General features: G+C 41.3%; 1 protein-coding gene across 1 annotated transcript; it reads right to left on the reverse strand.

Annotated features, from left to right (window-relative positions):
• Positions 1 to 14,629: 14,629 nt before the first annotated feature.
• On the reverse strand, positions 14,630 to 30,486 carry LOC134568291 (galectin-9-like). Its single transcript, XM_063426798.1, has 10 exons — positions 30,312 to 30,486; positions 29,366 to 29,454; positions 26,693 to 26,894; positions 23,473 to 23,592; positions 22,210 to 22,276; positions 21,200 to 21,366; positions 19,857 to 19,898; positions 16,987 to 17,075; positions 15,646 to 15,811; positions 14,630 to 15,470 (listed from the first exon to the last, which is right to left on the reverse strand). The coding sequence occupies exons 1-10, from the start codon at positions 30,336 to 30,338 to the stop codon at positions 15,324 to 15,326; spliced, it is 1,116 nt and encodes a 371-aa protein (XP_063282868.1). The 5' UTR covers positions 30,339 to 30,486; the 3' UTR covers positions 14,630 to 15,323.
• Positions 30,487 to 72,089: the final 41,603 nt, after the last annotated feature.

Raw genomic sequence — 72,089 nt, forward strand, 5'->3', positions numbered from 1 at the left:
CAATTAATACTCTCAGGAAGAAGGTCTGTCTGTCTATTTTAGTCAGAGCAATTTTGCAATTAAATATGGGTTCCTGGGTTGGAGCATTTGGAGTGAAGGGAGGGCCAGTGCTCCAGTGCTCCAGTTTACATATAGCACAGCAGGTGAGCAATCCTGTTGGCAATGATTAGCACAGGACTGCTATAAAATTCCCTGTCAGGGACTCACAGGGAGAACGACAAGCAGTGTGTGAGACTGCATTTCTCCCTACAAGAGTCTTTGTGTTCTAAGGGGGAAAGGAAACATTTATTTGAAAAAAAGGTCTGTGCTCAAATTTGTATTTTGTATGGTTGGAAGCGGGAAAGCCGCCCAACAGCAGTTAGAGAAAAAACTGTCACTTAGTGCTCAGAAGAGAAAGGCTTTTCTTTTTGTTTGTTTTGTTTTTGTTTAAATTGCCAGACCTCTTAATAAAGAAAAAGACTGCATTTACAAGAAATATAATTTGTGTGGTGTTCCTTAGACATGTGTAATTCGGTTCGGTCCGAATGGAAATTCGGACAAATTGTGGACATTTGGATGTTTCCGAATGGCCGAAGTGTCGAACCAAAATGAATTTCGGATGTGCCGAAGTGCATCGGACTTCTGAAAAGTGGCAAAATGGGTAGGGGTAGGATTGTGGTTGGGGTAGGGTTAGGAGTTGTGTTAGGGGTAAGTTTAAGGGTAGGGTTGGGTTAGGGTAGGGTTAGGAGTAGGGTTAAGCGTAGGGCTACTTCTAACCCTGACCCTATCCTAACCCTACTTCTAACCCAACCCTAACCCTACTCCTAACCCAACTCTAACCAGATCCCTGCTCCTAACTCTACCCTAACCCTAATCTTAACCCTGACCCTACCCTAACCCTACTCTTAACCCTAACCCTACTCCTAACCCAACCCTAAACCTAACCCTAATCCAACCTTAATCCTAACCCAACTCTAACCCTAACCCTACTACTAACACAACCTTAACCCTAATCCTACTCCTAACCCAACCATAAGCTACTCCTAACCCTATTCTTAACCCTAACTCTACTCTTAACCCAACCCTAACCCTACTCCATCTCTAACCCTAACCCAACCCTAGCCCTACTCCTAACCCAACCCTAACCCTACTCCATCTCTAACCCTAACCCAACCCTAACCCTACTCCTAACCCAACCCTAAACCTACTCCTAACCCAACCCTACTCCTACCCCTAATCCTAACCCAACCCTAACCCTAATCCCAACCCTACTCCTAACCCAACACCAACCCTACTCCTACTCCTAACCCAATCCTACTCCTAAACCTACTACTAACCCAACCCTAAGTCTACGCCTAACCCTACCCCTAACCCAACCCTACACTTACCCAAAGTGCCGAAGTCCCGAATTGCCAAAGTCCTGAATTGCCGAATTTCGGAATGCCGAACCAAACAACCGCGTTTTCTGCCCATGCACATCCCTAGTGTTCCTATCATAAAGACTGTGTGGTTGTATGGTCCCGGGTCACAATTTTAAAATCCTTTAACCTTTCCTGGTAATTTTTACATTGCAATCCATGAACCAGTTTAGTAGTCCTTCTCTGAACTCTTTCCAAAGTATCAGTATCCTTCTGGAGGTATGGTCTCCAGTACTGCATATAATACTCCAAGTGAGGGCTCACCAGTGCCCTGTACAATAGCATGAGAATTTCCCTCATTTTACTGCTAATACCTCTGATGTTAAGGACAGGACAGTATCAAATATTCTATACTATGCCCTTGGATTTTTACGCCCCAAGATGCATTATCTTGCACTCATACACATTAAATGTCAGTTGCCACAGCTCTGACCATTTTTATAGCTTACCTAAATTATTTGCCATTTGGCTTATCCCTCCTGGAACATAAACCCTTCTACCATCAAGACCTTCTTCAATATCACTAATAAAAATATTAAAGATAATGGGTCCAAGTACAGATCCCTGAAGTACCCCACTGGTGACAAGCCCATGCTTAGAATATACTCCGTTGACTACAACCCTCTTTTGCCTGTCACTCAGTCACTGCCTAACCCATTCAACAATATTGGTGTCCAAACTCAAAGATTGCTGTTTATTGATGTCTTATATGTGTGACAGTGTCAAAAGCCTTACTGAAATCTATGTATCCGCTAATTGCCGTATTACCATTCAACCTAGACATACCTGACTAGCATGTTATAATCTACGTTTAAAAAAAAAAATAAAAAAATTGTGCAAGAAATCTGACTGTCATGTCATTGTCACAATATGTATGGTTTTTCTGGTTTGTCCCGCTGTCGTGGCATGGCCAACTTGCTTTGTTCACTAATTGCACAATAAAATAAAGATTACAAAAAAAAAAACCCAGGTGGGACCTGGAAACAGATTATTACAGACCTACACAACTTACGGCCCACCAAAGCATTTCAGGTGGCTCGGTCAATTAGAAGTCCCATAGGGTGGCCCATGCCCCTTGCTTATTGGCAGCATGGGAGAAAGTGAGTGCTACAAGTCACTTCCTCCCAGAGACTGGAGCCCAGTAGGAGGGGGGAGGTGGATGTGAGTAGGGGGCCAGGCTACAAGAGACTGGAGCTGCACGGAGGGAGCAAAGAGGACAAGGCAGGAGAGAATAGGGAGCAGGCTAACTCCCAACATGCTCAGCCTGCAGAATGGACACAAGGGAAGCCACCCTCCAGCACCCAAAAGGTAAAAAACTGGAGGGTGGATATAAAAGTGTATAGTTTGGCTTGTATGACTGTCAGTGTGTGTGTGTGTGTGTGTCTGTATGTCTGCCATTGTGTGTGTGGCCTGTATGTCTGTCATTGTGTGTGTGTGTGTCTGTATGTCTGTCAGTGTGTGTGTCTTTATACGTGTATCTGTCAGTATGCCTGCCTGTGTGTGCATCTGTATGTCTGTCAGTGTGTGTGTCTTTATACGTGTGTCTGTCAGTATGCCTGTGTGTGTGTGCATCTGTATGTCTGTGTCAGGATTACAGAATGATCCAGCACGTAGAATTGTATAACACAGAGGACTGATAGGTAACGTATACCAGGCCTTAGAATGGCTGGACTAACGTACCAAAGAATAGTCAGAAATAGCCGAGGTCAAGGGATACAGAAAGAGACACAACGATAAGGAAAAGCCAGGAGTCAGGGATGCCAGAAAACAGGGAAGTCAAAAACAATGCCAAAGTCAAATAACCAGAATAACCAGAACAATAACGCGCTCTCGGGCTCTTACAAGGGAAACCACGACAGGGCACTGAGCAGGATGAGAACTGGGCCTAAATACCCCTCCTCTAGATCTGATAGGCTGTAATCGGCCTTTGACCCCAAAGGCAGTTACCAGGTTCCCATTTGCATAATTGTTGCTCAGCATTAACCCTTCTGTGGATTTGGTTGCTGCTTGGCACAACTTTTCCTGTGTGGACAGTAAATGCCATTAACCACATTTTTATAAGCGGATGAATACGTGACATTACCCCCCACCTGAAGAGCGGGCAGGACCAGGCTTGAGAGGAAATTTGGCGAGAAAATAGCGAATCTTGCGGCCAGCATGTATATCAGATGCCGGAACCCAAGAACGATCGGCTGGTCCATAACCTTTCCAATCCACCAAGTACTGTAAAGTGCCCCGAGAAAACCTGGAATCAATTATGGAGGAGACCTCATACTCTTCCTGTCCAGAAACAACTAAGGGAGGAGGAGGAACACTTGAGACAGTATATTTATTGCAAACAAGAGGTTTGAGCAAGGACACATGAAAGGTATTAGGAATTTTCAAGGAGGCCAGAAGGGCCAGAGAGTACGCAACAGGATTGATCCTACGAAGGACACGAAAAGGTCCAATGAACCTTGGAGCAAATTTCATGCTAGGGACTTTTGAGCCTGATGTTACGAGAAGATAACCAAACCCTCTCACCCACTTGGTAAACAGGGTTGGCACCTCGACGTGTATCAGCATAATGCTTGAAACGGTCAGCAGCAGTACCCAGAGCAGATTGAACTTTAACCCAGGTATCACAGATGGAAGCCAGGCGGTCATCCAAAGCAGGAATAGCCGTTTCAGAAAAAACAGCCGGTAGGACAGTAGGATGCCGGCTATTATTAACAAAAAAATGGACTATGCCCAGAGGAGTCATGGTCAGCATTGTTCCTAGCAAACTCGGCCCATGGTAGTAATTCGGACCAATTGTCTTGAGTGCTATTAACGAAACAATGCAAATATAATTCCAAGGACTGGTTAGCCCTCTCAGCTGTACCATTGGTCTGGGGGTGGTAAGAGGATGAAAAAGACAATTCAATTCCTAATTGTTTATTGAAGGCCCTCCAAAACCGAGACACAAACTGAGAACCTCTGTCAGATACTATATTGTGAGGAATGCCATGCAGACGGACAATTTCTCGTATAAAGATTAGTACCAGGTCTTGAGATGACGGCAATTTCTTGAGAGGAATGAAATGAGCCATTTTTGAAAAAGGGTCGACAACAATGAGAATGGTGGTATAACTGTTAGAACTAGGAAGTTCAACAATGAAGTCCATGGACAAGTGGGACCATGGGACCTCAGGAATAGGAAGAGGTTGTAACAAACCACTAGGGAGTTTATGAGGCACTTTGGAAACCGCACAAACAGAACAAGCCTGCACATATTCCTTAACTTCCTTCCTGAGGGAATCCCACCAGAATGACCTCATGATAGCAGAAGTGGATTTATTAATACCTGGGTGACCAGCAGACACATTGTCGTGAAACACCTTCATGATATTAACCCTTTCTCCCAATGGAACGAACAGTTTGTCCTGAGGTTTACCGCAGGGCGCCTGAGACTGATGGAGCCAAGCAGTGGAGAGGATAATGAAAGGATAATGAAAGGACAGTGGACGCAATGATACATTCCGGGGGAATGATATGGGACATTTCTTGCTCTAGTATAGCCTCAGTATCAAACTGCCTGGACAAGGCGTCGGCCTTGACATTTTTAGAACCAGGTCTGTAGGTGATAAGAAAATTAAAGCGAGAAAGAAATAGAGACCACCTAGCTTGTCTAGAAGATAATCGCTTAGCATTTCCTATGTAAGCCAGGTTTTTGTGATCAGTAATGGTCAAAAGGGGGTCCTTGGAACCCTCTAAAAGATGTCTCCACTCCTTGAGAGCTAGAATAATGGCCAACAATTCTCTATTGCCAATATCGTAATTGCGCTCAGCAGGAGACAACTTTCTAGAAAAGTAACCACAAGGATGTAACGGAGTTTCCTGGCTCTCCCTCTGGGAGAGAACTGCCCCTACCCCTGTCTCTGAAGCATCAACCTCCAGTATGAAAAGCTTACTGGTGTCAGGATGTATCAATATGTCGGCGGAGGCAAACCGCTGTTTGAGAGTTTCAAAGGCTTCAATTGCCTCCTTAGACCATATCGTACTACTAGCCCCCTTTCGTGTCATATTGGTGATGGGGGCTATTACTGAAGAAAATCCCCTTATAAATCTTCTGTAATGTAATAATTGGAGAAACCAATGAACCTTTGAATGGCTTTCAATCCAGTGGGTAAAGGCCACTGTAGAACAGACTCTAGTTTTTTAGAATCCATCTGAAACCCCCAGGCAGAAATATTATATCCTAAAAACTGTACTTCAGACTGGTCAAAGATACATTTTTCCAATTTACAATAAAGTTGTTTTTTTAACAAGGTTTGCAGAACTTGTTTAACGTGATCGTGGTGAGACTGGAGGTCAGGAGAATAAATAAGGATATCATCCAAATAGACCAAGACAAACGAGTAAATGTAATCCCTGAGTACATCGTTAATGAAATCTTGGAAAACCGCTGGAGCATTGCACAACCCAAATGGCATCACTAGATATTCATAGTGTCCACTTCTGGTATTAAATGCAGTCTTCCACTCGTGGTTTTCCTTGATTCTCACTAAATTGTAAGCGCTTCTAAGGTCAAGCTTAGTAAGCACTTTAGCGCCCTGGAGTCTGTCAAATAATTCAGCAATAAGAGGAATGGGGTAGGCGTTCTTAATGGTGATTTTGTTCAGTGCCCTGTAATCGATACATGGGTGCAACTCACCATCCTTTTTAGATACAAAAAAGAATCCTGCACCAGCAGGCGAGGATGATTTTCGTATATGGCCTTTATTCAATGAATCTTTAATATATTCCTCCATTACACTACTCTCCTGAGGAGATAGAGCATAGACTGCTCCCTTAGGTGGCATAGCACCTGGTAGTAAGTTAATGGAACAGTCATATGGTCTGTGAGGAGGTAGAGTATTAGACTGAGTCTTGCTGAATACTTCTTTAATGTCTTGGTATTGTATAGGGATCTCGGGATTTAGAGGTGTACTAGTGGGTAATACAATAGTGCCCACTCTTTTGGTGACATGCAATATGCACCTTTCATTACAATCCTTACCCCATTCTAATATTTCCCCATTAGCCCAGTCAATATAAGGGTTATGCTTGATAAGCCATGGGAATCCTAATATAATAGGACAAGAAGGAGATGCAATCACCTGAAATGTAATCTCTTCCTTATGTAGTGCACCAATGGAAATATTTATGGGTAAGGTTTCATGCGTTATCAATGGTTGTGAGAGTGGTCTCCCATCAATAGCTTCAACAGCTAGGGGTGATAGTCTCTCTTTGATAGGTATAGTATTACCTTTGACAAATTGAATGTCGATGAAGTTTCCAGCCGCACTTGAATCCATCAGGGCTTTGCATGAAAAGCTCTTTTTGTCAAAGGCGATAGAAATGTTAAGGAGAAACCTATTTTTATTCTTTTCAGATGACGTTTCCATTACACCTAAGACCTGTCCCCTTAAGGTGCTTAGGTGTGGCAGTTTTCCGGACGTATGGGACAATTGTTTCTCATATGTCCCTTCCTACCGCAGTATAGACATAGGCCTTCTTTTCTCCTATATTGTCTTTCTGCTTCTGACAGTCTAGTGACCCCCAACTGCATGGGTTCGGGTTCGGACTGTACAGGAATTTCAGGGACAATAGGTCTGGAGAAACGGGGTGCTAAATGCATACTCATGCGTCTGGTCTTGTTTCTAGTAGCTTCTCTGGTTCTTAATCTATTATCAATCTGCATGACAAAAGTGATAAATTCATTAAGCTTTTTGGGTAAGTCTTTGGGGGCAATCTCATCTAGCATAGTTTCAGATAATCCCTTTTTAAATGCAGAGATTAACCCACTATTAGTCCAGTCTACCTCGGAAGCTAGGGTACGAAATTCTATGGCATATTCCGAGATAGACCGGTTCCCTTGTCTGATGTGCATCAGGGCAGTAGAGGCGTCATCCTCTCTGCCTAAAGGTTCAAAGGTAAGTTTGAATTCCTCAAGGAACTCCTGGTAATTGTGTGCCACACTCCTAGTACTCTCCAATAATGGATTGTCCCAAGCTAAAGCTTTACCTTTTAATTGATTCATTAGGTAACCAATTTTAGCTCTGTCTGTAGGAAAAGATCCCGGTGAGGCCTCAAAATGATACTCCATTTGGTTAATAAATCCCCGGCATTCTTGAATATTACCAATGTTCTCGTATAAAAACAACAAGAGCTTAAGGGATCTATTGGTCCATACAGACCCAATTAAAAGTTATACATCTACAACACGAAGTGTGGCAAGCCTTGGATGTGTAAGATGCCTAGGCTGTGTGACCTGTGGACATCTTATAGCATGCAAAAGTTTTAATCACCCTAATACAGGTCAGGTGTATAAAATACAACATAGAATTGGGTGCCGGACAGATCATGTGATCTATAAACTATCATGTCCCTGTGGTTTAAATTATGTCGGGAAGACGGAAACCGCTTTGTGTGAAAGAATAAGGGGGCACAGATCTAGCATCAGATTGGCCTATAGGGACAATAAGTCTGACAAACCGGTTGCCAGACATTTTCTGGAAAAAAATCATCCATTGTCCTCTTTAAAGTGCATCGCGATTGACCATCTTCCAATCTCAAGACGAGGAGGCAACAGACAGGAACAACTATTACAGAAAGAGACATGGTGGATTCAGAAATTGGGGACTATGGCTCCAAATGGCCTTAACGAGAAACTTTCCTACATCCCCTTCTTGTGATAGATCGGGGGACATAAAGAGATAGTGGGGGTCACTAAAACACTGGGGTCAATATATGACATACATGACATAATAAACGTTAAATAACTAGGCTACCGATAAAAGGATAAAATTTGTTTTAAACTTAATTTTTTTGGATTATTTTCCAAGAAAATATCCTAATTTGAAAAAATTTTTATATGGTTTATATCAAACTCATCTCTTTAACAATCTGTGGGCTCTGGTTTATATAGGGGAAAGATTGGGATTCTCACCTACTCGTGCTCCCCAAAGAATGGGCAAAGGGCATATAGAGAAGGCAGTTGAGGAGAATCTTTCTATAACAAAGTCTCCCCTCTATATATAAGATTGGCATCCCGGATGTATAGATTTAGCTTACACATAGGAGTAATCAGCAATGCTATATTAGGACATTATGAATAGTCAGTTTTGCACATTGTTTTACACTTTTTCAGAGCACATAGTAGCACTTCACTTGAGGATGCATACACACCCTCCACAGTTTAATATATTGACTGCATTACATTGAATGATAAAGTATAACACTTGTAGATAGATATAATAAGAACCTAGTGTCACACACCACACCACATTCTATAGTGACTTCCTTATTAGTGGGGGTAGATCACCTTCCTTTGATTAGATTAATTGTTGAGAATATCTGATTATAGTTCACAGTTTCAACAAGGATAAAGTGACTCTTTCACATTGCAAGAATTCTTCACATTGTATGACCCTGAATAGTCTATCACATATTTTTGTTTTGTAACTATTAATTATTAGTTCTATTGATATTGCTTCTCTTTAGATGGAGGTAGCAGCTTCCCGTGATGTTTTTTATCTGATTCGGTTTATATCCTACCGCCGAGCGAAGGGCTGATGCAGAAATGAATCCGGAAGTAAACGCGCATGCGCCCGACGTCTCCATAGCGATGGAGGACGCGGGGAACCAGGAAGTAAGCTGAGCGCGCGATTAGAAACACGGAAGCATCCTGCACCCGCCCAGACGCTCGACGGATAGGTTGATTGATCTTTAACACATCTGAACCGTGAGTTTACATGATTGCTATTCTTATTTAAACCAGATTGTTTGTATGTGTATCTGTATTCTGTCCTGATGAAAGTTCCCCAGTGGAACTGAAACGTCGACCTCTGGAATAAAGACTTAATTTTTTTTTCGTGTAAATCCTGGGAGTGCTGATTTTTTCTTACGGATATCAATTAGTGCAATCGAGCACCGGGTCTTCAAACAAATGTGAGTTGGAGTGCAAGGTTTTTTCCTTTTTTTGTATTATTAGAGGGTTTTGGCACTACCCTCTTCCTATGCACCCACTAAACTTTCCCTAAAGGGATTTCAAAGTACTTTAAACACTGTCTGCTGTTGGATAAGAATTGTGGAGAATTTTTTGATTTTAAACTATTTTTTTCTAAAGTAATTAGTTTAGCCAAAGTCCCCTCCTGTTGCAATATAATCAAAGCAACACACAATCTTGAAAGAAATAAGGTGTATGGTTCCAACATAGGAGATTTATGCTGCATGAAAACAACGCATGGAGATACATGCCATTGCTTATGGGACTGTAATAACACTCTATTGGACATACTGGCAAATACTTTAGTTATATCTTATATATGAATAAGATTGTGGATTCTTAAAGGAGCCTAAAAAACGTATATTCCAAACAAGAAATATATCTTTTTCTGTACATGAAAGATTTTTCTGAGGATATTAGTGAACCCCATTGAGCTTTTTTTGCTCTTGAATTCTTTTAGGATTTTTTTCTTTTGTGTGGCTTATTTTTGACATTTTTTAACAATTGGATTGAATAAAAGTGAAGTTTTAACATCATTTTGAATCTTTCTTTTGAATCTTTCTTTGGAAAGTAACTTGTTATAATTGGCAGTCTGATTTGAAAAGGAAATGGAGGATAGTATGTCACTAGGAGAAGCAACCCCACAGATGGAATTGCTACACTTCACAGAAGAAGAAGCTAGTAACATATTATGGGACACTACCAGCTTGGAGCTTCCCACTACGATTACCTCCAAAGATGTATATTTCAAATTGATAAAGCTAAGGAAGAGAGAGGTGGATTTGGACCTACATGGTCTTTTCTTGTCAGATTACCATAAGGCTAGACAAATCCCAAGAGGTTTTAGGGTACAAAATGCACCCACAATAGGGAGAATGAAACCCAAAGTGAGGAAAAACTGGGTCGCCGTGATGAACAAATGTTCAATGGACTTGATGCTCATCATAATCCAAGATGTTAAAGAAGACCTTCAGGACATCCGACTCAAGATTCAACAGGTGGAAAGTGAGAATGCGGTCATTCTAGGCTCACCAGAAGGAATTAGTCTTAATATCAAACTAAATGAAGAAGTACTAAAATATAAAAATCAACTGGTTAAATTTAAACGCCAGAAGATGGAAAGAGTCAGAATGGACTATGGTGAAAATCGAGTATATAAATGGCTAATGGGGGAACAAAGAAACAGACCCAAACGCTTTCGTAGGAAGATCATAAAACCAGATGTCACTACGATAGATGTAACCTCAGGGGAGTCAGCCTCTGACAACGAAGGAGCCTCTGCACGGAAATCAGTCACTTTTTTAGGGGACAGCGACCAGATGGACACAATGTCCCCCCCACGCAAAGTGACAAGAAGCAGCCGCAGAAACGCAAGAGACACATCACAAGACGGGGCCAGAGGGGACATCCCCACTGGTCTCAGGGACAAACCACCTCTCAGGAATTAATTCCAGTGTTTAACTTATCAAATAGGCCCTTATCTGCTGAGGAGGTACTACTTTTAAACAAAGGCCTTTCCTTCATTCCAACGTTACTGCCTAATAAATTCCAGTGGGATATAGAACTCTTTAAATTTGGGAGAAGTCTAAGATTGAAAGACTATTTCCACAAATCACAAGGAGATGGAAATATGTACAAGGAGGAGCCCACGAAACATAAATTTAAAGTCTCTAGCAAATTTGATCCCCCCAATTGTCACCCGACGATCAAGACCTTCCTGATGTCTGTAAAAACAGAAACAGAAGAAATTATGTCAAGGCACCAAATACAACACCCAAATGTCTCGAGGAATCAGAAACAAATCATTCAAGGACTTTCAGAAGATCCCAACATAACGATCCGCCCTGCGGATAAAGGTGGGGGCATAGTCATACAGAACTATGAAGACTATGCTTCAGAAATTTATAAACAACTGGGAGATGAAAGTACCTACCAAATTCTCCAAGGTGATCCAACTAAGGAGATTATTAAGAGAATTGATGACGTTTTGACATTTGGACTAACATCGGGATTTATTGATTTACAATTGTTCCAATTTCTGCATAATAATAGCCCTCGCACCCCTATAATCTACACGCTTCCGAAGATCCATAAGAATTTGGAGAAACCCCCCGGACGGCCGATAGTCTCAGCAGTGGGAGGTCTACTCGAACCTATTGCTAAGTATCTGGATTTTTTATTCAAATTACCAGTTACCAGAATCCCCACTTGCATTAAAGACTCGGCCAGTTTGATTGAGGAATTGAAAAAAATCGGAAAGGTGGAAGGGACAATAACATTAATGACCCTAGACGTTTCTAGTTTATATACTGTAATACCCCATGATGGGGGTATAGAGGCTATGAGGGAGCTATTAACTGAGACAGAACATTACTGCGGTCCACCTGTTGAGTATACCTTAGAGTTGTTATCATTGGCACTAAAGAACAACTATTTCAGGTTTGAGACAAAGTGGTACTTGCAGAGGGCCGGGACATCCATGGGGGCAGCTATGGCCCCCATGTATGCCAATGCCTATATGTACCAGTTCGAAAGGGAGTACATTCTCAGCAAACATCATGATAAAATAATCAAATATTTCCGCTATATCGACGATATTTTAATTCTGTGGAAAGGGGGCACTCAACAAGCAATGGAATTCATTGAAGATTTAAATGAATCGCCTACCCCCATAAGAGTAACTTCCAATATCAGTGACCATACCATTCAATTTCTGGACTTAGAAATATCCCATGACCAAGGAAACATAGAATATCAACTCTATACAAAACCCACTGATCGGAACACCTTACTCCATTACGAGAGTGCACATCCTAACCATGTGAAGAGTTCGTTGCCCCTCTCGCAATTTTTGAGAGTCATAAGAAATAACTCTAGAGAACTACAATGTGAGAAACAACTACAGGAGATGTATAATAAATTCTCACAAAGAGGCTATCCTAAGAAAGTGTTGGACAGCGCTCTAATGAAAGCGAAAGATCGGAGAGGAGAAACGGAAAAGAAACTACAGGAGAAGAACTATAGGATCCCTTTCCCAATGACCTACAATACAGCAACGACAAAATTTTGCCAGACGGTTGTGAAGAACTGGCATATTATGGAAAACGATAGGAGCCTCCCAAAGAGTATACACAATAAACCAATGTTCTCGTATAAAAACAACAAGAGCTTAAGGGATCTATTGGTCCATACAGACCCAATTAAAAGTTATACATCTACAACACGAAGTGTGGCAAGCCTTGGATGTGTAAGATGCCTAGGCTGTGTGACCTGTGGACATCTTATAGCATGCAAAAGTTTTAATCACCCTAATACAGGTCAGGTGTATAAAATACAACATAGAATTGGGTGCCGGACAGATCATGTGATCTATAAACTATCATGTCCCTGTGGTTTAAATTATGTCGGGAAGACGGAAACCGCTTTGTGTGAAAGAATAAGGGGGCACAGATCTAGCATCAGATTGGCCTATAGGGACAATAAGTCTGACAAACCGGTTGCCAGACATTTTCTGGAAAAAAATCATCCATTGTCCTCTTTAAAGTGCATCGCGATTGACCATCTTCCAATCTCAAGACGAGGAGGCAACAGACAGGAACAACTATTACAGAAAGAGACATGGTGGATTCAGAAATTGGGGACTATGGCTCCAAATGGCCTTAACGAGAAACTTTCCTACATCCCCTTCTTGTGATAGATCGGGGGACATAAAGAGATAGTGGGGGTCACTAAAACACTGGGGTCAATATATGACATACATGACATAATAAACGTTAAATAACTAGGCTACCGATAAAAGGATAAAATTTGTTTTAAACTTAATTTTTTTGGATTATTTTCCAAGAAAATATCCTAATTTTAAAAAATTTTTATATGGTTTATATCAAACTCATCTCTTTAACAATCTGTGGGCTCTGGTTTATATAGGGGAAAGATTGGGATTCTCACCTACTCGTGCTCCCCAAAGAATGGGCAAAGGGCATATAGAGAAGGCAGTTGAGGAGAATCTTTCTATAACAAAGTCTCCCCTCTATATATAAGATTGGCATCCCGGATGTATAGATTTAGCTTACACATAGGAGTAATCAGCAATGCTATATTAGGACATTATGAATAGTCAGTTTTGCACATTGTTTTACACTTTTTCAGAGCACATAGTAGCACTTCACTTGAGGATGCATACACACCCTCCACAGTTTAATATATTGACTGCATTACATTGAATGATAAAGTATAACACTTGTAGATAGATATAATAAGAACCTAGTGTCACACACCACACCACATTCTATAGTGACTTCCTTATTAGTGGGGGTAGATCACCTTCCTTTGATTAGATTAATTGTTGAGAATATCTGATTATAGTTCACAGTTTCAACAAGGATAAAGTGACTCTTTCACATTGCAAGAATTCTTCACATTGTATGACCCTGAATAGTCTATCACATATTTTTGTTTTGTAACTATTAATTATTAGTTCTATTGATATTGCTTCTCTTTAGATGGAGGTAGCAGCTTCCCGTGATGTTTTTTATCTGATTCGGTTTATATCCTACCGCCGAGCGAAGGGCTGATGCAGAAATGAATCCGGAAGTAAACGCGCATGCGCCCGACGTCTCCATAGCGATGGAGGACGCGGGGAACCAGGAAGTAAGCTGAGCGCGCGATTAGAAACACGGAAGCATCCTGCACCCGCCCAGACGCTCGACGGATAGGTTGATTGATCTTTAACACATCTGAACCGTGAGTTTACATGATTGCTATTCTTATTTAAACCAGATTGTTTGTATGTGTATCTGTATTCTGTCCTGATGAAAGTTCCCCAGTGGAACTGAAACGTCGACCTCTGGAATAAAGACTTAATTTTTTTTCGTGTAAATCCTGGGAGTGCTGATTTTTTCTTACGGATATATTTATATATATATATATTCTTTTTTTAATGTTGTACATTAAAGGGTACTCATGTAAGTCGTGAGATACAAATGTGTTTAGACCACATCCTCAACAGCATTTCCTTTTGTTGGATATTAAAAAAAAATATTCATATATTTTGCCAACATTTTTTAATATGAACAATGTGTGGTGTTTAAACAAAAGTATTACTCAAAGATTACTTATTGACAAGCAAGTTATAATGAGTTAAGAACTGAGAATATACTAACCTTGTTCATTTATCTAAATATGGCAAAAAGAAAATTAAAAAGTACCCGTCCAGCACTCCTTAAGGAAATACAGAGTTAATAGATTTGTGCTACATTTGCAAGGTTAGCACCATATTGTGCATGCTGTATCACGTTTGCATTTATTGGTTTTAAATCCTTGCACCCATATTCCAGTAAGCGCTTAACCATATTTAATTTGTATTTTATCTAACTGTTGCAAAATCTCTTATCCTCTAACTACCATAGTTAACTGATTGATTCATAAATATCTTAGTAAATACAGAACTTTAATGAACCATTGGGGTTTACACAATAAAAAACAAACTATCTGTTGTAAACTCAAAACTGAATTCCAAAACGTAGACAAAAATATCAAGCTGTGACTTGAGCTGGAAAATATTTTCACAGCTATATGGTCCTGAATATTACAATTTGGCTTTCAACTCACTATACACAGTTTAACAAATGAACCCCATTTTCTGCACTAATCTACTTCTTTTCTGAAGGGAGCGATATTGTAGCACCTCTTATTTCCTTGTCTTTGGACCACTAACTACAAATAAAACGGACAAAAGAAACGCACCTTGTTTGCAACCTCATCTTACATACAAAGGCACTTAAAATAAAGTGGGCAGACTAAGGAGCATCAAATTCACAGTTACCGTAGTCACATTAAAAATCAAAGCAATAATCATAACTGAAATTAAAAATGAAGGGTACATAAAAAAAAAAAACACATCTGGTTATCCATCTTCAAATCTGGACATGCTGAAGAGTGACATCTCCGTCAATTTCAAGAGTGTCTATTTGCTGCAAATTGTGTACGCGGTGATTGAAGTCACACACATGGTGCCCATTTGCATTCACCTTGAAAGCATGGGGTTCACAGATGATTTGAATCTGTGGAAGGAGACATAATGAAATTAAAGTCGTATATCAGCACACAATGACAATGCTAGACTTGCCCAAAGTGCTGAAAACCCAGATCTCAGTAACTCAACATGTAATTGAATGCCTACATGATCAATACTTATAATTCAAAACATGCAAATTTCCAATCTATGTCCAAACTTACTACAAAGCTTTGTCCTGGTGCAAAACACATCCCATGGCCCGACAATTGACGTTCCTCTTTGCCCCAGCTGTTATTCAGATGACTGTTTCGTACAATTGTGTTCTCATCAAACCTTGGGTTGAAGTGCAGTGCAGTCCCATCTTTGAATTTCAGGTTGATATGAAATCTAAGGTTAAAAAAGTGTTTTAGTGAAGTGCAATGTAGCATTTTTACACGTTTTATGACTCAAAACTGAATTCTATCATTCAATACTATTCTTAGTAACATACCCCTGATACTTCACATCTAAAATATATTTAAATGTGCTCTGATTTGTGTTTCTCTCTTGCCTATAGCCTCCTCCCATTGCCTTCACCAAGATGTCCTTTGTTCTGTTCTCTCATTAATGGGACATTATAGGCACCCAGTTCACTTCATCTCAGTGAAATGGTCTGGGTGCAGTGTCCCTGGTGTGTTAACCTTTCAATGTTTCACATTGCTGTTTTGTAGAAATTAGTAGCACTTACACTGTGAGATTCGAGTCAGACTCAGTCCTTCAATTTATATACTTCTTATAGAGAGCATTTAAATGGATGAGAGCAGTATTTTGAAAAAAGGTTATTTTTGGGGGGACTATAGGTTCCCTTTAAGAAACACTTCACCTTTCCACGTTCAACTCTCCTATGCCCTTAAGACACAGCATTATTAAATAATAATAACCAGCCAATAAAATACTATTAAATTAGTTTAGACAGCATTTTATATAGTTACATAGCTGAAAAGAGACTTGCATCCATCAAGTTTAGCCTTCCTCACATTTGTTTTTTGCTGTTGATCCAAAAGAATTTAAAACAACCTAGTTTGAAGCACTTCCAATTTTGCAACAAACTAGGAAAAAAAATCCCCTCTTGACCCCAAAATGGCAGTCAGATTTATCCTTGGATCAAGAAGCTATTACCCTACAGTTGAAAAATGATATAATTGAATATTCTGTTTTTGCATGTATGCATCTAGTTGCCGTTTAAACATCTGTACTGACTCTGATAAAACCACTTATTCAGGCAGAGAATGCCACATCCGTATTGTTCTTAAGGTAAAAAAAAAAACTTTCCTTTGCCTTAGACTAAATCTTCTTTCTTGCAGTCTAAACGCATAACCTGGCCCCGAAAATATCTCAGGCGACGTTTTTCTAAATTAAAGAGGTTTACATTTGTTAACTTTTCTTTATAGCTAAAATGTTCCATTCCTTTTATTAATTTTGTAGCCCGCCTCTGCACTCTTTCTATTGCCATATATGAAGCTGCACAGTCGATATATACCTCTTTAGTAAAAAATCCTATCTATAGAAAACTTGCATTTTACCTTTTGGGATGTACCGAAACTGTTCCATTTATTACAATTGTTTTGGAAGGAAAAAATCCTCCAAAGATATTAGTTTTATATGGAATTGCCTGCAAAATGAAAAAAAAAAAATGAATGAAAAAAAAAATAGTTCTACACCTGTATTAATGCTCGAAGAGAAAATATATATATTACATTTCTGACATTTCTTACATGGCTCCCTTAAGAAAGATATAGAGCCTCTGAATTACAACTGCCAAGTTTGGTAGGAGTCTTGATTTATGCTGGAACACCAGAGCATACCAACTAATTGAGTGGAGCAAGTGGACAATGCTTTAACAAACAATAATAAGGTGGCTGGCAACATACACAGAAATTAGTGCATATGTGTGCGATATACACTCCTGATCCAAATGGCATTAATGTAGTAAATGAGCCGCAACACCATCAAAGAATTTTCAAAGTGAAGTATTTTATTACACCATTAAGTTGAACTAGCAATGTTTCAACCCAGTCTTTGTCAAGCCAAGTGAACAGTGAGCTCAACACACTTTTAAAACAGTACAGTAAAACAGTAAATAAGTGATAAAATCAACAAACATAAATAATTACAATTTTAATCATTAGGAACCATGTGATATATCTATAATGAATCATGTGACAACTAATAGTCATTTGACAAATCATGTGATCGTATCTTCATACAAGTTTTATATGCAACATCAGACTCAGGTAAAGGAGTCATATAACAAAAAGTCACAATATTACTGCCGAGGTAAGTGAACACTGCCCAATATGCTGTTTGTGCTAATTATGTATTTTTTCATATTTTTATTTTATTTGTGGTTTCTATTTTTCTTCTTTTTCTTCTTTATTTTTCTTGTAAATTTTGAATTATGGAGAAAATTTATCACAACCGAAATGTTTTAAGTGGTAGTAACCTTCTAGAGAGAACCAAAATGTTTCTTTATGTCCTACTGTTATTGCATATACACCTAAATTACCTAAATTAATATTGGCATGTCTGCTACTTTAATAATCATCTTAAGAGTAATAAATATAATTTGCAATTAACCGTGGCTGATTAAATAATATACTGTGCTGAAATTGGTTGCTGAAAAGAAGTTTGAGCCTTAACGTGTGCTCTTGGATTTATAAGCATGAACAACAAGGCATAAAGAAACATCTAGCTTGTGATCCATTCTCTCTATGATTCAAAAATAAAGATAACTAAAAACGCAATAAAAAGAATGAAAAAGAATAAACAAAATACAATTAAAAACAAAATAAATAAAAAATAAAATAATAAATATACACCGTTAGGCTCAATAAATATAGATAAAAAGAACACAAATGTAAGACTAATCAGATATTAACTAGGATTAGTCATTTTTGTGCAAATGATTTATAGAACAACAGAGAGTTAATAGAGATTTTATTAAAGGGACACTCTAGGCACTCAGGCCACTTCATCTCATTGAAGTGGTATTGGTGCAGTGTCCCAACCCCCTTAGTCCTTCAATGTAAAACATTGAGGTTTTAGAGAAACTAGAGGTGCTTCCTGGAGTTTAACAGACTCTAGGTTGCAAAAAAAATGACGCTGGAGGTACTCATGCTCTGCATCACTTTTTGCTTGGACTAGTAACCAATTACACTGCTTATCCTAAGCCAGCTAATAGCAGATGGATTTGGACTAGTAACCAATTACACTGCCTATCCCAAGCCAAACAATAGCAAATGGACTTGGGCTAGTAACCAATTACACTACAAAGCTTAATTACATTAGTGTCAAAGACACAACCTAGCCAATCCAAACATTACATTTAATACATATAACTAAATCATATGGGAAAACATACAGGCAGCCATAACAACACCATATAAAACAAAGGGTCTCTGGGCACTGGGATACTGTTGTAATACAACAAGCGTCTGGGACCCATACCCACAGGGACAATAGCCCCCTTTAGGGGCTCCTGGGACTACGTCCATAGTCTGTGGGCAGGAAGCTATCCTTTGAGCCTCATCAGAAAGTTGTGGCACGGGAGCTTCAGTCACACTGGTCTTATCACATGATGAATATATCACATGATTTGTCACATAAATATTAGTTGTCACATGATTCAGCATAAATACATCACATGATATACGGTTTCTAATGATTACCATGGTGATTAATAATTTTAGTTTCATTTGTGTATTTTAGCACTATTTTAAATGTTGTGCTCACTGTTGACCTGGCCTGACAAAGACCAGCACTGGGGGAAAAAAAGATGTCATGTCCATCTAATGGTGGAATAAATAATGTCACTTTTTGTTGGTGTTGTGGCTCATTTATTAATTTCTCCAGTTTCAAAATGTGGACTTGGCAAACTGCATCTTGGATACAGGATTTCAAAATTTAGGATGTGAACAGCAAGTAGAAATTCAGAGTACCACTTGTAGCAGTTACTGCATATTTATATTTCTTGTGTAATGTTCTGAGTGACGAAAAAAAAAAACCCAAAAAAACACACACACAAAAATGATGTATACCAGCTGTCAATCGTACATTGTGTAAAGCATAAAAACAGCAGATTCATCCAAATATTACAATGAAATTCAAAGAAAATATAAAGTATCTCATCTCTCACAAACAAAATTACAGAAATAAAGAAACCTGTTAATTAATAAACTATATGTGTATATCTTATTTAATTTGTTCCAAATTCAATCTTCAAACCTCACAAACAGTACACAATTTTGTCTCAATTCTGTTCCAATAAAATACTGACAAGTCCTGGACAGCGGGTATGCCTTCTGGACTGGGTTTGGAACAACCATCCTAACTACAATGACTAAACCATTGCTGTTAACTAAAGGTAATGTGATCAAACAGTTAAGAAACTTACAAAATGTGCAAACTGCATTGGAGCTCCAGGTAACTGGCCCGGCTGAAAAAAAAAAATATATATATATTAAGCTTTTCAAAAAACATACCAATTAAAAAATACAGGAGATACAAAGCCACAACACAGTTTACAATCCAGTCAGTAATAAATAGCTTTCAGAAGACTGAAATACCCTCATTCTACAGTAAAGCAAATAAGGGACTTTAGCATATAAGAGTTTAACATAATATCCAGTAGACATGTGCATTCAGTTTTAAACGAATTGTGATTCATTAAAATTTTGGACGATCAGTTTGTCGCAATTCCTCAGTTCCGAATTACCATATGACCGATTCACAAAACAAAATGGACAATGGATAAGCAGTTTCATTTGATTCATGATTCAGAGTTCCATCCATGATACCCACATTTTTTATTTTTTTTAAATTATCACTCAAGAAAGAAAAGATGATTGTTGGTTAGGAGCTACCCACTAAATCTTGATTTTATTCACAGATCAATTGAGAAGTGAGTGACCACATGGGGGGAAAAGGAGGAGCAGTAAAATTTATATATTATACTGTATATTTAATAATTATGCAATATATATATATATATATATATATATATATATATATATATATATTACTGCTCTTTCTTTTTTCTCTCTATTGGGTACTTTGTCTTACTTGATCTGTGAACCTAAAGTGCCTATCAGTTATTTAGCAGTACACTGATTGGCCCATTTTCATGCCCTTTTGGTTCATGCTAATTGTTTTTCCCAAATCGTTTGCATGTACGAAATTCATCGCACCTGAAACACCCTATGATGGGATTCCAGACCACACCCGCTGTTTTTTTAGATTGAATTGATTTGGCTGAACTGAATTTTTTTCCATGCACAGTCTATCCAGGGCGTTCTTGCTGAGATGACACAGAAGAACTGAACATTTAGTATGCAAGATTGAAGTTGGCTTAACAAAGACAACATTGGACACACAAAACAAAATAATAAAATACATTATGCACAGTCTTTGCCATACATGTATGTATTAGCATTATTGTCCTGAACAAAACAAGTTGAAGTTGTCATTAACTTAATGTGGTCAATATAGTGAGTGAACTATAATAAGTAAATGGGAAGTGAGAATGTTTCAACTCTCACAGCTGTTGAATCTCATGATTCAAACCGGATAATTACTTATGGGACATGTAGTCCAAAACAATCTATAGAGAAAGTAAAGGGTATGATCTATGACTCCCAAGGTACATCTCAAGGTCACTTAGCTCCAACACGTAAAATAGTAATTCTCAGAAATAATGGTAAGTACTGCAAACATATTTAAAAAATATATATATTTTACATTAAATGCAGGTCCACCGGCAAATTGTTGAGGCGCAAATCCTGGCTGTGGGGGGAATGCGGTCTGAAAACCAAAAACATCAAAACAATCAAATGACAGAATAAAAAATGTACAAAACATGAACAGATATGCCACAAACACCAACACATTGCTTTTAAATTCATAAACTGTATCAAATTAACATTGGATAGATTCAATAACATTCTTAAACTGAGGTTTAATAAGGATTACACCATAAGACAGTGGTAAAAACCACAAAGATGGCCAGAGCTATGCATGATGAGAGCATATTAGTGTTTTCCATAATGCTGTGTGCAAGAAATGCACTTAGCAATGTGTGTGTGGAAGGATAAACACACATTGTCTGTGGTTGCTATGTTTTAGACAAAGAAGGAAATGCAAGATTCATTTATATTTACTGTGCATAAAGGCACATACATTTTTAAACATACAAACCTTGCATAAACTACAGGTTTATTTTAATAGCACAACTGATTTATAGGGACTCTACGTATCGTCAGAAGATTATGACAGTAGAATTAGGGTCCTGAATAGAAATTAGGACTATTTACTGTAACTCTAGGACAGCTACTATGTCTAACAGATTATATGTGAATAAATTAACAAGGTTTTAAAGCGGCACTGTCACCCCTCACCCCTATTCTCCCTCCCTCCCCACCCCCTGGAAAATGAGTATTTCATAAAGATAGAATCTTTCTCTGAAATTCCAACCCAGTTAAGATATATACACAGACGACAGTGTCAAAGTGGCAGTCCCGACAGCTGTCACCAGTGATGGCTGCAGGGAATTGGCTGTGTCTAAGAAAGCCATATCTTGTGAGATTCTCCACAGATCTCAATGCTGTACTCTCCCGCATGAATACAGCAGGAGAAGAGGAGCAGGACAAGAAGGATTGGGGTGCCCGCAAGGGACAGGTTAAGGTAAATGAAACTCACCTTACCCCCCTCCCCCCTTACCCCCCTCCCCCCTCCCCCCCCGGCTGCCTTACCACCAGCGGCGATGTCACCATCAGGGATCTTTGGATATTCAGCAAATTTAAGACAGTGACAGTGCTGCTTTAAATATAACGTATGTATAATGCAAATCATTCAAGATACTACTCTGATAACCAGAAAACGATACAGTTCTGGAGTGCTGGAATGAAATCAATGCTTCTAAAATGTGTAGTGAAATAGAAGAAACCTCAGGTATCCAGCATTTATTAATGAATGCCAGGTTTGGAATCTTGAATGTCACAGACACAAGGACTTTGTTGATTTTGACCCTTTACTTATCATGAATAAGAATTCCTTGTCAACTCCCCTTCATTCTTGCTTTGTTAAAGCAAAGGCTGTCCAACCTGCTATGGACTTTAGGCCATTGCTGCCACAGTGTTCAAAGCCTTATACCAACCTATTGCTTCTGGACTCTCTCAATGACTCCTAGTGGATGCATATTGTAGTCTGTACAATTCAGAATGTTACACTCTAACAGGCTAGGAAAGAAAAGTACCTTTTTCAAGCCAGTTTATTAAATGGAAGTCACTGATTGGCTGAGAGTGTCAGCTGACCACTCTCAGACAGAGACACCTCTGTCGACAGCACTCCGCAATTCCTGAATCTAAAAATGTAGAAACTGGATGCCGCCTGGGGCTGGGGTAGTGGATATTGCCGCTGGAGGCAACTTTTGAGTTAGACCGTTCGAGAGCAGTTTAGCCCCTTTAGGTAAGAGTGCCTACAGTGGCCTCCTGGCACCATAACAACTTCATTTACATGAAGTTGTTTTGGTGCCTAGAGTATCCCTTTAACTTTTATTGTAATTTCATCAGACTCTTTCTAGTTTCAGTTTGGTCTGTATACTGTATTGATGAAAGCAATGCTGCTACACTAAACTATTGTGTGCAGCTGCCTGGGGGTTGAGGAATTTTATGGAGCTGAAATCTTTCCTCAGTGATATTATTTTCTAATAACACATACCTACTGTTATGTATCCCCTTTTTATTTTCATTTAGTGATATTTCCTTATCACTACAGGAATATTGCACTAAATGTTTTATTTCCCTTTTTATCAAAAACGACTACATTATTCTGTTATGGTCATTACACTAAATATCCAAAAGGATGTTAAAGCTCTGCAATGTTTTGGCATCAAAACAGAGTTACAATCTAAGAACAGTCATGATGATCTTTGCTTCTTAAATTTACAGCTTATTATTACATGAAAAAGCAATATATATCTATATATATCTATATATATATAAATTGATTCTTACCCCCTGTGCCTGGATATCAACACTTGTTAAAGCAACGCTTCCATTAATATTCAAGGTATTGACTCGATGGATGGGGATCCTGTGTTTGTATTCCACAAAGTGATTTCTGTTCACAGAAACCTTACAAAAACAAAAAAGAAATAATTTTAGAATGACAACACGGTAAATTACACTTGAAGACTGCTGTGGCTTAGCTTTAGCACAGAAAGAGAGATTTATCAATGCGAAACAGGTTCTTTTCTAGTGCAAAGTGCTATATAAGGTCCATTTACCATGGAAACCAATAGAACGTCGCTCAACATTCAGCACTTTGCCCCCAAAAAGTACATGATTTGCCTTGATAAATCCTCCCCTTATTATTGTGATCAATATATCTCATGCTGACAAATCTGCAGAGAGAGTTCAAAGAAGGGCTACTAAACTGGTTCATGGATTGCAGGATAAAACTTACCAGGAAAGGTTAAAGGATCTTAACATGTATAGCTTGGTGGAAAGACGAGACGGGGGGATATGATAGAAACATTTAAATACATAAAGGGAATCAACACAGTAAAGGAGGAGACTATATTTAAAAGAAGAAAAACTACCACAACCAGAGGACATAGTCTAAAATTAGAGGGACAAAGGTTTAAAAATAATATCAGGGAGTATTACTTTACTGAGAGGGTAGTGGATGCATGGAATAGCCTTCCAGCTGAAGTGGTAGAGGTTAACACAGTAAAGGAGTTTAAGCATGCGTGGGATAGGCATAAGGCTATCTTAACTATAAGATAATGCCAGGGACTAATGAAAGTATTTAGAAAACTGGGCAGACTAGATGGGCCGAATGGTTCTTATCTGCCGTCACATTCTATGTTTCTATGTTTCTATGTTTCTATGTTTGCTGAGTATTAAAGAAACAAAGACCGGCACATCAGAATTTCTGAACAAGGATACCTTCTTCACTTGTCTCTCTTTCTGGCGAGTTGACAAAGATCACACAAATGACAGAAGCAATTTGGAAGATAAAATACAGTGCAGTGATTCTCACATAGTACTGCAAATATAAGCAATACTTCTGCACCAAAAACTTTACAAAGGTATGGTATTACAAGAAATTAAATAAAATTAGTATCGGTGCTTAGCAGATAATCCCTTATTTTTCAAATATAGGAACAAAAATAATGATATCACAATATAATAATAAGTTCCAAAAGTGAGAATTAAAATAGTCTGTGTCCTCTGTAGCTGACGTTGAATTCATTGAATCAGCAAAAGGAGAATTAAATCAGATATAGAAATATAAAAATGATATTAAAAATAAATTAGAAATCAGAAATGATTACCTAATTTCAAACTCTTCAGTTTTAAAAAAAACTTTATAAAAAACTTGCTAAAAAGTGTGTTCAAATCCTAAAATATTGGTGATTTCAAACTCAGCATTCAGCCCTGATGGGAGTAATGTTTTTAAGCTATAAATCCAGTATGTTTCTCTATACGTAAGATTTTTGATTAAGTTACCCCCTCCAAGGTACTTTGATTTGTTGGACCCCACAATAACTCAGGGAGGCTGGATTGCTGTCATGATGGGTCTTAAAGTGGTAGGACAATGTATGCTTTTCAAATTTCCTATTGATGTTATACACATGTTCTCCCAGTCTTGTTTTCAACATTCTTTTTGTTTGCCCTACATATTGTAGACCACAATACAGCTTAGTAAGTAAATATTTTTTTTAAATTACACGTTATACATTCTTTTATTTTATATTTCATCTTTGTAATTGTAGAATAAAATTCTGTGGGTTTTCCAAAAGGTGGACCGACTATTTTACAAATTCTACAAGTACCACACTTGAAAAAACCTACATGTGAATTCAAAAAATGTGTTTCTGGTGATGGTCTAGTGTAGCTATGTACTAATTTATCTTTAAGTGTTGGTGCCCCTCTAAATATGATTCTAGGTTTAGAAGGTAATATACATGACAATACTGGATCTTGTTTTATATATCTGATTTAATTCTACTTTTGCTGATTCAACGACTCCAGAATGGAGATATCAACTAAATTGAGATCGTTATTAAATCTCTTTATGTGGATATATATTTGTTTTCTTTTTTGATTTAAATATTTGTTTTAAATAATTTACGATACTTTACTATATAAGAACATAATATGTCTGTTGGAATTTACTCATGCCTGAACTGGGAGCAAAGAAATCTCAAGTTAAATATCAGACTGTTCGCAAAAATAATGTTTTTTGCAATTACTAAATCTGGATATACAAGTAAGAAAATGTGTTTAAGATAATAGTTTCTTTGATTAATTTGTATACTACAATAATTTGTGGGGAAACTAGCACTTTATGTTAGATTGCATGTATGTATATTATGTTTTGAGATAAGAAGTATATGTTTTTAATCCAGAACACATTACCAGTTACACATTACCAGTGTTTCCACACCCATGATATGTAATCAGGGAGTGTATATATTCAACTCTAATCCCTCAGATTATCCATCTTGAGAAAGCCCGATCTAACAGGCGAAACACGTAGATCTAATCTGGTGGGAATTTTCAATTTTGAAATTTTGAGAGAACTACTAGAGCAGTACCTGACAGCCGGCGCCTCTGCAAGGAGATCGGTTTGAGTGCACAGGACCGATCTGCATACTTATATTAGCTGAGCGATAACCATCAATATTCCAGCTAGTATACTGTACCAATGCTTACATAGTGGCACTTAGAAATAAGTTCCACCACGATATCCTATAAGAGTTTCTATTTAGGAGGGTTTTATGTATGGGAAATTAACTGTTACGAATTACACTATGTTAGTATCCTTTTTTATTTAAGGTTGGATACTAAGATGCATCAGACGAAACTGACTTCAGCTACAAAGGACAGAGACTATTTTTCAACCGTTATAATTCCCTTAACAAAGTGGACATATCCTTCCAAAATTCTCACTTTTGGAACTTATTATTAGATTATGATATCATTATTTTTTCCCTAAGCGCCAATACTAATTTTATTTAATTTCTTGTTTATAGTTTTAAAACTTGGGAAGGTTTTTATAGTATCAGGAAGCTTTTTTCTATTTGTTGTAGAGTGCCTTAGTGCACTTTATTATTTCTTATTTAATTTTAATTCGCGCTCTCTTATTTGTTTATATTATGGTATTATGGTACTGTGGTGACTGACCCCTTAATCCAAGCTACAGAATATTTTGAAAAACACTTACCATGTAACTGTGATGTGAAACAAGGATTCGGATCTCAAACGGCTGTCCACGATGGAAAGGCATTTCCCTCTTGTTTTCTTCGGAGCCCCAGTTCTGATGCTCCATGGTATTGCAGACAACAATACCCCCTTCAAAACGTGGGTTAAAATGGAAAGCTATGTCATCTTTTCCACCGTGTCCACACTGCAAGTTTACAGCAAACCTAAAAATTGTGTAAATATATATTAAAGAGATATGTTTTATATATATGTACATTTATGTTTGTATACATACCTGACACAAACATGTCTAGCACAATGCTGCTGTAGTTTAAAGTGTATATGTAATCTAGCAGGTATGCTAATGCAAAGCATTGCATGGACAGAGAAAGCATGGGACAGGTTGCATATGTGAGGTTGGGGTAACCCCTACACACAGAGAACAGGGAAACAGTAGCTGGTATGAAGTAAAAGACAGAGTGTGATATGCGTAGCTGAATGGCCAAGATAGGTAAAAATATAGTATCAGAATGGAAGCCAGGGCCAAGTCAACAAACACTCATAAAATGATTACAAAACTAGGGTCAAGAATACAGAAAAGCAGAATGGTCTTTATGAAGACACATTAGTAACAAGAACACCAAATATTCAGACTGCACTCACGGGCAATATAACCCACGACAGGGCTGATCCCAAGGAAGAGAGACCTAAATAGAGGGATAACCCCAAAGCTAATGGACAGCATCATCATCCTGTGCCAAATCACACATAGGGAAGATGATATGTCTCTCGAATATGACCAGATACAATTTAGCTATAAACGAACTTAGTATCCCTGTAGTGCAGATTTAGGCATGCCTTGTTTGTAATTTTGTTAAAAAAATGTGCACTCCAAGGACACTCATTATCCAGATATCTTTTTTTTTTTAATTCTATTAAGTTCCTTTGAGTGCGGTACTGCTATTTTATGAGAATTTTCAGAATGTACTTATTGTGTTGCAGTTTTGTAATTTGTTAACTCTTAGTAGTTGTTTTGATTTCATTTTATCTGTGTGTATTAATTAATTAGAACCTGACGTTTGATATAAATAAGCATGATCCATCATACAACTATTTTTGGGTATCTTTGTGATCCTAGTACCCATAAGTGCACAAGTGTGCAAGTAAATTAAATCACGTAATGTAAAATAATACAAAATGATCAGTTGATGGCTTAATAAATGATAATAGATGCTTTGACAGCACCCTGTGATAGCCATCACATGTGCTACAGCTTAAAAAGTTAAATTACATTTCTAATGCTAATCTTGTCATGTTTTGCCACTCTTTTTGCTGTACTTTACTGGCTCATATTGCACACCTGCCAGCAGTGAATATAACAATAAATAGGGTGGTGCTAGATACTATATAAAAAAAAAATATTGATTGAAAAATAGGCCACATAGTACTCACATTCCTAGTGTGAATATAAATACCAATATTAAAACTCTGTAAATAGTGCATAAACCCAAAGAGATATGTGAAATAGCTTACTGGCACTTCAGAGGGAATCATATCTCAAGGAGTTAAATTAACGTGCACAACATGCAGGTATCTGTATAGGCTCAGAATAAGTGCAATGTCAGTGTCTCCTCATAAACGCCTACAAGAAGCTCCTTTGGACAATCATTCATGTGAGCCATTACAAAGTTTGCACCATGAACGAAACGCGTAGACACCAAAGTCTATTACTGCACAAACATTCGTTCCCAATAGTGTGTCGTATCCATCCACTGGATTGTTGGAACATCAAAAAGTGTTGAGTTTACTATCTTGGATTGCTTACAGGGTTATTTACTAAAGTGAGAATTCAAAGTCAATTTTAAATTTAAGACCAGAGTAGCCAAATTAAAAACATAAGATAAGGTTTAGAGATTTTTTCCAGCTTAGCTTTTTTTACCTTAAATTTGAAATTCACTTACACTTCGCTTACAATGTTGTGGCACTTTTTTTGTTTTTGTTTGTTTTTTACATATTACCTTGATTTTGCTCTGTTTATTTCTTTGGTTGATGAGCCTGAACTAGAGTGTATAAGGAGACGTCTACATTGTACTCGTTCAAGGTTATACAGATACCAGCATTTTATACATGTTTATTTCAGTCTTTTGAACTGCTGACTCTGGTGAATGAGATTTGTTCACCCATGAAGTGTCTATACACTATTATATATTTCTGTAGTTTTTATGTGCTATTTGCAGGGTTTTATTACCAGTATTCATATTCACACTAGGGGTTTGCAATTCTATTTGCTTTAATTTGCTGCAATACATTTTTTTATACTATACTGAGCGCCACCCTATTTATTGTTATATTTCTATATTGCTAGACAACCGTTTTTATGGTGTGTTGCTTTCTATGGCAACAGCTGCTCAATCGTAATAATTTTATAGATTTTATATTACTTTTTTTTGTGTTCCAGGTTTGTCTTACTGCCTATAGTGAAAATCCGCCAACTATGATTTGTAAAATGTGAAATGTGGTTACTCGAGTGTGTTCTATAAAAAATGTATATATTCTGGAATGTTTCATTAATATCCTCTGGCACTCTTAAGAAAACACAGCATTGGGGATTAACACTACACAGGATATCCTGGCAGCCAGACAGACACAGCAAAGATTAACACAAACAAATATTGGAAAATTGCACACAACATACCTGTCACCTGAGTGAGTAACATTGCCAGTGATAACCACAAGTGTGCCATCATTCAGACCATGTGGAAAAGGTGTTGTGAATGGAACTGGCTGCAATACAATATCAGTATATATAAATAATTAGATCTTGCAAGTTATGTAAACACTTTCACAATACATTAAAAAAAATCTCACAAGCATTTTGTGAGTGACGGCAAATGCACCTCAGGTAAATTTTGCAATCTGTCATTAGCACATAGTAATATCCTACCACTGCAAATTGACTGGCTTACAAATCCTGTGGGTTTTTGTTGTTTGTTTTGCATATGGTAAACTGCTGTCTATCTTGCAACAAAGTGAACAACTAAATAAACTAAAACAGCTTTACCAACTCTTGTAGGAGTTTGGATTCCATATCAATGTATTCTGAATTGAATACAAAAATAAAAAAAAAAATATCCGTTTACTTTTATGACTCGGTAGTGCATAGGTTAACCTCCGGCAGGGGTTAAAATATTCTTAAACCAACAGGTACAGGAAACAGCATATCTTCAACAACAATGAACATTATGTGCAGGAAATGGAACATATTAAACAATCCCATATGTAATCACATGATTTGTAATCAAAAACAGATTCTCGTTGGCAAAAGAATTGGCAATGATTCATTTAAAAGGGAAGGATACTGACATGTATTGCATTGTTTTAGATACCCCTACACACTCCCTCACACAAGTGTTGCAAACTAAAGCAATTTAACAAAAAACGTTTAACAATAATTGTTAAGTTTGCCCAATAACCCTGTGAACTAGTGTAGTGAGGGGGCAGGGTAAACTCACAGACACTTTTTATAACACAGGGAACAAGGGAGGCAGTAAGGAATGTGCATTGAGAGATAGAGGATACTGCTGAATCTGTCCCAAGTGATTATCAGTGGATGCCCAGACAGCCCAGGGAGATGCACTTACTGGGTTGTAGATTGGTCCGTGAGACATGGTGGTCAGATGTGAAGGAAGGTGCTGGCTGGGATTGTTGCCTTCCTGGTCCTGAAGCTGGTGGGAGTTTACAGAAAGCAGATACTGTGTTATATAGTGAGCTGGAGAGGAACAGTTATGATGACCCGCCCCTGTGTTAGGAGGGGTTTTAGGATGTGCTGTGTTTTACTCAGTGTCACAATGCAATGCTAGTAAAATAAGCTGGATATTTGCCTTGTGACCAAGTGGGCAGGCATACAGAGACAGGGCTGAAAGTTCACATATATCATTCATAGCCTTGTGTTGCTGCCACAAACAGAACTCTATAAATATTATACATTCAAGGTGGTGGGAGTGTGAAAAAAGTTGTTCTGCTAGTTTCACTGTATGTGGGTGACAGGTTAAAGCTACTGAATATGGGATACAAATGACATTTGGTTTAGTTCTTCATTTTATATATTTATAGTGTGTACATTGGGATGACGTATCTTCACTTCTCCCTCTCCTTCACAATAGAATATGTGTCATTATCTTCTAAGAATTGCAATTCCCATGAGACCAGGGACTCCTCTGTCTTATTAACTGTTCATTTAATAGTAGTTGCCACCCTGGGGGTTTCTCTTTTCTTTGCCATGGATATAATGTGATTTGAACAAAAGATTTGTGAGATGACCTGAAAAAAGTTGGAGAAGAATCAGATTGGTTTAGTGCAAATTGTGCAAACAAGTGTTTTTCAAACCTGAATGTGGGGACCGTTAGTACTGAATAGGTCACAATGCCCTGCGTTATTACAAATTAGGTCAGTGACTCAGTGAGTTATTTCACTGTCACGCTTGGGCAATGATAGGTTGGCACATCCTCACATTGAAAGCTGTTGATGAAACTTTGGACATGTGTGAAAAATACTACTGTAAAGCAAAGAGTTATCTAAACCACCAAACCCCAGACAGTTATACCCTGACCATTGCGTTACTCATATAATGACTGTTAAAGGTGAGGTTGGAGACCATGTGGAGCTTCTGGGAGCATGCTTACCTGGCTGTGAGTAAAGAGAGTTACAGGCCATAGCATCAATATAATCCATCCTTAACCATAAGCTCACGCACAGCAGCAACGTTTCAGCCAATCAGGTAATCAGGACAGCCGTGCTCATTACGGGAGCCCTGATAACCTCAGATTTTTCAAGTAACATAGTTGATGGAGGACCCCATATCTATGTCTGCCACAGATCTTATGGATGCCTTTCCTACAGGCAGCCCCATCAATGCTGGAAGGCACCATGGGAGAGCCTTTATTTCCATGAACTTATCCTTTTCTTATTTTTTTTCTGAGAAGGATATGGTCCCAGTTCCACGTAAAGGGCAAAATAAGGACATACTCCTAGTTCCTTCTGTCAGTTCCTCATCTGCGGATAAGATCTTTGTTCCTCCTTCCCCCCATAAACATTTGAGTAAGTGGAAAATTAAAATGACAACATCCCCAAAGGTTAATAGTGTGTTTCCCTCATTTGAGCACCAGAAACACAAGAAGAGAAAAGGACAAATGTCGTTGGAGGTTAAATAGTCCTTCTACTTCCTCTTCTAGAGCATATGTTCATTCATCCTCCCAAAGCTGATCCAGTTCTAGACATGCCTCTCCCAAAGTAGATTGGGAGTCTGAGGAGGTTGTCCATTCAGCTGCTTTGTCATACCGCCCATATCGCGTATCGCTACAGCGGTATTCCCACAAACTAAGGGGAATACTGCCAAACACTCACCAGAGGTGACCTCTCCTCTCTCAGCAGCCGGCTCTGTATCATCAAGGGCGCCGCCCGCTGCTGCTGTGAATAAAGGGTTTCCTGTTTAACCCTTAAAGGGTCAGATCAATTAATTTAATTTGGGTGTGTTACACACATAAGCTTGATGACATGTTTCCCTACAGCCTATCAGGAAACACCTTTAGCTATTTAAACCTAGTTTGTCCATTTCTCTGTGCCCTGTCGTGGTTTCCAGTTGGTTATCCAAGAGCGCGTTCCTTGTATTAATTTCTTGTGTATCTGACCTTGGCTTCCCTTATTGACTATCCGATCTCTGTATTCCTTGAATTTTGGCTTCGCTCCTGACTATTTTGATATCTCCATTCCTTGACATTTGGCTTGTTTATCGTTTGCGTTATACCTTTGTCTTGCGTTATACCTTTCCCTATCTTGTGTCTTTTGCCTTTTTACGTTAAATCCGGCCATTCTAAGGTCCGGTAATACGTCTTAGGTATTTGCTTTTTATCTACTTAAAGGGACACTCCAGGCACCCAGACCACTTCGGCTCATTGGAGTGGTCTGGGTGCCAACTCCCACTACCCTTAACCCTGCAAGTGTAATTATTGCAGTTTTTTTTAAACTGCAATAATTACCTTGCAGGGTTAAGTCCTCCCCTAGTGGCTGTCTATTAGACAGCCACTAGAGGGACTTCCTGCTTCATAGCACAGGTTTTCTGTGCTAGAGCGTCGCTGGACGTCCTCACGCTGTGTGAGGACCTCCAGCGTCGCTCTATTCCCCATAGGGAAGCATTGAAATTCATTTTCAATGCTTTCCTATGGGGTGCGCTAATGCGCATGCGCGTCATTGCCGCGCATGCGCATTAGGTCTCCTCGGCCGGCGGGCGAGATCAGTCTCGCCCACCGGCCGACGTAAGCAGAAGGAGGAGCGGCGGGGGAGGAGGAAGCAGCGACGTGGGACCTGTCGCTGCCCCTGGTAAGTCACTGAAGGGGTTTTCACCCCTTCAGCAACTGGGGATTGGTGGGTGGGAGGGAGAGGGACCCTCCAGTGCCAGGAAAACAGATCGTTTTCCTGGCACTGGAGTTTCCCTTTAAGTTTTGCGTGTTGGGCATCTACAGAAATCCTGACATGCTTCTACTGAGCCAAGGAAGCTTAGCAATGTACAGATAGCTAGAGTGAGTCTCCTGATAACTGCTCTAATGCCCATCACTCCAGATGGGCAATGGAGCATGATTCTAACTACAGGAATTCTGCCAAACTAAACTTTAGATCCCCTGTAGTTATGGAGGGCAATCTTCTGCTCAGGAACCAAGGCATCCAAGCTTTAATGGTTCCTGAGGTAGATCCTGCTCTGTTATCTAACACAGGGATCAGTGTATCTATAGGTCCCACAGACCAGACCTATCATTATGTTCAGTTTAAAATTGCTGTGGGCCCACTATTATTGATGCTAGATAAAACAGAAAAAAGACACTGCTCAGAACCCCTCTTTTTGACATTGGCTTTATTAGCCAACAGCAGGGCTTTGCTAACTATTGACCAATCCTTTAATTGTGTCTAGAAGGTTTGCAGAAACTGATGGGTATTTGCAGTGGGAATGTCGGATCTAGTCCCTAAGTCCGATGTCCCAAATTTGGAGGATTTGTACTTTTTCAGCCCTTCCTTCATTCAGGATGTCAAAGGTAGTAGACGCTGTTAATGTTTTTTGGCAAACTGCTTGAAAACAATTTTGACACAAACCTGGGAGGAACTACAGACTCTTTGTCTCAACCATCATAATCCAGTAATTATGATGCTTTTAGATGCTTTTAGAGTGGCTGTTTAATTTTCCACATATACTAATTGTATGTTCCCACCTTTTCCCTGTTTCAGTATAATCTTCACCTCAATCTAAGCCTATTGAATGGATAGAAACAACCAAGGAAACAAATGCGATAGCTGCAGTTGTGATCAGTTAGCCAGAAAATGTTTTTTAATATATTGACCTGATTTAATATTTTGGGGTAAGCTTTTCAAAAAGAGTTAATATTTTTAGAAAGAACTCTTAAAATTAGTTTTACAAAATATTAAAATAGAACAAAATATATAACAAAAAAATATCAAAATATATTTTTTAAATATTAAATCATTTTAAACCTTTATCTATAAATATTACATCATGTGAAAAGCTTAGTAAAAAAAAAAAAAAAAAAAAAAAGGGAACTGTACATGTGGTAGTTGTTGTTTGCAGGGATGTTGAAATGGCTGCATTATACTACTTTACAAAGTATTCTGTAGATTATGGACTTAGGGAAGTAAGAAATTAAAGGGTTTCTCCACCCATACTTGTTTTTTGTTGTAGTAACCCTTCCTAGACTGCTCCAGCCTCCCAACTTAAAAAAAAACAACAACAAAAAAAGTTAACGTTTACCTGTGTCCCAGCACTGAGAAGTGCAGGCATTAAATGCCAATTTACACAGAATTGATATTAGTCAGCCTGAAATGTTTGTTTTGAGCTAGCTAATGATGCCCAAAGACACTACCAGAGGCGGTCATATCTTCAGGCACCAGATGGTTTAATTTTCTATATGTGCTGCGTTTCATAGTGAAATGCAGAACATACTGACTCCAGGCACAATGATGCCTTCAAATCACTAAAGTGGTCAAGGTGGTTAGAATAACCCTTTAAATGGGGTTTTGTAACCTGCCGGCATCTATGCATAATTTGCAAGACCCCCGATAGTGACTTCGCCGCTTAGTGTCTGGTGGAGTTTTACTTACCTGTCAGGAGCCTACGTCAGTCACTGCCGCCATCTGCATCTGTTGGCTCCTCTTGAGTTACCGAAGTTTCATCTGCCATGCATGCATAGCGAAAGTACAGCACTGATTGATCTATAGGGAGTGCCGAGGTCCAATGAGTCTCCATAGATATTGTCTTATGATGAATGAGACAATGCCTTATTCCTCCAGCTTTCGTTTGCAAGTTTTGTTAAGCGGAGGAAAAATAAACAAGGCAAAGTAGTCACTAGGTAGATTGAAAAAGAAAGGATTATGAAAGAAACAGGTTGGAGTAAAGTATGTAGCGGGTGACAGAGCCGCTTTAAACAATGTGCACTGATGAGACCTTAATATGAAAGACATTGTGCTTTCTATTTTATACTGTTTTGTAATATACAGTAATTTTCAGATTCCCCTTGAGGAAGCTTATACCTTCAGGTGCAGAAGAAGAAAGGCATATATGATTGCTAATGGCAAGTAAACATGAGCAACAGAATGAAAAACTCAACCTACAAACACAGGATAGATACATATGTTTTTCGAACAGTGTTACAAGAATTCTGGTCTGGATAGAAACATATAATGTGACGGCAGATAAGAATCATTCGGCCCATCTAGTCTGCTCAATTTTCTAAATACTTTCATTAGTCCCTGGCCTTATCTTATAGTTAGGATAGCCTTATGCCTATCCCACTCATGCTTAAACTCCTTTACTGTGTTTACCCTGGGGCATATATAGTATAAATAGACAAGGGACACTTAATCCTTGTCTGTTTGTGTTTGGAAGAAACAGAGTTAATAAGTGACCTCCCTGTCTCCTCCTTCAGGAGCCGTGATCGCAGTTTGTGAGTAATGTGCTTTGTGCGATGAAAACAGCAGTTAATGATTTGCTGGCTATTGCATGGTGTCGGAATTGCGTGGGCATTACCAGTGGTGATAAATACCAGTGGTGTCTGAAGAAAATCTTATGAACCAACAAAATATTAAACAAATCTTCAATTTATGTTGGCAGCTACCTTTCTGTCATATCCTTTCCATTTCATACTGTTAATATCTGGCATTTTAAAAATGTGCATGTCCAGATGGAGGGAATTGTTTTGTAGTGCATTGGTGTGCAGGAAATATTTAAACTTGTTCCAGGTTCATGTTGAGTGTACATTTGTATGTTGGCAAGCGAAAATAACAGATACTAAGTAAAAATAAACATTACTTTGCATGTAGGGGAGTGTAGGATCTTTATCATCATGGTTTAACTCCTTAATTCCATCAAGACATACTATGTTGCTCTGCGAGAGTAGGGCTTTAACACTGTTAGGGCACTGATCGGCAGCCACCCTGGCCTGCATACTTATTGTGACAAACACGCATTTCCTCGGACGTTTGCCATGAACTCCTGGAGGAGTGTGAAAGCTGGCTTCTTGCCCACAGACTATGGTCCAGGTCTGAGACCCTGTTTAGGGGTTACCCTGCCCAGCCGCCATTTGCAGCTTTCTCTGGGTTCCTCTGGTTCGGCACTTTCCCTTCATCTAAATGGAACTGAATTCTGGCTCCCTGGAGGCCGAATCAAAACCACGGATGGCCCTCAGAGGTACTTAGCCGCGACCACTATGGAACTAATTTTGGCATGAGGACTTTGTGGGTCCCAGCTCACCTCAGCGGGACTTAACCGTGAATGTTATGGAACGGTTTTCGGCATGAGGTGACTGTGCGGTTCCCGGACAACTTGATCCGTGATGTTGGACCACTTTGCAACATGCCAGTAGAGCGCTTTTTGGAGGGAAGGTGCCGAAGACTAAGGGGAACAAATGCTACCTGAGAGCCAGGTGGAGCACCCTGTATTGTGGCTGCAGGAGCTCCCAAAAGTTGACCGGCAAAAGCACCAAACGCACTAGAATAGTGATGGCGAACCTTTTTGAGCCCGAGTGCCCAAACCGCAATACATGCCAACTTTTTTTTCCTCAAAGTGCTAACATGGAATTTAAACCTGAATACTGAGATTTAAGTTTAGAAAAAAACAACTCATACAGTTGTCAGAACTAATTAACATCTTTTTTTTTAAAAAAAAGAAGAACACAACAACAAAGAGTTCAATTATACAAATTATGAATAATGATATAAATTATAGATACAATTAAGCTTATATTTATTAGTATCTCAAACAAATGCAATACATACATATATACAATACATACACACAGACTGCTGAACACATTCACACACAGACTTCTAAATACATACACACAGTCAACTGAATACATACACACACACACAAACATACACACAGACTGCTGAATACATGCACACAGTCCACTGAATACACACACACACAGACTGCTGAATACATACAGACTGCTGAATACACACACAGACTGCTGAATACACACACACACAGAATGATGAGTACACACAAACAGGCTGCTGAGTACACACACACACACGCAGTCTGCTGAATACATACAGACTGCTCAATACACACACATATACTGCATTGAGGGGTGCAGTGTATGTGTTTGTGTGTACGGGTGCAGAGTGTGTGAGGATTGCTGTGTGTGGGGGGAGGAGTGCTGTGTGGGTGGGGGAGGAGAGCTGTGTGGGTGGGGGGAGGAGTGCTGTGTGTGTGGGGGGGGGAGGGTGCTGTATGTGTGGAGTTTAGGGGTGCTATTTTGGGGGGAGGGGTGCCTGACAAAATCTTTATGCCCCCTCCCTTCTTACCTTTAGTGGTCTGGTGGTGGGACATAGCAATACCAGGGTACTCTTTATATAGAAAAGACAGGGAAGGCAAGAAAGGGGGAGGGGTGGCCCTGTATGTAAAGGATAGCATAAAATCTAGCCTAATAAAGGTTAGTGAGGCGAACATAGAGTCCGTTTGGGTTACGTTAGAATTTGGTAATCACACAGTAACTCGTGTAGGTGTGATTTATAGGCCCCCAGGACAAATTGAAGAGTTAGATAATTTACTAGTTGAAGAAATAGCTAAAATGACAATGAAGGGAGAAGTTATCATCATGGGTGACTTTAATCTTCCTGATGTGAATTGGAAAACAAAAATAGCTACTTGTGCCAGGAGCACACATATTCTAAACTCCCTACTGGGATTGTCTCTAAAACAAGTCGTTGAGGAGCCAACTCGTAAAGAGGCCATACTAGATTTAGTGTTAACAAATGGAGATTTGGTATCAGATATTACTGTAGGTGAAAGTTTAGGATCCAGTGATCATCAGTCAGTGTGGTTTAATATAAGAACAGTGACTGAGTCACACCACACAAAAACAAAAGTTTTAGACTTTAGAAAAACAGACTTTTCTAAAATTAGAATATGTGTAAAGGAGTCATTATCAGACTGGAGCAATTTATATGGAGTCCAAAATAAATGGGATTATTTAAAAGTTGCACTACTGAAGGCAACAGAAAATTGCATTAGGCTTGTCAGTAAAAGCAAAAAATTCAAGAAACCACTGTGGTACTCCGCAGATGTGGCCAAAATAGTAAAAAACAAAAAGTTAGCATTTAGTAATTATAAAAAAAACCAGAGTGAGGAAGACAGAATGACCTATAAGATTAGGCAGAAAGAGGCTAAGCAAGTTATAAGAGCTTCCAAATCCCACACAGAAGAGAAAATAGCACAGTCAGTAAAAAAGGGGGACAAAACTTTTTTTAGATACATAAATGAGAAAAGAAAAGTAAAACAAGGATTAGTTAGATTAAAAACAAAAGAAGGAAGGTATGTAGATGAGGATAAAGGTCTAGCTGACTGCCTCAATGAATATTTTTGTTCGGTATTTACAGATGAAAATGAAGGAAAGGGACCTCTGTTAACAAAAAGGATAAATGAGTCATTTATTACACGTGAGTTTACAGAGGAAGAGGTTCTATTTCAACTGTCAAAAGTAAAGACAAATAAGTCAATGGGACCTGATGGAATACACCCAAAGCTATTAAAAGAGCTTAGTGGTGTACTAGCAAAACCATTAACAGATTTATTTAACCAATCATTGATAACAGGAGTAGTCCCAGAAGATTGGAAGTTAGCGAATGTTGTGCCCATTCACAAGAAAGGTAATAGGGAGGAGTCGGGCAACTATAGGCCAGTAAGCCTTACTTCAGTAGTGGGGAAAGTGATGGAAACCATGTTAAAGGATAGGATTGTTGAACATCTAAAAACACATGGATTTCAAGACCAGAGACAACATGGGTTTACTTCAGGGAGATCATGCCAAACTAATCTTATTGATTTTTTTGATTGGGTAACTAAAATTATAGATCAGGGTGGTGCAGTAGACATTGCTTACCTAGATTTCAGTAAGGCTTTTGACACTGTTGCACATAGAAGGCTTATCAATAAACTACAATCTTTGAGTTTGGATTCGAATATTGTTGAATGGGTAAGGCAGTGGCTGAGTGACAGGCAACAGAGGGTTGTAGTCAATGGAGTATATTCGAAGCTTGGGCTTGTCACCAGTGGGGTACCTCAGGGATCCTTACTTGGACCCATTCTCTTTAATATTTTTATTAGTGATATTGCAGAAGGTCTTGATGGTAAGGTGTGTCTTTTTGCAGATGATACTAAGATATGTAACAGGGTTGATGTTCCAGGAGGGATAAGCCAAATGGAAAATGATTTAGGTAAACTAGAAAAATGGTCAGAGTTGTGGCAACTGACATTTAATGTGGATAAGTGCAAGATAATGCATCTTGGACGTAAAAACCCAAGGGTAGAGTACAAAATATTTGATAGAGTCCCAACCTCAACATCTGAGGAAAGGGATTTAGGGGTGATTATTTCTGATGACTTAAAGGTAGGCAGACAATGTAATAGAGCAGCAGGAAATGCTAGCAGAATGCTTGGTTGTATAGGGAGAGGTATTAGCAGTAGAAAGAGGGAAGTGCTCATGCCATTGTACAGAACACTGGTGAGACCTCACTTGGAGTACTGTACACAGTACTGGAGACCCTATCTTCAGAAGGATATTGATACCTTAGAGAGAGTTCAAAGAAGGGCTACTAAACTGGTTCATGGATTGCAGGATAAAACTTACCAGGAAAGGTTGAAGGATCTTAACATGTATAGCTTGGAGGAAAGACGAGACAGGGGGGATATGATAGAAACATTTAAATACATAAAGGGAATCAACACAGTAAAGGAGGAGACTATATTTAAAAGAAGAAAAACTACCACAACAAGAGGACATAGTCTTAAATTAGAGGGACAAAGGTTTAAAAATAATACCAGGAAGTATTACTTTACTGAGAGGGTAGTGGATGCATGGAATAGCCTTCCAGCTGAAGTGGTAGAGGTTAACACAGTAAAGGAGTTTAAGCATGCGTGGGATAGGCATAAGGCTATCCTAACTATAAGATAAGGCCAGGGACTAATGAAAGTATTTAGAAAACTGGGCAGACTAGATGGGCCGAATGGTTCTTATCTGCCGTCACATTCTATGTTTCTAAGTATGTGCCTGGCTGAGGCTCTCCTGTCTTCCCGCACAATGCTGTGTGGAGCGTTGCCATAGGAACTGGGGGGGACTGGCCTAACATCCCTGGTAGTCCCCTGCAGCCAGTGCGGCCTTTCCAGGCCATGTGAGTGTGGTAAAAAAGGCAAAATAAAACAAATATGAACACTAACTTTGGCCAGTGTGTTTGTCTAAGTGACTACTAAAAAGACTTGACATGATTTGCTGGCTATTGCATTGTGCGGGCAATACCAGTGGTATGGGAAGAAAATTTAATGAACCACCAATATGTTAAACAAATCTTCAGTTTATGTTATCAGCTACCCTTCTGTCTTATCCTTTTCATTTCATACTGTTAATATCTAACATTTGAAAAATTTGCATGTCCAGATAGGGGAAATTGTTTTGTAGTGCATTGGTTTGCAGGAGCTATTTAAACTTGTTCTGGGTTCGTGCTGAACTTTCCAAAATACCATAAAACCTCTAAATCAGAGGCGGCTCTAGACTTTATGAGGCCTTAGGCGAAACGCAAACATGAGGCCCCACTAACAAAAAAGTGTCACATATACACATTGATGCGCTGTCTACCTGTGTATGTGCCTGAGAGTGTGTCTGACAGAGAGTATCCTTGTGTGTCTGAATGTATGTCTCTGTGAGCATGTTTGCGTTTTTGTCTGAGACCCTATGTGTATGGGGTAGCTGCTTGAAGTGTGTTGTGTGTGTATAAGGGGGGGGGGTGATGATGAGAGGGGGGTGATGGTGAGAGGGAGAAGGGGTGCGATGGTGAGAGGGAGAAGGGGTGCGATGGTGAGAGGGAGAAGGGGTGCGATGGTGAGAGGGAGAGGGGGTGCGATGGTGAGAGGGAGAGGGGGTGCGATGGTGAGAGGGAGAGGGGGTGCGATGGTGAGAGGGAGAGGGGGTGCGATGGTGAGAGGGTGAGGGGGTGAGAGGGAGAGGGGGTGCGATGGTGAGAGGGAGAGGGGGTGAGGGGGTGAGAGGGAGCGGGGGTGCGATGGTGAGAGGGAGCGGGGGGTGATGGTAATGTGAAAGGGAGGGGGGTGATGGTAATGTGAGAGTGAGGGGGGTAATGTGAGAGTGAGGGGGGGTAATGTGAGAGTGAGGGGGGGTAATGTGAGAGTGAGGGGGGTAAAGTGAGAGTGAGAAATGTGAGAGTGAGGGGGGTAAAGTGAGAGTGAGAAATGTGAGAGTGAGGGGGGTAAAGTGAGAGTGAGAAATGTGAGAGTGAGAGGGGGTAATGTGAGAGTGAGAGGGGGTAATGTGAGAGGGGGTGATGTGAGAAGGAGGGGGTGATGGTGAGTGGGGTGAGGCTGAGGGTGGTGACGGAGGGTTATGCTGAGGGTGGTGGGGGGAGATGCTGAGGGTGGTGGGGGGGTGATGCTGAGGGTGGCGGGGGGGTGATGCTGAGGGTGGCGGGGGGGTGATGCTGAGGGTGGTGGGTGGTGATGCTGAGGGTGGTGGGGGGTGATGCTGAGGGTGGTGGGGGGTGGTGAGGCTGAGGGGGGTGGTGAGGCTGAGGGGGGTGGTGAGGCTGAGGGGGGTGGGGGGTGGTGAGGCTGAGGGTGGTCGGGGGTGGTGAGGCTGAGGGTGGTGGGGGGTGAGGCTGAGGGTGGTGAGGCTGAGGGGGGTGGGGGTGGTGAGGCTGAGGGTGGGGGGGTGAGGCTGAGGGTGGGGGGGGTGAGGCTGAGGGTGGTGGGGGTGATGGTGAGGGTAGGGGGGTGAGGCTGAGGGTGGTGGGGGGTGATGGTGAGGGTGGGGGGTGAGGCTGAGGGTGGGGGGGTGAGGCTGAGGGTGGTGGGGGGTGAGGCTGAGGGTGGGGGGGTGAGGCTGAGGGTGGTGGGGTGTGAGGTTGAGAGGGTGGGGGGGTGATGCTGAGGGTGGTGGGGGTGATGTGAGGGTGGGAGGGTGAGGGTGGGGGGGTGAGGCTGAGGGTGGTGGGGGGTGATGGTGAGTGAGGCTGAGGGTGGTGGGGGTGATGGTGAGGGCAGGGGGGTGAGGCTGAAGGTGGTGGGGGGTGATGGTGAGGGTAGGGGGGGTGAGGCTGAGGGTGGTGGGGGGTGATGGTGAGTGAGGGTGGTGATGGTGAGGTGAGGGTGGTGGGGGTGGTGGGGGGTGAGGGTGGGGGGGTGAGGCTGAGGGTGGTGGTTGGTGATGGGGGTGGTGAGGCTGTGGGGGGTACGGCTGGGGGTGGTGATGGTGGTGGGGGGTGATGGGGAGGGAGAGCCTACCTTTCCCTGGTGGTCCAGTGGGCTCCCTGGTGGTCCGGTGGTCATTACTTCCGGTCTGCAGCTCCGCAGAGCTGCAGACCGTGTAATCTCGCGAGATTTCAGAGCGTTGCCGTGGTAACCCGCGGCAACGCTCTGATTGGCCAATTCTCGCGAGTCACATGGTCTGCAGCTCTGCACACTGCGGAGCTGCAGACCAGTGTCTGCGATGGTGGCCGGGCAGCCAGGAGGGGCCTCGCACCCGGCGGCATACCGGGCAAGCCGCCGGGCCCCCTCCTGGTGTCAGGTCCTCGGTCACTGACCGAGGACCTGACACACTCTGCCAACAGGCGGTTTAGGCGGCCGCGAGGCCCCAGCCAGCGCGAGGCCTTAGGCAGCCGCCTAAACCGCCTAATTAGAGAGCCGCCTCTGCTCTAAATGCAGGGTTCTGTTGTACTCATGAAACATTGCTGAACACAAATATGTGTATTTTATGGAGTAACATCTAACAGTATTATGACATTCACAGTTAAAATGTAATACAGAACCAGGAAAGTGACAAAATTCTTAATTTCTCACACTTTTTTTTTTTTCCATAGAAATTTGTTTCCTATATAAATATGTGAACAAAATTATATATAATAAGTTTGGGTGCACTTAATGTGAAAGAGGTGAATTATGGATGAACAGACATAGTCCCAGGTTTTGGTTTGATTTGGTCAGAACTTGTACGATTGCCTCAGTCTCAAGGAGTTAAGGGAACAACTTAGTGTAGTATTCTTCTTTCAATGCTTATGACTTTAAATGTAATATAATTTGCACAAATTAATTAACATTCCTTTTTTTCTTTAAACTTTTGTTTTCTTTGCCAAGGTACTGGCTGATAACTGCTCAGCTCAGGACATGTGTCTCTCCCCACCTCTAAACTATAAATATTGCATTTCAATTTACTGTGATCTCCGTAATAATTGCAAACTGTAATCGCATTTCTTACTAACTTTCCTATCATTTGCATACTAAGCAGACATGTACTAATGCACTTACATCTCTGTCTGACTGCTCTCACCTTGTAAAACAAACCTGTGTCTTCTTGGATAGTAGCTCAGTACCTAATGAGCTATGCCAGGATGCATGTAGGATCAGGGCCAAATTAAGAGCCCAGTGGGCCTGGTGCTGACAATTATGATGGGCCTAATTACAAAATCTTATTGACCAAAAACACTAAAACAGTCCTACCTCCTAAGCGTCATATATCTGATGGAGATGGTGCTGGAGGGAAACTCATAGGATGCAGTTATGAGAAAACACATACCCTATGCTAATCTCACGCTTTCATCTTTCAAGTAATCCCATACCCCCTAACAGCAGTGTCCAGTAAAGCAGGAAGTCTATGGATGGGGTAAAAGGGTGGGCCACTGACACAAATCACATAACCATAACTGCCCAAAGGGGCGAACATACACAAAAAGGGGGCATGTCTGTGTCCCTATGTCTCCCAGTCCCATAGTGTCTGTGTCCCCATGTCTCCCAGTGTTCCCATATCACTAGGACACTAGGGGACATTGAGAGACATTCTGACACTGGGCGACATGGGGACACTGGGTGACTTTGAGACATGAGGGGGCACTGGGAGATATGAAGCACTGAGACACTGTGATGCATAGGGGACACTGTGATATATAGGGGACAGTGGAGACTTGGTTTTGACCTGGGTACAGGTAAAAACGTTGTGGTGTCCAATAAACCTGCTTAAATCTATCACAGTGAGTGTCTGAGATTTTTTCTTTTATACTAGGGGACACTGAGACACTGGGAGACATTGGGACAAAGAGACACTGGGAGACTAGGGGCCTTTGGGAGACTAGGAAACACTCAGACACTATGGACACTGGCATACTACGGACACTGAGAGACACCAGGGACACTGGGAGAGATGGGATACTGAGATACTAGGGACACTGGCTGGGAGACATGGGACACTGGGAGGGCCCCATGTCTCCCAGGTCTCAAAGTTGCCCAGTGTCCCCATATCTCCCTGTGTCCCCCAGTGTCTCCATGTCTCTCAGTGTCCCCTAGTGTCTCAGTGTCCCCATGTTGCCCAGTGTCCCAATGTCTCAGCGTCCCCATGTCTCTCAGGATGGAGCTGCTGTCTGGACTCTGTGCAGAGCTGCTCCCCCGTGGATCAGTGAGTAGTGAGAGGCAGGGAGGTAGATGTTGTAACTCCTTATCCCTGCCTCTCTCCACACAAACAGTGACCCCTACTGGCAGGCGCTGGTATTGCAGAATAATCTCTGTTTATACTCAGACAGACATTTGTATTGCCGATATTACTGCAACACCGGCACCGGCTAGGCAGCCTCAAATACCTGAGAACTACTTCTGAAAAATACCTGGCAACGATAAGAAATACATGAGAAATACATGGCAACCCTAAGAGTAGTGTGTAAAAAATTTTTCAAAAATCAATGGGCCTATTCCATGGGCCTGGGCCTGGAGCTGCAGCTCCATCAGCCCCTATGTTAATCCGGCCCTGTGTAGGATGTATGTAAGAATGTTGAGAATGTGGAGACAGACATACATATAGTGCAGAAAGCAGCAAAACATTATTTTTGCATATTTGAGCATACAAAAAAGTAGAATATATTAATGAGGTCAAAATGTATCAAATGCATTCAAGTTGTTGTAGTGCCCATATTGTCCCTTTTTGGTCCACGATGACCAGAGTGCAGTCTAACCATGTGGACTCTTGCTCCAGGGTTGTAAAATAAACTGCACAGCCATCATAGGATATAATTATTTATTTTACTGGACACTAGAAGTTTGCATATTGGGAAAGTCACTTCCTCTTAGTTGTTGTTGTTGGGTAAGTCTGTAAAATTAGTACTTCTGAGTTCTGTGAGGTCCAATCCCAATCCCCAAAGAACCCTGTATCTTGTTTTATTTTCTTCACTAGATCGTGAAGAATCTGTATATGCTCATGGATCATGGTCCATTGATCCAAAAGATTAAAGCAACACATGCCCTTTACTGCCTCACACCCTAAATCATGTTTCATTAACAAATAGTCAATAGCTGCCTTATTTTCAAGGACCGCTTTCTTATTAAACTGGGTATCCATTAGAAGTTCCTCCAGGGCCTGGGATGTCGCATTGAAACCTTTTTGGCAAGGGAACAGGCTAGGGCATCAATTACTCGGTTATTATACAGTGCTAAGCCTGGGACTCCTAACATTTAAAAGGCTGTGTAACAGGTTATATTCAAGAGGAAACAGGGGTGGTCTTATAAACATTATCCAATAATAACATCATTCATCAAACTTATCTCAACATATCTTATCCTATAGCTAGCTTGCAGGTGTAATGGGGGAGTACTCAAAACAGACTGGACATCTGGTCATCTTAGTAGCTTGAGCCTGGGGTCAAGGTATCTTACATTATAATTCCATTGCACATATATGGTGGCATTGGAAATTGGTAAATTCTTTATGGTCGTGGGCCTAAGAATTACTCTCATCCCTATTTAAAATAATCATAAAAAAAGGATCTGACACAGCCCTATTACATCTAAACTGGGATTTATCTTCCACTTCATCAAAATGCCTTGTTACCATTGTTTCTTAGAAACTAAGATTATAATAGCTAGACAATGGAAATCAAATCTTCCTTTCCAGAGGAGGCACTTAATAGACCAATTTTCATTTTAACTCCGTATGGAAAAAGATCTGTATGGATCTTCTCTATACTCCTTAAACAAACAAGAACATTACAACAAATGGCTAAAAGTTCTAGGAAGTGATTAATCTGAAAGGTAGGATTTGACTGAAAATTGTTTTTAGACTGGAAAAATCCTACTACTAGACTAACCATGATATAGATCTTTTTTTTTATTTTTTATTTTTTTTTTTGCAGTGCAATATAGAATGACATAGAGGCCTGAGGTGCCCCAAAGGCAGTCCTCTGGCTGAGCTGTACTGTATATTTGACATGCACAATTTTTTAATATAGAGAACAGAAGGAAAACAGCAGTTAAAGATCATGCTAGGTTGGTTATATCATAAAGAACGTTATGTTAGTAGGTTGATTAAACAGTTGTTCATTCTAAGGTAACAGTCTAACATAGTAATACAGGCTGGGTTTAACTGTGATTTGAGATTAAAGGGACTCTCCAGCCAAGCAGTTTTACAGCACCGGGAGCACCGGGAGCCTTGTGAAGCCACGCCCCCTATTTCGTCAAAATGACGAAATAGGCCGGCGCGAGCATGGAGCAATCCGACGCTTCCATTTGGAAAACCTTAATGGCACCACTTATTTCATTCCTTGGATACAAAGTTGATTTCTTTTTAAGATCAGTGTGTTTGAAAGTGGTGGATGGTATATCTTTAATAGGCTGACTAGGGTGCTTTAACACAAAAAGCAAGGTAGGTGATACTCTAAAGTGCCTAAACAGAAGAAGCGGCTTAACACAAATAGTGGAATACCCTTATCCACAATAGAACACAAATATTACAAAAAAGGTATAGACTTTATACCAGCTTCCTCAGTAGCTGTAAAGTAGCCTCAGGGATCCTCTGCTTTATAACTGTTCAAGAGTTCATATAGGTCCTCCGTTTTGGGGTCACATGATATGTGATTATCCAATCATAAAGTCCAATTTCTTTTTTTTATTGTATGTAATAGAGCCACCTGTGATAGAGGGGCCCCCATTGGTTACGTGTATTGTCCATCTAAAGAGAATTTAATTAATAAGGATTCCATTGGTGGTTCAATGGTGTCATATTGTAAGGTATCCAATTGGGACAGTGGTTGGCGGAAGTGACGACACGGAGCATGCTGTCCGCAACTTCCGCCCTCCACTGCCATTAGAAAGTCCCCATATATACAAGGGAAAATGTGGATAGTCAAGGATGTCACCCCCTAAAACGGAAATGACGCGCCATCACAAACCGCACGTCACTCCCTTTTTTTATATCCAATTGAATTAACCGCATATGAGAGCCCGGGGGCCGATCGGGGGAGTGGTCTCCAACTACGTCACAGACAGGAAATTGTGCGTCTAGTTGGAGTTCCCCCCGTGCTTGGACCCGGACGGAACCCTTGTTGGGGGAAATGGCTAGAAAGAGAATAATCCCGGAGTGCAACACAATGTAAACACATGTGATGTACTCCCTATCTGATCTATGGTCGGTGGAAGTGACGTACCGGGCTCTCCCGTTCATCAGAACCGCCCTAAGCCATCGGTCTCAAGTCCACTTAAATGGCCCAAATTGCTAATGTAAAAATAGATTAATGTGTCTAAGGGGCATAAGGTAAAAAACATACATGCTATAAAAGAGAACTCTCTACAAACACACATAAGGAGATTTACATGTTGATAAGGGGGAGTGGCCGTAATGACATCACAGATCCAGTCCTGTGTGTCAGCCCTAACTCCACCTAATTGCATCTTGATTCTGAAACTCCATTTTGGGAATAGGCATAAATAGGGAAAGATGGGAATGGTGGGTGACATCCCCTGAATATCACTCCATAGGGGATTATGGTCCAATTAAGATTATGATATCAAAATAAAATTGTAAAAATGGAATTGTAAAAATGTTGTCCAATTTAAAGTCCACAGGGGGTAGGGAGGGAATAAAACAGTAAAAAATAAAGAAACAGTACGTTATAATATGCCATGTATAATCCCTTAAAAAACACACTTTTGGGTGTTAAAATGTACATCATGAAAGGATAATACATACATCCATTAGAGTGCAATTGAGATTTTTACAGTGCAAAAGGTGATCAATTTGGAAAAAAAAAGGTTAATGACATAAAATGGAGTATAAAGGTTATATGTATACACGGTAATAATAAAAAACATGGACTGTGATTGAAGGTTGCCTAGAGGTGCATGTTCAAATCTGGTTTTAAAGGAAATGGCAAAGTTCAAAATCAATGTTTAGACCATTGGGTTGTAGAGTCCCAAGATTGAAAACCCACCTCATTTCATTTTGTGCTAAAATGTTATTGAAATCACCCCCTCTCCAATTCCCTAGGATTTTTTGTATGCCCATGAAGACAAGCCCTTTAGGGTTACTGTTATGTGCAATCTTGAAATAGTTTGATACGCTGTGTCCCTCAGGTCCCTTTCTGATGTTTCTTGTGTGTTCTTCTATCCTTATGTGTAAATTTTGTTTTGTGCGGCCCACATATTGAAGGCCGCATGGGCATTCTAACAGATAAATTACGTTAGTTGAATGGCAAGTAATAAGGCTTTTTATATCAAATTCTTCGTTATCCTTACTGCTTTCAAATTTTCCTACATATATCTTTTTACTTCCAGTATTTCTGCATGCCAAGCACATGCCGCACCAAAAAAAACCTTTCCTAGTGTCTATCGGTTTTATACTACATTCTTTTCTAATGTGTTTTTTTACTAATAACTTTTTCATGTTGGGTGCTCCTCTAAAAACTACCTTTGGCCTGTCTGGTAAAATAGTGGACAAAACTGGGTCTTCCTTTAAGATTGTCCAATGTCTATTGATAATTTTTCTAAATTGATCGTTTTCCATGACTGTAGTTACAGAAAATTGGTATGGTATCATTGAATCCTATTCTGTTATCGTCATTTCATCTATCTTTCAATAAAGTCTCTCTCTTAATTGCCGTTACTTGAGTTAGATCATTAGTTAAATCCTCCTGTTTATATCCCTTCTACAATAGATTAGCCTCTAATTTGTGCGACTGTTCAATAAATTTTGCCTCCTCAGTGCAGTTCCTCTTAATTCGAATGAACTGTGATTTGGGAATTCCCTTAAGCAAAGGTGTAAAGTGACAGCTCTTGGTGTGAATAAAACTATTAACATCGACTTTTTTAAAGTGCGTGCTCATTTCAATTCTGTTGTCTTCAATGAAAATATCAAGATCTAAAAAATTCACCCTAGATTTGCTAAAATCCGTGGTTAAAACTATGCCCCAATCGTTGGCATTTAGTGTGTTAATAAAACTTGTTAGCAATTCCTCAGTGCCCTCCCAAGTAAAAAATAAATAATCTATGTAACGGCGATAGGTGACGAGGCCCGCCACCAAGCCAGCCCCATTATGTACAAACTGGAGCTCCCAATATGCCATAAAAAGATTTGAATAGCTGGGCGCGAACCTCGTTCCCATCGCCGTTCCACAGACCTGTAGGTAAAAGTGTCCGTCATACCAGAAATAATTACTGGTTAAAATTAAGTGAATCCATTGCATAATAAAATCAATGTGTTCAGGTGAGAAGTTTTGTTATTGCTCCAGGAAGAACCTGGTAGCAGTGCAGCCCCTATCATGTGCGATGATGGTGTAAAGGGAGCTGACGCCTGCAGTTGTCAGAAAGTAATTTTCATTCCACACTAGTTTGTCAATATGTCTTAATATGACTCCCGTATCCTTCAAGTAACTAGGTACTTTCTGGACAATAGGCTGCAAGCATCGGTCTATATACTCAGACAGCCTGCAAGATATAGACCCGATACCCGAGACTATAGGTCTCCCTGGAGGTTGGGTTGGGTTCTTGTGGACTTTTGGAAGGTGATATAGTACTGGAATTTTTGGAAAGTCAATTTTTAAATAATTAAACTCTTTTTGGTTCAAGATCCCTGTTTCATACCCCTCATTTAAATAATTATGGAATTTCTCTTTCATATCTTTAGTAGAATCTGCTCCTAATTTTATGTAGGTGTTTGTGTCTTCCAGTAGTTTATATGATTCTTTATTATAGTTATCTAGTGTCATGAGGACTACGCCCCCCCCCCCCCCCTCCTCCCCCTTAGCCGCAGGTTTAATAATTATTGAATTGTCTTTTTGGAGTTTCTTTAGGGCCATACATTCTCTTTTGGGGAGATTTTGTTGATGTTTATTAGGTTTTTTTTAAATTTTATTTATGTCTCTCATCACCATTCTTTCAAATGTTTCAATTTCACTTGAGATCAGGTTTTTTGGGTAAAACCTTGATTTCTCTTTCAAATTTGTATGTTTGTGGCTATCTTGTTGTATATCTTCAGAGTTGGTCATAATGGGATTCCTTTGAAAAAATTTCTTTAGACATAACGTTCTCCTAAATCTATTTAAATCAACATACGTTTCAAATTTGTTTAAACTTTTAGTAGGTGCAAATTTTAAACCTTTCTGTAGTAATTTGATTTGGGGGGAATTCAAGACATGTGGAGTCAAATTAAAAATTCCTGCTTGTTTCTCTCTTTCTTTTCTGTCTACTGGTTTCGTCTGTCTCTTTTTTATCCTCTGAAGATCCATTCCTCCTCTAGCTCCCCTTCCTCTATACTTCTCCGTCTTTTCTGTGGTGATCTCTGTTGGTGTTGGGGTTTGTGTCTTACTCTGTTCCTTAGTTTCCAAAAATCCTCTTCCTGAGGAGTTCTGGCTAAGGTCTCAAACCTGTTAGAGATAGGTATGTGGGACAACCTTCTGGTACTCTTACGGATTTTGCTTTGAGCTGTTAGATACTCATCAGATCTTGCCCTTCTTTCTGTTCTTACAGCTGTTACGGTGCTTTCTTGGGCATATAGCCTAGAAACACGGGGGCTCTCATTATGGGGTCAGGCACCCTAGATAGGTTCCTTTCCCTTGATGGGTTAGTTGTCCTGTAGTCTATTCTTTTTTGGGGCCTATTCTGGGTATTGTATTCATGATGTCTAGCTGAGTACTGGGTTGAACGTGTTTTATTTCTATCATCTTGTCTGTGTTCTGGCTGGTTTCTTTTACCATATGTGCAAACTTCATTTTTATTGTAGTCAGTTTTATCTTGTGCATACTTTTTCTTTTTTTATCTGAATCGTATCTTTTTCTACTTTTTTCAGGGTGTGTTGTAAATTATCTGTAAATCTCTTGTATTTTTCAGCATTGGTATGATTTAATAAAAAATTCTGTTCTTTATTTATTTCTGCATCAAGTTTTTCCAAATTGTATTCCCTTCGTTTAATTAGAGTTCTCATCATCGTGAATGAAAAAGAATCTAGCATCACTGCCCATTCATCCATAAATGTTTTGTCATCTTGATCAAATGAGGGAAATTTGAAAAGTCTCAGACCCCTTGGAGTTATTTTATCTCTAATATATTTCTCTAGGGTGGCTATTTCCCATTTTATTCGTATTTCCTTACTTAGGAGTCTCTCCAAATTTCTTTGACAGTCTAAAATAGACCTTTCTTCTACTTGGTCAATTTGGTTAAAGAGATTTTCTTCCCCATCAAATAATTAATTTATATTTTTGCAGTGATGTTTTTTTCTTTGTTCAAAAAGTGACATAGTGCAAGCAGGCAAAATAGTGTATACACAAGGGCATTTAAAGGGACACTCCAGGCACCCAGACCACTTCTGCCCATTGGAGTGGTCTGGGTGCCAACTCCCACTACTCCTAACCCTGCAACTGTAATTATTGCAGTTTTTTATAAACTGCAATAATTACATTGCAGGGTTAACTCCACCTCTAGTGGCTGTCTACTAGACAGCCACTAGAGGGAACTTCATGATTTCTAGAAAAGATTTTCTTTGCTAGAGCGTTGCTGGATGTCCTCACACTGTGTGTCCCTTTAAATACTCTTGTGTATACACTATTTTGCCTGCTTGCACTGTGTCACTTTTTGTTTTGAATATTTTTATTGGTGCATGTCATAAGCTTGGTTAACAATTTTTCTTTACTGTAGCATATAGTCGCCTTCGCAGAGGCGAGGTTCTCATTACATTAGGCGTAGCAGTTGGTTGCCTGCGCAGAGGCGAGTTAATCACATCATTTGCATCAGAGCATACTTATAGGAAAAACCATTGTTGCAATGGGAAAGCTTTTAAGCATTTTCTTTTTAAATGATTGCCTAAGGTAGTGGTGGAGCGTCCGGGAATACCGCAGCAATCAGAAGTACTGCTCAGCTAACGCTAGCTTGGGGTATCTCCTTATCTGCATATCTGTACACCCTGACACCTTATTTGTTGTGCCTAAACGTTAAGCATCATAACGCCAATAATCAGCGACACTGGGTACTGAGCGAATGATTTTTAAGCTAGAAGCTAAGTGTCTAACATATATTGCGGTTGATATACATGAAGGGTGCCTACATTTCCTGGCTGAGGCGTATGCATGCAGATATCTATTATCCAATGCATTGGCTAATAGCTATATGCCCAGGTAACCTAAGCGATGGTTAACAAGCAGGTCCTGCAATAACATTATAATCACATGTTAAAAGTCATTGTTGCACAGTCTGTCCTGTTACGCTCAGTGATATCATGCCGTCCTATATGGAATGCTCATTAGGAAATAGAGAAATACATTTTTATGAAAAAATGAAAAATTATGGGATGAAAATAAAGGCAAGTAAGGTGCAGGCGTGATGGCCATGGCCAGGGACTGCACAATGGTCCTATCTGGGCCGTTCCCGGTACGGCTACAATATGGTCCCAGTGCGCCGAGTTTCCATCTGTCCTCCCCAGACAGGTCGCAACCCACCAGCAGGGCTTTCTGTGGACCTGTGGGCACTCAGGGCCGGAGACCCCACACCTAGAGTCCGGGCGCCCTCTGCCCCCTGCACCTCCCCAGCACCACTCAAACTTCTGTGGAGTGTAAGCCGTCGTCTCACCTGGCGCGGGCCACACACTTGGGGGCGATGTACATCCCTCACGGTCACCGGTCCGCCGGAAGGCCCGCATCCTTCCAAACCACAGGACTCCCAGCACCATGGACTAGACTCTCCGAGGATCCCCACAGACCCGGGAAGTCTGGGCCCCCACTCCTTTGGCGAGCAGGTTGTCGGGGATTTCTTATGGTCGTCAGCGGCGCCTCTGGTCACATGTGCCGCACAGACCAGCCCTTCAGGAGCAGCCAGCAAATCCCCTTCACTTCTTTTCCTTCCATCTTTAGGGGATTGTATGTAAAATGCTCACGTTGGGAGATACATCCATGTCTAAGGGGCATTTAGGTCTGCGGTAGACATCTGACCAGCAGCATGGGTAGTGAGTGTTCTTCAATTCCAGGTGCGGTTATCAGGCGGGCCATGTTTAGGTAGCCTGTGCCTGTAAAGGAGATCAGCTTGTGTCCCAGTCGGTGGATTCCGTTCCGGGGCGTGCAGTCTCCATGTGGCCGGGATTACCCCCGCGGTCTGGGGGGGGGGAGCGTGCCGCATATCTCGCTCTTGTTAACCCCCTTCGATAGTTTTGCATCTGATGTGCTTGCTCTCCGGGCTGGGCGATCGGGTCTCGGTCAGCAGCTGCCCTCGCTCGGACTGAAGATAGCACTCATGCTGGTTTCATCAATCTCGATGCTCCCGGTATATATTTGGCTGCAAATTGGTATCTTTCGGATGCTTAGGTGCTTTCCCTCCTCGTCTCAGCAAGCATTGCGGCTTTGGGGAAGTTTGGAGGTAGGTTACCTGCTGTTTTTCAGGGCTCGGCCTCGGAGCCACGTTGTTCTGCTGCCATGCGGCTTGGCGGCCCGGCCCCGCCCCCCATGTCACTTTTTGAACAAATAAAAAAAACATCACTGCAAAAATATAGATGAAATATTTGGTGGGGAAGAAAATCTCTTTAACCAAATTGACCAAGTAGAAGAAAGGTCTATTTTATATGCACATCATACAGTTTGCCCTATGTTTTTATATTTTTGTTTTTCAGATTGATCCTGCTATTTGTATTACGCTGACTGGTGCAGTATTTGTTTTATTGTTTCATTATCTATTCTCAAGTGGTGTGGGATACACTTTTCCCTACACCAGTCATGTTATTTTTGTATTTTGGTAGGGCCCACACACCTATATATTTTTGTATATGTGTGTTCATGTGATTGCATATTTAGTCATTTATGCATGTGACTGTGTTGTTATGTGGAGGGCAAAAAACAGGTTAAGACATTGGAAGTGGGATTAAGAGACAGAGAAGTATCAGTGCGCTAAGAGAAAAGACAGTAAAAGAAAAAAAAAGGTGGAAAGAAAAGATTACAAGAGACACACACAAGGAGACTCTGGAAAAATGCACAAGGGGATGAGAAGGTGTGAAGCACCACACAAACGTTTATTCTAATCTGTTGGCATGGTAAGGGCTAACCTATGCCAAAACAGCTGAACTGGAATCTCCAATTCAGCTACTTTCAGATCAGCTATATTGGCCAAGATATATTGGCCTAGATATTGCAATTCCTTTACACTTGAACAGCTCGAGGGAAATGGTGTGGCCAGGCAAAAGAGAAAGATATGTGTCCTGTTCTGGTGGAAGGGAGTATGGTCTTTACCAGTGTAATAGCATGAGGCTGGGCAGTTGACCCACATCCCCAAACCATTGTCTTAAAGACACTGGCCACTCTGTATTCTATCCAGTGGCCAATAGGACTTAAGGTAGACGGTGTAGTTGACACTTTTCCCCAGCGGGAGTTACACACTACGAGAGATGACAAGGTTGGCTAGGTAAGTGACTCTTTTAACCCCTTAAGGACACATGACATGTGTGACATGTCATGATTCCCTTTTATTCCAGAAGTTTGGTCCTTAAGGGGTTAAAGCTGTATTCTATCCTGAACATTGAAAATAACGAAAAATGATACTGCACTCAAATGGTATATATCTATCAAAAAATAATTCATATATGTATCTTATTGCCACAAGATTGGAAGGGGAAAGTGCTGGATGTCTGAAAACAACAGACTAATTAACGGTGAACAATGTGTTAAAAAAAAGTGCAAAGTGCCCCTGAACCAACACCTAATGAGTATATATGTAAAAAGTAAGCATGCTGAACATACTGATAACATACAAAAAAAGCAGGCTGATATCCTTTTGCCAAATGGTAGTAAATGTAAATAGGAGTTGTTACATAAGTGATACCTTTCTGCTATGGCTAATTGGCGTGAATTCCCAAGTTACTTTTAATTACAAAGCAGTTTAGAGGATCAGTCCATGGTGCTGAATATTGCCCTCCCTTAGTAGCTAAGTGCATCTTTCTTTCTTTCAAAAATTAAAAATAAGAAAAAAAAAAACTAAAGAAAAACAGAAGAAATTGTAAATCAAAGTGTGGGACAGAGAGAGTTACAGTCAGACACATACTTACCACCACCGGACCACCAGGGCTGGCTGTGTCCCAAAGGGAAGAAGAAGAAGAAGAAGAAGGGAGGGGGGATAAAGATTGTATGTATCTTTACCACCTACCCACACACACTGCACCCCTACACACAGCACCTCAAACCCCTCCACACAGCACCTCCCACACAGCACCCCTCTCCCAACTCACACAATACCCCTCCCCCCCAAGCACACACGACCCCTCCCCCACACACAGCACCCCCCCCCACACACACACACACACAGAACCCCCACCCCACCCACACCATCCCTTCCACAGACAGGCAGCACTCCTCCCCCCCAGCACATCCCCCCACACTCAGCACCTCTCAGACACACACAGCTGTGTATGTATTCAGCAGTCTGTCTGTGTGTACTCAGCAGTCTGTCTGTGTGTGTATTTAGCAGTCTGTATGTATTCAGCAGTGTGTGTGTATTCAGTGGACTGTGTGCATGTATTCAGCGGACTGTCTGTGTGTGTATTCAGCAGTCTGTGTGTGTATGTATTCAGCAGTCGGTGTGTATGTATTGCATTTGTTGGAGATACTAATAAATATAAGCTTAATTTTATCTATTATTTATATTATTTCAAATTTGTATCATTGAGCTCTGTTATGACAACTGTATGAGTTGCTTTTTCTAAACTTAAACCTCAGTATTCAGGTTTAATTGCCGATTTGGTACTTTGAGGGAAAAAAAGTTGGCATGTATTGCGGTTTGGGCACTCGGGCTCAAAAAGGTTCGCCATCACTGCTCTAGAGTCCCCAGTGGCAGGTAGGAAGCAGACTTGGTGGAGATACCTGGTCAATGCGCAGGAGCTCTGTCACACATACACCTTTACATCTAGTTAACACAAAGGTATTAACCTCAATCTTTAAAGATAGTCATAGTTTTTTTCTTCAGGAAACCAATTTATTGATCTTAAAGTGCCAACAATGTTGTTGTTTTTTTTTTGCCTTCAGCATTTTCTCTCAGGTAATTCAATTTGCATTATAGGCATCTTACAGGACTATAGCTTCAAGCACAGTTTAACAACTAAGCAAAGTAAGTAAGTCTTGATTTCAATTGTGAAGACAATATTTTCAACTGCAGGTTTGACAGTGGCAGTGCTTGGATAGCAAAATAATAAAAAATAAATAAAAAAAGAGGCTTTGCTGGACCATGAAACTGGACACTTCAGACTGGAAGCAGGTCCTACTGCACAATGCGTCACGCAGTGTTCAAGGGTTGGTTCCTCATTGTGTGGAACCAACTGCCCAATATGAAGGAGAAAGAATGATGGCCGGTGGCTATTTTGCTGGATCCAGAGTCAGAAACTTGCACCAGAGTGAATGGCAATCTGATCTAAAAAGCAAATAACTGGTCATAGAAAAAATAATTATAAAAGACAAAAGCTTGGGTGTGAACATTGTTGAAAGCCATTTCTAATAGATTCACGCTTTATTCACACTTTATTGCAAAAAAACAAAAACAAAAACAAAAAAGTTTAAATCTGCATAACTGGCTCACAGTTCTTAGGGTGTCTGCTGAGGTCGCTGACAACTTTCACCGTCCACCGATGTTCTTTTTTGATCCTTCTCTTCCCTGAACGCCAGGTATGTAATGTCAGCACACAGACTTTGAGAAAGCCCACCCAGTCACGTGGTCCACTCACAGGCTTCTCAAAGAAGGGGTGGGGCTGGGATTCTATTAGTTTGAAACTATTATTTATTGGGAGGTGGAGAGAGATCAACTAGGGGACAGAGAGGAGACAGACGCAGAGACTGCAAAGGAAAGCTAATTAAATCCGTTGCCACAAACATAAATATACAGATATCTATTATACACAATAAATACACACATATAACTTTAGAATGAGTGGATGTTTCATTTAGGGCAATGCTAACTGTGTGAGATAAATGACTTGTTACAAATCATGTCCACTACCCACTTCTGGGATAAGTTTTCAGTAGAGTCAACGTGGTATTTACAGTTTGATTGACTGCATACTACTGCTAGCCAATTATACACCCAGTACAAATAAAACCACGAAATATAATTCCTTTATTAGCTCCTGCTTTTCCATAAGTCCACCTTTTATTCTCCAAGTAGGAAGTAGGAAGTTCTTCCTTTTGTGTATAGGAGGAACAAATAACCCAATATTGCTCACAATCGGGAGTTTCAGGTGTTTCACAGTTACTTATGAGATCCCCCATACCCGAGGACACATTGGACACATTACTTGTAATGCCACAGTGTTGTTCATACCTTATGTTATTGTCCAAACAGAAGTACAGTTTAATGGCCTAAATAGGTTGCATTATATGTGCTTGTGAAAGCCACTTTTCTGTGGAAAATAGCCCAAATATTTACCAAGTAGTAAATTATATGAAAACAGAAACCATAATCCCAAATCAAGATATCAAAACTAGGAACATATCAGATTTGAAGAATTTTTGCTACATGGCACTTCTTGCCCAGAATCTACAAGTTCTGTTTTCAGATCAAACTCATTAAGTGCTTAGTTTACTGCAACGACAACTCATAAAAGGAACTTTAACTAGATAAACAGGTTAGCTTGACAGGTGTGTATGCTTTTTTTTAAACACGCAATGTAAACTTACTGTTTAACTTGAGCCCTAGTCATACATACATTTACAGATACCATTATTCAGAACGTTATTCTAAAAGGTTTTATTTAAACTACTGCAACCTATGAAGAACATCAATGACCAAAGGTTATTCATTAAATGTTAAGGAGGCAAATGTAGTTAAAAACATTTTTTTTTTTTTAAAGTAGTTTGTAGATATATTTAGATGCAATTAAACAATTGTCATTGATATAAGAAAACCTTCTGTTAATGACTGCATGGAGAAAGGGGCTATCACAGTGGGCTAATTCTCCCACCCATGTAGCTGGCAATACCCTCTACCTCATTTTCTCTTATGCATGTACAGTGTCTAATGTCTGCAACACTCCATTTCCTCTCCCTGATCACCACCTCTTATCATTTGCTCTCGAGTACCCCCTCAACCAACAACCTCAGCCTAACCCCCCTCAACTCAGGAGGAACCTTAATTCTATTGACCTCCAGCAGCTGTCAGCTATTGATTCCCAACTGCTATCCATCTCTTCCCTCTCCTGTCCCTCACTGGACATCTCCACATATACTTCTGCCTTGAACGCTGCAGCCCGCTCCAAAATGCACATTCAAGGAGGACACGCCCCCAACCATAGCATACTAAATCAACACGCTATCTGCAAAGTTGCTCTCATTGTGTAGAATGCTCATGGAGGAAGTCTCGCACCCAGTCATACTTTCTCCATTATAGATTCATATTGTGTTCATACAGCGCAGCCCTTGCCATAGTCAAACAGTCATACTTTTCCTCTCTCATTAGTTCATGCTCCCGCAAGCCCAGGCATGTCTTTGACTCCTTTAACTCTTATTCGCCAACCTTACAGCCGATAGCTTTGCATGCTACTTTGCCGACAAGATTTCTCAACCACACGTAGATCATGCCTTTCCTACCCTTCAGACTTTCTCCCAGGCTGTGCTTCTCCTGCCCTCTCACCCTACCACTTGATCCTGTCCCTTCTCACCTTATCAGATCTCTCTCCCCTTGTCTTGTGACTTCCTTAACACACATCTTCAACTGCTCTCTCTTCTGGCGTTTTCCCTGCTGACCTTAAACATGCCACTGTAGTATACTGCCTCTCTTAGGCACCTGTACTACCATCTGTACGCTGATGACACCCAGCTATATCTCTCCTCCCCAGACCTCTCCCCTGCTGTTTTGCAACGTGTCACTGCTTGTTTTACTTCCATCTCTGACTGGATGTCCTCCCGCTTTCTGAAACTCAATCTCTCTAAAACTGAGCTGCTCTTTCCTCCTCCTAATATTGATTGTTACGGACCGTTTCAGCATAAAAGGGGGAAAATCCGTTTAGGCGATAATCCCCTTTTCACAAAAAGGCACAGCTACTGTAAAAGCACCAAAACTCACGAATTGGATATAGGTGAATGCACCAAACTCCCGAACTGCATACAAGGGAATAAGATAGCACTCCAAACTCCCGAACTGAAACCTCACGAATTGCTGCTAGCAGACGAACAGGAAAAGCTCCCAAGCGGCTTACACTCCTGGCAGTCAGTCCCTATCAGCATACAGTGAATCCCCCCAAGAACGAGACAAGGCTCCGTGTTGAGGGTCAAGCAGTGGTCTGTTTATTCAGGGCTACCTGCCCCTGTACTTATGCAGGTCTCTCACCTGGTGGACACTCCCCTAGGGGACCAGATGGAAGACTGAAACAGCAGACAGACATGTATCATTTTCGTACACACAGCCACAATACTTTCCCACAATGCATCCTGGTTTCCTCCTCTGTCCTGGAGATAATTAATGAAGTAATTCAATTATCTCCCAGGACAAAGGCCAGACTCCATTATGCACATGGTGACACAGAAACAGACTATCACTTTAAAATACATACAGACACATTTTATACACAAAACACAGACATGTTACATATCCCCAGATAGCTCAGGTCTGGGTGCACATTATTAGGTGAATGGCACCCAGACCACACAAATACAGTTTAATTGCCATGGAGCTAAAGTCTTTAATTATACGAACAGGCTCCATGGCATTGCTATCTGGGTTACTACAGTTCACATAAAACATAAAATACCGAATTTCCCTGCATTCACCAAATCCATACGAATTAGAACCAGGGGCTGGAGGTTCAGCGGTGCCTGCACGGAAAAGTGTCCGATTTTGGTGCATGAAAGCCGGGCAGAAAAGCGCTGGCTGCCCGGGGAGCTCCAGAACACCGCCACCTAGCGGCCGCAAAGTGTAACAGCGGCCACCCAGTAACAATCAATTAACCGCAGCTTCAGGGAGGTAAATTGGCAGCACACTCCAGCTTCTGGGTGGCCAATTAACAACGCCGGCCGGCTTCCCACGGCTCTGGGGAGGTTGGTGAACGGCTGTTTGTTCGGTATATGAAATCTACCGAACTGCTGTGCAGAAAGGGAGAAATAAATCCTTCTGCACAGTAAAATGAACCCTTTAGCTGCCGGTCCATAATCCAAAGGCAGCAGGCGGGCAACCAGGCTCCTCCAATACAATGTGGCGAGATTGGTTTCGTCACATTGATCCTCCTCTTTCCCTCTCCCTTCAAGTTAGTGGTATCCACATGAGTCCATCCTTGCAAGTGCGCTGCCTTGGCGTCATACTTCTCAGAAGAGAAAATAGCACAGTCAGTAAAAAAGGGGGACAAAACTTTTTTTAGATACATAAATGAGAAAAGAAAAGTAAAACAAGGATTAGTTAGATTAAAAACAAAAGAAGGAAGGTATGTAGATGAGGATAAAGGTCTAGCTGACTGCCTCAATGAATATTTTTGTTCGGTATTTACAGCTGAAAATGAAGGAAAGGGACCTCTGTTAAAAAAAAAGGATAAATGAGTCATTTATTGTAGCGGTACTTACCTTATCCGGGGGCCGGACGCGGTCCTCTCTTCAAGCCGCGCGCGGTCCTGCGGCTGCACGAGCCGCGCGCGGCTCGTCCGACTGTTCAGACAGGAAGGCGGGCAGTGACCGCGAGAAGCGGTCACGTGTCCCGCCTGCAGCTAAGAGCGCGCCGCAAATCTCGGGCGCGCTCTTAAAGAGACAGTGGGAGCCTAAATTGCAAAAAGGCTCCCATTGGCTCCTGTCATGCCAATCACCCCATACACTTACCTGTTGGGGGAGTGGAAGTGACAGGAGCCAATCACATTAGTTTGAAGGCTACTTATACTTACCCTTTTCCCTTAGTTCCTTGCCCTATCGTGGTTTCTGCTACAGTTCCCTTTAGTGCTTGTTGTGTTCAGTTGTGTTACTCCGTATTTGACCTTGGCTTTGTATTCTGACTTCGTTTTCGCTTTATCCTATTCTGTACTGTTTGCCGGCTTGCTGATTCCTGTGTACCAGTCCCCGGCTAGTTTTCGTTTACGCTGTCTCTTTGTGCCCTTGACCTCGGATCGTTCCTGACTCTGTCTTATCCTATTACGTCGAGTCCGGCCACTCTAAGGTCCGGTAGACGTATCTCTCCTCTGTACTGTCTTCTGTTAGGCTGGATCCTGCGTGTAGGGGTATATACTCGTTACATTACGATAGGGCCATGGACCCCGCAGATTTAGCTCAACAGATGGCGACCCATGAGGCTAGATTTGTAGAGCAGGATCACCGTATGGATCAAATAGCTCAGGCTCTCCAGACGCTCTTAGCTAGAACCATTCCAGCAACCGCACCTAACCCTCCTGCACCCCTGCTTCCTGAAGTATCGACTATGCCTAACGCTACAGCACATTTAACGCCTCCTCCTAGGTATGGAGGGGATTCTAAGACATGCAGAGGGTTCATTAACCAAATAGAGTTTCATTTTGAAATGTATCCACGTTCATTTCCCACAGAGAGGTCTAAAGTTGGGTTCTTTATGCACCAACTTACCGACAAAGCACTTGAATGGGCAAACCCTATTTGGGAGGCTAATGGACCTATGGTGCATAACTTTCACAGTTTCCTAACAGCTTTTCGCAGAACTTTTGATACTATGAAAAGGTCTAAGAATGCCGCTAGAGCATTAATGAGGGTTAAACAGGGTTCTAGGTCTGTGGCTGATTACGCTATACAGTTTCGTACCCTTGCCTCACAGGTCGATTGGACCAATAATGGGTTAACTACGGCCTTCATGGAAGGTTTATCAGACTCTATATTGGATGAGGTAGCAGCTAAGGAGCTTCCTATTGCCTTAGAGGACCTTATTGACTACCTCATCGATATAGATAATAGGATTCGTGACAGGCTCTATACTAAGAACAGGAATAGACGTTTTGTTACACCTATTCAACCCAGAGTTAATATACCGGAGAGTGTTAAAGTATCTGAAGAGGAACCTATGCAATTAGGGGTTGCCAAACTCTCAGATACTGAGAAATTACATAGGAGAAGGGAGGGACTCTGCCTATATTGTGGTAAGAGAGACCATATGGTAAAGGAGTGTCCTCTGCTCCCGGAAAACTCTCGCACCTAAGACCTTATAGGGGACTGGCCTTGGGTGTGATTTCTAAGTCTCCTACATTGCCTCCTAACCGACTGCTTCTCCCTGTTTCTTTACATATGGGAGAGAGTTGTATAGTTGAAAACATAGACGCCCTGGTTGATTCTGGGGCAGCTGAGAACTTTATAGACTCTGGTTTTGTAAAGAGAAACAATATTCCCATCAGAGAGAAGGAGATACCCTTGGCCGTTGAGGCCATAGATGGTAGACCATTGATATCTCCTGTTGTTACTCACGAGACTGCACCGCTACACATGTACACAGGGGTTCTACACTATGAAACCATTCGGTTCCAGGTCATCACCTCTCCCTCTTCACAGTTGGTGTTAGGGTATCCATGGTTACGTGCCCACAATCCCATTTTTGACTGGGAGACAGGGCAGATAAAATCATGGAGTGAAGCCTGCCATGAGTCATGTACTATTGAAGTCACGCCTGTGAATTCTATTAACGTTCCTACTGTTCCTCCTTTATCTACGACAATACCCTCTCAGTATTTAACTTTAAAGACTGTCTTTGATAAAAGAGAGGCTGACAAATTACCGCCTCACAGACCCTACGATTGTGCTATTGATTTGTTGCCTGGTACTATACCTCCTAAGGGCAGGGTGTACCCCCTATCGGTTCAAGAAAACCGTGTCATGGAGGAGTACATTAAAGAGTCATTAGACAAGGGATTTATTAGAAGATCCTCCTCTCCGGCTGGAGCGGGGTTCTTCTTTGTATCAAAGAAAGAAGGTGATTTAAGACCTTGCATTGATTATAGAGGTCTTAACAAGATCACCATCAAAAATGCTTACCCTATACCTCTAATAACAGAATTGTTTGACAGGCTCAAACATGCTACGGTATTCACCAAATTAGATCTTAGAGGAGCATACAATTTGATACGTATTAAAAAGGACCACGAATGGAAGACAGCCTTTAACACTCGGTCAGGTCATTATGAGTATACCGTCATGCCATTTGGGCTTTGCAATGCCCCAGCAGTGTTCCAAGAATTTATTAATGATGTCTTAAGGGACTTTATTCACTCATTTGTTATTGTGTACTTGGATGACATTTTAATATATTCTACTGACATTCACGCTCATCACAGACATGTTACAACAGTTCTGAAGACCCTTCTTGCTAATGGTCTTTATTGCAAATTAGAAAAATGTCTATTCGACCAGTCCGAGGTCCAGTTTTTAGGGTATTTGATTTCCGCCGAGGGTTTTCGGATGGATCCCCAGAAGCTCGCTGCAGTCATAGAATGGCCTCTGCCGCAAGGTCTGAAAGCCATCCAGCGTTTTCTGGGTTTCTCTAATTATTATAGACGTTTTATCAAAGGTTTTTCGTCTATAGTAGCGCCTATTACTCGTATGACTAAAAAGGATGGCAATACACGTGTCTGGTCTACTGAGGCACTTCAGGCTTTTGACTTTCTTAAAACTACGTTCGCCTCTGCCCCTATTTTACAGCATCCTGTCCCCTCATTGCCATATATACTTGAGGTTGATGCTTCCGATATAGGGGTAGGTGCTGTCTTATCCCAAAGAGAGTCTCCTGACAAGCCATTGCATCCTTGTGGCTTCTTTTCTAAACAAATGTCCAAGGCAGAGAGGAATTATGATGTGGGTAATCGCGAACTCCTTGCTATCATTTTAGCACTCAAAGAATGGAGACATTTGCTAGAAGGAACTAAGGATCCTATTCTCATATTTACAGATCACAAGAACCTATCCTACCTTAGCGAAGCTAAAAGATTGTCTTCAAGGCAGGCTAGGTGGTCACTGTTCTTGTCTCATTTTAATTATATAATCACCTATAGGCCAGGTGACCGGAACACCAAAGCGGACGCTCTGTCCAGACAATTCGAGACTATTGACAAACAGGAGATTGATGTCACTCCTGTCATTCCCCCAGACAGGATAATAGCAACTACTATATTGTCTATTTCCTCGTCCCTCTTGCAGGCCATACAAGCGAAACAAGGCATGGCACCCAGCGAGAGGCCTAATGATAAATTGTTCGTTGACATTCCCGAGAGACGGGATATTCTGTCACTTTATCACGATACTAAGACTGCTGGACATCCTGGTATTTCCAAAACAGTGTCAGCCGTTTCTCGGTATTTCTGGTGGGATACCTTACGTAAGGATGTTACTGACTATATAAGTGCTTGTACTACTTGTGCATGTATGAAAACCTCTCGTAGAGTTCCTTGTGGGCTGTTGCATCCGTTGCCCGTTCCCGAGAGACCTTGGTCTAATCTATCAATGGATTTTATTGTTGAATTACCCCCTTCGAATGGTAACACAGTCATCCTAATGATAGTAGATCGGTTTTCCAAAATGGCTCACTTTGTGTCTCTTCGCAAGTTGCCCACTTCCAAGGAATTGGCTCTTATCTTCGCTAGAGAAGTGTTTCGATTACATGGTATTCCCTTATCTATTGTATCCGATAGGGGTAGCCAATTTATTTCCAGGTTCTGGAAAGCCTTTTGTTCGGAGATGGGTATTTCCCTCTCATTTTCTTCCGCTTACCATCCCCAGTCTAATGGAGCTGCTGAACGTGCCAACCAGTCTCTTGAGCAGTACCTCCGTTGTTTTGTGTCTCACCATCAGGACAATTGGTCTGACCTGCTTCCTTGGGCTGAATTTGCTCGGAATAATGCCACTCATGATTCTTCCGGCAAAAGCCCTTTTTACGTTGTCTATGGCCAGCATCCCGTTGTTCTTCCGGCTGCATTCTCCTCTCAGGGCATGCCAGTTCTGGATGAGCATTTGGCTGGTTTGCGTAGTACTTGGGAGCAGGTTCAGCGTTCTTTGGTGGACTCTGCTGCCCGCCAGAAGGCTCAGGCTGACAAGCATCGCAGAGCGGCTCCTTCCTATGTTGTGGGGGACAGGGTTTTGCTTTCCACACGGAATATTCGCCTCCGGGTGCCTTCTATGAAATTGGCTCCCCGCTTCATTGGTCCTTATCGCATTATACATAAGGTTAATCCCGTTTCTTATGCCTTGGGTCTGCCTAAGAATCTGCGTATACCCAATGTATTTCACACCTCTTTGTTGAAGCCTTACGTACGCAACCGCTATACCCGGCATACTCCCCCTCCCCCTCCTGTCTCTGTGGAGGGTCATGAGGAGTTCGAAGTATCTGCTGTTATTGACTCTCGTTTTCTTAGGGGTCGGCTTCAGTACTTGGTACATTGGAAGGGTTATGGGCCTGAGGAGCGCAGTTGGATTTCTGCGGATGCTGTTCATGCTCCCCGCCTTGTACGTTCTTTCCATTCGCGTTTTCCTGCCAGGCCTGGTCCTGCCCGCCCGGAGGGCGTGTCCTCAGGGGGGGGTACTGTAGCGGTACTTACCTTATCCGGGGGCCGGACGCGGTCCTCTCTTCAAGCCGCGCGCGGTCCTGCGGCTGCACGAGCCGCGCGCGGCTCGTCCGACTGTTCAGACAGGAAGGCGGGCAGTGACCGCGAGAAGCGGTCACGTGTCCCGCCTGCAGCTAAGAGCGCGCCGCAAATCTCGGGCGCGCTCTTAAAGAGACAGTGGGAGCCTAAATTGCAAAAAGGCTCCCATTGGCTCCTGTCATGCCAATCACCCCATACACTTACCTGTTGGGGGAGTGGAAGTGACAGGAGCCAATCACATTAGTTTGAAGGCTACTTATACTTACCCTTTTCCCTTAGTTCCTTGCCCTATCGTGGTTTCTGCTACAGTTCCCTTTAGTGCTTGTTGTGTTCAGTTGTGTTACTCCGTATTTGACCTTGGCTTTGTATTCTGACTTCGTTTTCGCTTTATCCTATTCTGTACTGTTTGCCGGCTTGCTGATTCCTGTGTACCAGTCCCCGGCTAGTTTTCGTTTACGCTGTCTCTTTGTGCCCTTGACCTCGGATCGTTCCTGACTCTGTCTTATCCTATTACGTCGAGTCCGGCCACTCTAAGGTCCGGTAGACGTATCTCTCCTCTGTACTGTCTTCTGTTAGGCTGGATCCTGCGTGTAGGGGTATATACTCGTTACATTTATTACACGTGAGTTTACAGAGGAAGAGGTTCTATTTCAACTGTCAAAAGTAAAGACAAAAAAGGCAATGGGACCTGATGGAATACACCCAAAGCTATTAAAAGAGCTTAGTGGTGTACTAGCAAAACCATTAACAGATTTATTTAACCAATCATTGTTAACAGGAGTAGTCCCAGAAGATTGGAAGTTAGCGAATGTTGTGCCCATTCACAAGAAAGGTAATAGGGAGGAGTCGGGCAACTATAGGCCAGTAAGCCTTACTTCAGTAGTGGGGAAAGTGATGGAAACCATGTTAAAGGATAGGATTGTTGAACATCTAAAAACACATGGATTTCAAGATCAGAGACAACATGGGTTTACTTCAGGGAGATCATGCCAAACTAATCGTATTGATTTTTTTGATTGGGTAACAAAAATTATAGATCAGGGTGGTGCAGTAGACATTGCTTACCTAGATTTCAGTAAGGCTTTTGACACTGTTGCACATAGAAGGTGTGGCGAAACCGACCTCGCCACGTGTCCTTGGAGGGGGCTGATTGCCCGCCTCTTGCCTTTGGACTATGGACCAGACTTTATGGGAATGTGATACCCCAGATAGCCATACCATGGAGCCTATTCATATAATGAAAGACTATGGGAAAGACTTTAGCTCCATGGCAATTGTACTGTGTGAGTAGGATCTGCGCGCTATTCGGTAGTTTTGTGCGTGCAGATCCCAGCTATCTGGGGATAGGTGAAATGTCTGTGTGTTATGTGTAAATGTGACTTTATGTATTTTAAAGTGTTTTATGTCGTTTTGCAACCATGTGGTTAATGGAGTCTGCCTCTAGTCCTGGATAATTGGATTACTTCTCCAATTAACTCCAGGGCAGAAGGGAGGAAACCAGGGTGCATTGTGGGGATGTTTTTCTGCCAGCCAGAAAGGAACAAAAGATACTTTTAGTAACTTTCGAACCCCTGGTCGGATTCATGCCATTTTTTAATATGTTGTTCCCCTGAATGGATTGATTGTGGATATGTATTTTTATGTGAATGTGATGTATGGTTCTAAAGTTATGAAAGTTGTGTAAAAGTATATTTTGAACTGTATGCATAATGGGATTATGTGTCACACTAAGGGGAGGGGATGTGTGGGAGGTAACATCTATGTCATTGGTTCTTTTATGCCTCCCCCTGGGTGTGGCCTGTATGTGTGAGTTGGAAATAAAAGCCAGGCTGGGTGAGCCAGTTGGGAGTTCCTGTTTTACCCTCAACTTGAGTCCTGTGTCTTATTGGGGGAATCTGCTACAAGGGATTGCTATGCTAGGCATATTCCCTTGCTATAATCACTGAGCTCTTGTAAGAGCTTGTTCCTGCTTCGTTCTGAAGGGAGATAGCTGCAGCCTGCGGTGCTTATGGTGTCTGGTGGAGTGCTTGGAGTCCTCTGGAAGCGCTAGGAGCATCTTTCAACGGAGGTACCCAGTCGGGGTGCCAGGTGATCCGTTACAGAAGGCTTATCAATAAACTGCAATCTTTGAGTTTGGATTCCAATATTGTTGAATGGGTAAGGCAGTGGCTGAGTGACAGGCAACAGAGGGTTGTAGTCAATGGAGTATATTCGAAGCTTGGGCTTGTCACCAGTGGGGTACCTCAGGGATCTGTACTTGGACCCATTCTCTTTAATATTTTTATTAGTGATATTGCAGAAGGTCTTGATGGTAAGGTGTGTCTTTTTGCGGATGATACTAAGATATGTAACAGGGTTGATGTTCCAGGAGGGATAAGCCAAATGGCAAATGATTTAGGTAAACTAGAAAAATGGTCAGAGTTGTGGCAACTGACATTTAATGTGGATAAGTGCAAGATAATGCATCTTGGACGTAAAAACCCAAGGGCAGAGTACAGAATATTTGATAGAGTCCTAACCTCAACATCTGAGGAAAGGGATTTAGGGGTGATTATTTCTGAGGACTTAAAGGTAGGCAGACAATGTAATAGAGCAGCAGGAAATGCTAGCAGAATGCTTGGTTGTATAGGGAGAGGTATTAGCAGTAGAAAGAGGGAAGTGCTCATGCCATTGTACAGAACACTGGTGAGACCTCACTTGGAGTACTGTACACAGTACTGGAGACCATATCTTCAGAAGGATATTGATACCTTAGAGAGAGTTCAAAGAAGGGCTACTAAACTGGTTCATGGATTGCAGGATAAAACTTACCAGGAAAGGTTAAAGGATCTTAACATGTATAGCTTGGTGGAAAGACGAGACAGGGGGGATATGATAGAAACATTTAAATACATAAAGGGAATCAGCACAGTAAAGGAGGAGACTATATTTAAAAGAAGAAAAACTACCACAACCAGAGGACATAGTCTAAAATTAGAAGGACAAAGGTTTAAAAATAATATCAGGAAGTATTACTTTACTGAGAGGGTAGTGGATGCATTGAATAGCCTTCCAGCTGAAGTGGTAGAGGTTAACACAGTAAAGGAGTTTAAGCATGCGTGGGATAGGCATAAGGCTATCCTAACTATAAGATAATGCCAGGGACTAATGAAAGTATTTAGAAAACTGGGCAGACTAGATGGGCCGAATGGTTCTTATCTGCCGTCACATTCTATGTTTCTATGCTTCTATACTTGATTCACATCCAGTATGTTACCAAATCCTGTAGATTCCATCTTAAAAACTTAGCCCACATCTGCCCCTTTCTTACGCAAGATGCTACTAAGGAGCTTTTCCATGCTCTAGTAATAGCGTGGATTATTGAAAACCCTCTCCTAATTGGTCTTCCCCAAAGCCGTATTACCCCGCTACAGTCTGTAATGAATGCTGCCGCCAGACTGATTTTCCTCTCCAGTCGGTCTTCTCACACCTCATCCCTCTGTCAGTCCTTACATTGGCTTCCTGTATGCTATAGGAGTCAATTCAAAGTGCTAACCCATACATGTAAAGCACTGAACAATTCTAGCCCCTCTTATATCTCTTCACAGATCCATAGGTATGCCCCTTCTCGGTCTCTCCGCTTTGCTGTCCACTGCTCGCACTTATATGGCCAACTCACGCTTGCAGGGCTTCTTGCAGATGGCTCCCTTCCTCTGGAATAGCCGGCCTACCGCCATCAGACTCTCCCCTAGTCTTCAATTGTTTAAGAAGTGCCTTTAACCCCTTAAGGACACATGACATGTGTGACGTGTCATGATTCCCTTTTATTCCAGAAGTTTGGTCCTTAAGGGGTTAAAAACCCATCTCTTTAGGAAAGCTTATGGCCTCTCAGAGTAACCTCAACCTTGCATACCTGTCCCTCTAGGCTCTATCCTAAAGGCCAGCTCTCTACTCTCTACTCCAGCTCTGCTTCACTCCCACCTTATTTGATTGCTATTTCCTGTCCTATTGTGTTTTATACCCCCTCCTATAGACTGTAAGCTCATTTGAGCAAGGTCCTCTTCAACCTATCGTTCTTGTAAGTTTTCTTGTAATTGTGCTAGTTATAGTTAAATAATAAGAAGAAATGGTCCAGGATTGGGATAGTTTGCACAGATTCGAATGACACTTCTAACATAGGGTACGTTTCAGATCCATGTTTTGTGACCTACAAATAACTCTAATAATTTCTGCCCCTTGAGATACCACCTACATTTTGCTGTTTGCCTATTAAGAACTTAAACATAAAGCAAGTATGGGGGGCAGAGTCTAGCGTCTGACCTGAATGGCTGCAATCCTGCAGAGCTCCGTACAAACGACATCAAATACAGGCCCTCAGCACCATCAAAACGCATAACCACCCTCTAGGGTACCCCACGAAGACAGGCAACCCACTAATGCCTTTTTTGTTACCGCAAACGGGTAAGAAGACCCGACAGAGAACAGGGGCCTACGCTGAGTTCCTAACTTCGAAGCTGTGCTCGAGAGCCTCACGCAGAGACCGAGCACCGGCACCCCACAACACAGTCCCAGAGGCCGCCCCCCTGGGCACTAACAGACACGCAAGATATCCAACGACCAATGACGCCCAAGTTGGCGGCGTCTCCAGACAAAGAAGAACAACACATGGAGATGCCGGAGTTCTCTCCTTCCCATGCAACATTGGAGACACCAGCCAGTCGGGACAAGCACACCACAGCCACCAAGCAAGACATTGCGGACCTGCTCATGGAAATGAGACAAAAGCACGCAGCGGATCTTGACATGCTTAAGACCGAAATCCAGGTGGTGACCGCATGCACGCAGGCCTCGGAGGAGGACATACTTGACCTGAAGCAGGAGGTACAAGGGCAAAAGGAGCATTTCCAACGAATGCAAACTTCCCAGAACACCCTCACTACAAGGGTGGATGTGGCCGAGGACCGCACTAGACGGGCTAACATAAAAATAAGGGGGATCCCAGACAGTATAGACCCTACTGAATTGCCCCACTACCTTAGATGCCTCACAGCAGTGCTTCTACCGCAAGCCCAAGTGAAAACGCCCATGCTAGACAACTTCTTTCACATACAAAAGCCAAGACAAGCACCACCCGCTGCATCACAGGCTTCTCTCTGCAGTCAAGGGAAAGACTCCACTTGCTTTCGAGTCATCCCATCTAACCTTCTTCCAGGACTTAACCCAGAATGCTCTATTATGGAGAAAATCCTTGGGTCCAGTAACAAGCCAGCTATGTGACGTCAACATTGAATATAAATGGACATTGCCGAGATCTCTAACAGTGACCAAGGAAGGCACCACTTTCACTCTCACCTCACTACAGGAGGCAGAACTATTCCTGCAGGCACTGAGGATCCTCCCGCGACCACAGCAACAGACGACCCCCTTGACATCGCACTCCTGGGACCCGGAGAGAACAACGCCCTTCATGCCCAGAAACGCAGAGTGGAGAGTGGTTTCGACTTGAACTGATACATTGACACAAACCTTTCATGTTTTATTTAGTTGCTTTTTTTTGTTCCTTTAATGTTATGCTCCACTGCGGACTACACACTCCCCATACACTTTAACGCCCCTCACGAAGGTGGACCGCACTATTAACAACCCAATGACAGGCAAACCACTGACGACTAAAGCAGTTCACTTACATTCTCTACCGCAATGTTACTTTGTTATAGTTATAATAATATTTGTTTTCTGTTTTCTCATGTATACTACCGATAGAGCAGCGTGCACTATCGCAGGTCATGCGCTTACTCATTACTGCACTTGCTAGACGAGCCTGCTAACGTTAACAATCCACTAGTAGCCTTAGGTGGGTACTGACCCTGTCTTAACCAGCCTGACTTTTCCACCACACCACTAAAAACAACGTGCACAATTAGCTGATATCACATAATGTACCTGTATGATGCATATTTGTCTGACTGCTCCGTGTTATCAAATGTTGATCGCTACTCCCTGGTGGCTGTTGGGGCCACACGGGCTGTACCTTGTATTATAAGGCATGGCAAAAATAAA

This window comes from Pelobates fuscus, chromosome 1 (assembly GCF_036172605.1).
Source record: "Pelobates fuscus isolate aPelFus1 chromosome 1, aPelFus1.pri, whole genome shotgun sequence".
NCBI classification, from domain to species: Eukaryota; Metazoa; Chordata; class Amphibia; order Anura; family Pelobatidae; genus Pelobates; species Pelobates fuscus.

Bases quoted from the DNA above. Each gene is read 5' to 3' on its own strand.
- LOC134568291 (XM_063426798.1), bottom strand. From the start codon at position 30,338: ATGTCTCACGGACCAATCTACAACCCA. The intron at 23,593-26,692 runs GTAAGTGTTTTT...TGTTTTTGTAAG, and splicing joins TTTCACATCACAGTTACATG to GTTTCTGTGAACAGAAATCA. The intron at 21,367-22,209 runs GTAAGGCAGCCG...AATTTGATACAG, and splicing joins TGGTGACATCGCCGCTGGTG to TTTATGAATTTAAAAGCAAT.